Source organism: Zea mays, chromosome 1 (assembly GCF_902167145.1).
Source record: "Zea mays cultivar B73 chromosome 1, Zm-B73-REFERENCE-NAM-5.0, whole genome shotgun sequence".
Lineage (NCBI taxonomy): Eukaryota > Viridiplantae > Streptophyta > Magnoliopsida > Poales > Poaceae > Zea > Zea mays.
The window spans coordinates 51,248,762-51,320,850 of NC_050096.1; the positions used below are offsets into that span (position 1 = coordinate 51,248,762).

Below are 72,089 nucleotides of genomic sequence, written 5' to 3' on the forward strand. Positions count from 1 at the left end.
GAATCCCATCAGAGGGAGGCATCGAGCCCTCGGACCCCGTCGACAGGGGACCGGGTCCGGCAGATCACCCGCAGGTACTTTTGGGCGCGCCTCTGGGCCTCTAGCCGACCCCTAGCAAATGGGGCACGGACGTCCACTCGGATTACCCGCCGGCAGCTCACCGGAGACACCATGTTCGACGCCCGCCGAGGGCAACATGGCGCTTTCCCCCCCTCCTCCTTGCGGAAAGGCGACGCAGGGGCGTATGTAAAAAAGTCGAGTCTGTCCCTGATCGTCCTCTCGCCCTGTGCAGAGGCTCGGGGGCTGCTCTCGCAAACCCAGCTCCGGCCAAACCGTTGACAGCGTCAACATACCAGCCCGAGAACTTGGAACCCGACCGTGCACCCGGGCTACGGCCAGCTCGCATGAGGGAACGACCAGACCAGCCGAAGCATTACACGAGGCATTAAGACCTCGGAGGAGTCAAACCACTCCTCCGAGGCCTCGGGGGCTACACCCGGTGGGTGCGCTCGCGCGCACCCACCGAAACAAAACGCAACCGAGAAAGGCTGGTCCCCTTGCAAAAAAGTGCGACAAAAGCCTCCAAGCGAGTGCTAACACTCCCTTCGAGGCTCGGGGGCTACTGTCGGGGACCATAATTAGGGGTACCCTCAAGGCTCCTAATTCTCAGCTGGTAACCCCCATCAGCACAAAGCTGCAAAGGCCTGATGGGTGTGATTAAGTCAGGGATCGGTCCATTCGAGGGACTCGATCACGCCTCGCCCGAGCCTAGCCTCGGGCAAGGGCAGCCGACCCTGGAGGATCTCCATTTCGCCCGAAGCCCCCCTCCAGCGGCGAACATACTTCCGGCTCGCCCGAGGCCCTGACCAAATCGCCGCGCCGACCGACCAAATCGCAGGAGCTTTTAATGCAAAGGTGGCCTGACACCTTTATCCTGACGCGCGCCCTTCAGTCGACAGAGCCGAAGTGACCGCCGTCAATTCGCTGCTCCACTGACCGGCCTGACAGAAAGACAGCGCCGCCTGCGCCGCTCCGACTGCGGTGCCACTTGACAGAGTGAGGCTGACAGGCAGTCAGGCCCGGCCGCAGGCACCATAGGAAGCTCCGCTTCGCCCGACCCAGGGCTCGGACTCGGGCTCAGCCCCTGAAGACGGCGAACTCCGCACCGCCCGACCCAGGGCTCGGACTCGGGCTAAGCCCCGGAAGACGGCGAACTCTGCTCCGCCCGACCTAGGGCTCGGACTCGGGCTAAACCCCGGAAGACGGCGAACTCCGCTCCGCCTGACCCAGGGCTCGGACTCGGGCTAAGCCCCGGAAGACGGCGAACTCCGCTCTGCCCGACCCAGGGCTCGGACTTGGGCTCAGCCCCAGAAGACGACGAACTCCGCTTCGCCCGACCCTAGGGCTCGGACTCAGCCCTGGCCTTAGCCGACGGTCTCCGCCTCGCCCGACCCAGGGGCTCGGACTCGACCACGGCCACGGAAGACAGACTCGACCTCGACCTTAGAGGAGCCTCCACATCGCCCAACCTAGGGCGCGGGCCGGCCACATCAACAGGAGGCGCCATCATTACCCTACCCCGAGCTGACTCGGGCTACGGGGGACAAGACCGGCGTCCCATCTGGCTCGCTCCGCCAGATAGGCGATGATGGTGCCCCGCACGCTCCCTGACGACGGCAGCTCTCTGCCCCCTTACGGAAGCACGAGGACGTCAGCAAGGACTCGACAGCTTCGACAGCTGTACTTCCGCCAGGCTCCAGCGCTCCTTCGACGGCCACGACATCACACGAACCGGGTGCCAAAACCTCTCCGGCTGCCACGACGACGTGTACTTAGGGCGCTAGCTCTCCTCCGCTAGACACGTAGCACTCCGCTACACCCCCCATTGTACACCTGGATCCTCTCCTTACGCCTATAAAAGGAAGGACCAGGGCCCTCTTACAGAGGGTTGGCCGCGCGGGGACGAGGACGAGACAGGCGCTCGCATGAGGCCGCTCGCTCCCTCTCCCGCGTGGACACTTGTAACCCCCTACTGCAAGCGCACCCGACCTGGGCGCGGGACGAACACGAAGGCTGCGGGATTTCCACCTCTCTCACGCCCGTCCCCGGCCACCTCACTTCCCCCCTTCACGCTCGGCCTCGCGCCGACCCTTCTAGGCTGGGGCACGCGGCGACATTCACTCGTCGGCCCAGGGACCCCCCGGTCTCGAAACACCGACAATTATGTACATAGATCCTCAATTCAGTCTCAGGTGTTAGCAGATTTCATTGCTGGTTGGACACCAGGGGCTCAGGGAGAAGAAGCAACAAAAGATGTTGAAGCCTGAACGATATTCTGTGACGGTTCTTGGGGAACCTTCAGCGCAGGAGCGACTGCTGTTCTTGTAGCGCCCTCTAAAGTCAGGACATGCTACGCAATAAAGCTGGATTTTAGTTGTACAAATAATATTGCTGAATACGAAGCTCTTTTGTTAGGGATTCGGAAGCTAAAGGCAATGGGAATAAGAAGGGCAATCCACCCAAGTTATTTCTGGTCATGTAGACAAGAGTAGCAAGGCAAGGGATCCGAAGCTTGAAAAATATTTGGATGCAGTCCGAAGATTGGAGGCTTCTTTCGAAGGATTTTTTATAAAAAATATTCCAAGAGGGGAAAATGAGCATGCAGATCTGCTAGCTAAATCAGCGGCACAGGGGCTCCCTCTACCCTCGGAAGTATTCTTTGAGACAATAAAAGCACCTTCGGTCGAACTTATGGAGAGAGCAGTGCTTGCAATATCACCTGTACATAGTGAAGATTGGAGGACTGAAATTATATCTTTCCTCCAAGGCAACTGTCTTTCGGATGACGAAGTTTATAATAAAAGAATGGAAGCAAGAACAAGACCATATGTGATCATACAAGGGGAGTTATATAAACATGGAGTCTGCTCTCCATTACTCAAGTGTTTATCTAGAACCGAAGGTCAAGAGCTGATGAAGGAATACATGCAGGTTTATGTGGGTCTCATATCGGGTCTAGGCCCTTGCTGGGGAAAGTTTCCAGACAAGGATTTTACTGGCCAAAGGCAGCTTCGGATGCAGCAGACCTGGTTAAAAAATGTGAAAATTGCCAAAGATGTGCAAAGGACCAGAAACAACCTTCGTCTCTAACCCAGTTAATACAGCCAAGTTGGCCACTGCAAAGGTGGGGTTTGGATTTGTTAGGTCCGCTTCCACCTGCACAAAGAAATTTGAAATATGTCATTGTAGCAGTGGAATATTTCTCTAAGTGGATCGAAGCAAAGCCCTTAGCCACAATAACTTCGGCCACAATACAGAAATTCTTTTGGCAAAACATTGTTTGTCGCTTCGGCGTGCTGAAGGCAATAAATGTGGACAATGGAACCCAATTTGATGCCGAAACATTCAAAGATTTATGTGACCGAATTGGTACAAAAATTCATTTTGCATTAGTAAGGCATCCAAAATCAAATGGACTAGTAGAAAGAGCAAATGGAATTATAATGACAGGAATAATGAAGTTAATCTTCAACCAGCCCAGAGGAAAGTGGCCAGATGAGTTGATTAAAGTGGTGTGGAGCCACAACACAACTGTGTCAAGGTCAACAGGTTTTACACCTTTCAAGCTTCTGTTCGGTGACGAAGCAATAACACCAGAAGAAGCAAAGACAGGATCAATAAGAACAACAACTTCGGTGGAGGACGAAGCTGATTATCAAACAACAAAAGATACTATAGAAGGGACCAGACTTCAGGCCATAGAACACGTCAATAAATATCAGCCCGAAACAATAAAATGGCGTGATAGGAAAGTTCGATTGAAAAACATAAAGCCAGGACATTTGGTGCTTCGGAGAGTGGCCAACCCAGATACAGTGGGCAAATTACAACTGAAGTGAGAAGGTCCTTTTCTGGTAGTATCTTCGTCAAGACCCGGTTCTTACAAATTGAAGGATATGGATGGCAATGACATACCAAGATCTTGGAATGCGGATGAGCTTCGACGGTACTATGTGTAAACGATGTAATCTTTTTTTCATTTTCCCTATGGCACCCTTTTTCTTTCAGGAGGGGAGAAAGGTTTTCAATGGGGCCATAGTTTGTAATTTTCATTCTTATTTAGCCCTACGCAATAAAAGGGCCAAAATCCCCCAAAAATGTAATATGTAAAATCAGAGCCTGCACCATCGAGTGCAAAAGAAAACAGGGAGAAGCTCAAAAGACGTCCCTAAGGGGATGCAGAGCTATAATCACTACAAAGGATGACGAAGCTACAAAAGTCGTTCCTAAGGGAGTGCAGTGTAAGTTTTGAAGCTCAGAAGTCGTTCCTAAGGGAATGCAGAGCCAAATGCCTCCAAAATATAAGGTGAAGAAGCTCCAAAGTCGTTCCTACGGGGATACAGAGCTTAAACGCCACCGAAATAGAAGGTGAAGAAGCTCCAAAGTCGTTCCTACGGGGATGCAGAGCTTAAATGTCACCGAAATAGAAGGTGAAGAAGCTCCAAAGTCGTTCCTAAGGGGATGCAGAGCTTAAAGACTCCAAAATCGTTCCTAAGGGGATGAAGAGTCTGGGTGTGGCTTTGTGTGTGTTTGGGACATTCATTCGCACATTACATTACATCATTCATTGCATTCATACAAACATTCATTTAGACATTCGTAGGATCCTCATCATCATAACATGAAGCACGAACAGAAGTACTCCAGCTTCGACGATAATGTTTCGATGAACACGAAAAGGCTTCGTTTCAAACATATACATTTTATGCAACAACATGCTTCGTTGTGTACGAAAAGAAGGGAAGGTGTTTTTCGCCTTCGGCTCAAAAGATACAAATTTCGTCCACGGCAAAGCAATTTATACATGGATGAAAAGGTAAAAAACATATTACAAGGTATGGACAAATATACACAGAAGTGTCTAATTCTCGATTACAATTTTTTACAAAGATAATACAAATGTTCCTAAGCTCTACATAGGCAGGCCTAAAAAGAAGCTTCAGTAGCCTTCGGATGTGCTTCGGATTATCAACCTTCGGCACCACCATCCTGCAGATAAACAAACAGTATAAGGTAAAAAGTAATTGTAAGAGACAAGACAAGCAACAGGTATAAGTTCCATACCGGTTTAAGCAAGTTTCGGGCTTCGTCCCTAGCCAACTCTCGTCCACCCTTAGCCCAAATCTGAGTTATGAATCTGTTTTCGATGCTTCGGGCTTCACTGGGAATATCAATCAAATCTGTTGGAGACAGACCGAAGGTTGGCCTATTTACCGTCTTCGCGTGCGTGCAACCAGCCTTCAAAAATGCTGCAGCTGTGCCGCGAGAAGCTAGCAAGGCACAAAAATCACCGTGCCCGGCTATCACTTCATCAAGAGCATCAACTTCATTTTCAATATGATCAAAAGTGTTTGATATGTCTTCAGCCGAAGGGGTAATATCTTCGAAGCTGGCCCCAACCGAGTTGAAGACCTTTTTCAACTGTTGCACGCAACGACTACCGAATTCCAAACACTTATTCCGAAGCTCCTTCAAAGACTCCTGCAGCCTCGTATTATTATCAGCTTCGACTTTGCATTTTGCTTGCAGTTCTTGCTTCTCTTGCTCGAAGTGTTCTGAATTTTTCTTTAAAGTTACTTGAGCCTGGAGAAGCTCCTCGTTTAATCTGGCATTTTTAGTTTGAAGCTCCACGAGGGAACCCTCCGTTGCCTGAAGCAGGAAGTCTTTCTTCTCAAGAGAAGCTTCGTAATCTTTAATTTTATTTTCCAAGCCCTCGATTATGATTTCATTTTTCTTGTCCTCGAGGTCTTGTTGCATCCTTAACGCTTTACTCATCAGCATGCTCTGTGTAAGTAAGATGATGTTAGAAAACTTTTAGTTTATCACAAAGGTAACAGAAATCCAGACAATAGAATTTTACCTTGAAATTGGAGTAAAACAGACTGCCGACGATATGTTGTTGCCGGTAGCCGCTGATATCAGCTTCAAGCTTTGGGAAACCGACACTCTTTGATAGAGTGCCGATTATGTTTGCCCCGGCACGGTCTCGAATACATCCTAAGGCCCCTTCGTCGATTCCACCAAAGAGCATAGCTCCTGGCTGGTAGCCACAGAATATCCCATATTCCTATAGCTCTTTATTTTTGGCCTCGGATAACTCTTGACCGACTAGGTTCCGAAGGTCGAAGTCCTTTTTCCGAAGAAGCATTGGTAATATTTTTCCCTTTGTCAGACACTGTGGCCATGACCTTCTCTGTAGCCACAGCTGTTTCTTCCGCAGTCATATCCGAGAGCATTTTATCAATCCCAGACATTGTACTCTCAAGGTTGGCAGCTTCGGCAGAGGTATTGTAACACCCCTGGTGTTACTATAACTAAAACTTGAGCATGGCATCATGAGCATTGGCATTGCATATGTTTGACACACCTAGAGTGCATTCACTAGGCAAAAATTTCAAACAAGTTGTATTGTTTTAAGTGTTTTGCAACTAGAACCCTAGTTAAGGAACTTAACCCTAAATGGGGATTATAGGGGTAAAACTTTACCCAAGTTAAGAAAACCTAAATACTTTAGGGTAAAAGTCATAAAATGACCCTAAAAATAAACTTGAATCACTTTTGTACCCCTGAGATACCAGAAACCCTAATTGGAACCCTGGAAAACCCTAAACCAAACCCTAGGGGCTTATATGCAAAATTAGTCCACTTTTGGGCTAAAGTGCAAAAACCAAGTCAAATAGGTTTCTTAAGTCCCTTGGTTCACAAAAATGTGTACTTGAAAGCAAAACCCAAAGTTTTGGACTTAAATGCAAAATGGACCTCATTTGAGTTTTGTTCTAAGTCTGAAAATCAGTGAATGGGCTCAACTTTGGGGCTTTGTAATTTACAAAGCATAGGGTTTTTGCCCTAGGTTACCACATCAAAGTTGAATACCAATTATAGGAGAACAACTTTGCTAAAGAGTGTGAGCTTAGTTGTTATGAGAAATTTGGAGAAAACCAAGCCTAAAGTTGGGCTGTCAGGCTGTTATGTCTGAATTTTCAGACTAGCAGTGAACTGACCTCGACTTCAAGCTGGGTTTTGAGCATGATCCTGTGTAAATATACCTATGATTGCCATAGCAAGTTTGTAGTGGGTACCATACTCTACAAGTTTGCTGCAGAGCTTAACCTATGTCACTATGGAAAATTGAGAGAAAAATGGCTCTCAACTCGCTCGGTCAGGTGCACTGATGAACTATGGCCATGGTACAGTAACCGTTAAACCTGAAGAAGATCTTTCCCGTGCCCGTCGCCGGTAGCCGTCGCCGTCGATCGTCGTCGCTGTGATTCGTGCTCGGCGGTCACTAGATAAGTCTGTCGCGGTAAGGTCCTCGTCACCAGTGAGCTGGCCACCACTCCGACGAACCCCCCCTGTCTTCCTTCGACTTTGCGGCTGGCGGTGAGTACTCGCCGTCGACCGCCGCCTCTCGGCCGGGTGCCGCGTGGCTCTACACTTTCACCGTGTCGCCATGACCTTCTCTGAACCCTCCGTGGCTCACCGGAGTTACTGCCACGTCGTTGGCCACGTACCCGCGAAGCCAGTGCTTCTTCCTCCTCTCCGGCCGTCGACGCATCGCGGTCAAATTGAGAGCCACCGCTCTCGAAGCCTATAAATTGAGGGCAGGGCTAGTTACGCCATGAAATTGTGAAGCTCTAGCACCCGTTCCCACACCCGATTGTCCACCAGCTCGCCTGAATTTTGCACTTCCCCCAAATCGGTTCTCCGCCACCGTAGAAGTGAACTCACCGTCGCCAGCCCAACTCCGGTCAGTGCCCGCCCTTTTCTTCCTCGTTTGAGCATTCTCATGCCTCTGTGATGCTCCCCGACCCCTTTAATTGAACTAGACCGGTGCCCATCGCCGGGAACACGATCATGTTGCCGTTGTACTTACGGCCACCGTGGCCGGAGCTCCCTAGCCCACCAATAGTGCAATTAAGTTGGGGGAAACATTCTTGGGGACTCGGATTTAGTCTCAGTCGAAGATTAGCACCGGTCACTGCCTCAATCGGCCGGCATAGTTGCTCGCCGGAGCACGGCCGCGCTTGAACGCCGTCGAGGACGTGAAACACAGAATAGACAGAAACCAGAGGACCTTTTTGTGAAATGTCAGTGACCCCAGGAAATAGTAACCGAACCCGCTTCCTGTTAGATAAAACCTCGAGGGCTTTTCTGCAAAGCCGCCATCGCGCGCGCGGGCGCGGGCGCGATTCTGCTGCTGTTGGGCCGACCTGGGCTGGTTTCGGCCCAAGCCTGTTCATCGTTTTCTTTTTTCTATTTCTAGCAAACTTTAAAAATGTGTAGAAAAATGTAGAAAAATGCTAAAATTGTGAAACTAATTTTTCTAGGTTTGTTATTTTCTATAGTATTTAACAAAAATAAGTCGGTGATTTTTAGTGGAAGTAAGAAATTTTAGGGTATTTAAAGTAGTTAAAAGTCTTGATTATAGATTTTTAGAAAATAATTGATAGGTCCTAAAATGCCCAAAATTTTTATATGAGTGTTATTCAATATTGAGAAGCCTTGGGTAAAGTTTGAATTGATTTGGACCTTGTTTGATCACCAAACCCCAAAACACCCCCCTGCCCTATGAACTCCTTTACCGACTCCGGAAACCCTAAGTTCCCGGAACTCCGTGAAGGCAAGTTGTATTCAAGACATAAATAATAAGTTTATGTTGTCTTTGCATCCTCATGAGCATCCCATGGCATCCATTCTTATACATACGTATGGTTATGATTAGAACGAGAAGAAGAGATAGAAGTAACTGAAGAGCAAGTGCAACCACCTTTGGACACTCAGGCCGGGAATAGTTTCTACTTCGACATTTGTGGATCCGAGCCTGAATCACCTGCAAACGAAGGCAAGCCCCGGTGCATTTGCCACCTCCCTTGATGTTTTAAAATTTTTCTCACTTGCTTGCTGCATTAAGTTATAGGAGTTGATTGTTAAACAATTCCTGCATTACCTTCCTTGATCTTGATTACCCCCCCCTTGAAATCCTGTTTTTACAAAAGGTTTTACTTTGCTTAGCTTTGCTTTAGAAAAACAAAAGGTTTTGTTTTTACCAAATATGATGTGGCAAAAGTGGGTGGGATGTTTTCAAAAATAAAACTTGATGGTGGATTCATCATGGCCGTGATGGATTCAACATCGGAAAAGATGTACCTCTGCCAGGTACCAAGTTTTGGGGTAAATGATTAAGTTGAGACCGGGCGGGTGACTTGCACGAGAAGAGAGTCTCGGTGTAGTGTCTCCGTCTGAGTCAATTAAGGACCGTCTCGATGTAGGCCTGCTGACCGAGGACCCTTTAACTGGTCACATGCCTCGTCATGGGTAAGCCTTGCCTCGGGCAGACTAAGGCCGGAATAAGATACCACGAAATGGGAGTGGAGCGGTGGCGAGAGTAGCGTGTACCCTCCGTGGCAAGAGGCTGGACGGTGGTGTATCTGTGCTCTCGGTTTGCGTGAACCTGATCCGGTCTTAAGAACCCCGGTGGCGGGTTGACATATGCAAGGGTTAAGTGCTACATATGTCGTGTGATCGGAGATCCTCAGCTGAGTATAATCGATTCGGATCGCCGTACCTCCGCGGTTATGGAGACTTGGCCACTGACTTACACGTAGCATTCCACTAAAGATGATGGGTTTTTGTTAAGAAATTGGCTAGTGCAGGACAAGTGATTGAACTAGGGTAGAAAGAACTCTAGTGGCAGGTAATTTTACTTAACTTGACAAATAAAATTGGATTTTAAGGATCCACTTTAGTAAGCATTTCTGCAAAACAGAGTCTTTGAATATTGAAAAGCCTTACCTTGACTCCCACATAACCAGCATACCCTTGAGAGTCTTTTCTTTAGTCGGGTAAGACTTGCTGAGTATTCCATACTCAGGGTTTATCCCTTCGTTGTTTTTAGGTGAGGAAGTAGCAGACTTTTGCTACTTCTGTGCCAAGGTGGTTCCGAAAGAAGAAAATCAAGACTGAAGTGCGGGAGGACTCGGTCCTCCGTTTAGGATCTTTTGCTTTTAGCTTATCGGGAGGAGTCTTGTGCCTCCCCTGGTTTGTATAATATTACTCCTATGCACTCACTTTTAGGCTGGTTTGTAATAATATAACTCAAGCTTACTTTTGAAATAAATGTAAGATTATGTAATTCGCTTCCGCATTTCTTCATCTCCGATGTTCTGTAATGTCTACAAGATGGGTGAGACGTTCCTGGTGAGGTAAGGAAAGATACCGAAATTATCAAGTAGTTCAGGGGCACCTACAGGGTTGTCTGATGTCCGTTGGACAAGGACAACTGTAGGTGGGCCTAATTACTTGGGAGGTTCCGTCACAGGTATCAGCTTTGGCAACGGCCTCGGCGCTTGCAATGGGTGTTATTTTGGATGCCGAGGCCAACGGTGGTGTCCGTTCAATGGCTTGCATGACAGTAACAATTCTTCGTTTTTTCTGCCCATCAGCCTCCTTCTTTGTAGCCGAAGGCTCGTCCTTCTTCAATAAAAGTTTCGTCAGTTCTAGCCCTAGAGGACTTAGTAGCTGGATGGGTAAAGATTCAGTCATTACCTTTAAAATTTCTGCTATTTCGGCAGCAGGAGGCGTCGAATGAGTCTCCTCTATTGCCTCAGTTATCTTCGGCTCTAGACTTTCAGCCTTCCTCTTCTTCGAAGCAACAGCCTTCGGCTCAGGAGTGGATTTTCTTTTCTTTGAAGCCTTTTATCCTCCTTTACCATTCTAGCATCTTGCCTGCTCAGAATGCTAACAATTCTTTTCCTTTTAACCCCTTCGGCACCTCCGTCAAGCTTTTCATAATTAGGATATTCAAAATTTAAAGCATCCATTACCCGGTTTAACCTTCGTTTTGGCCGGGCGTTGAAGGATGTTGTCATCAATTGATCTTCTTTCTTGGTATAATTCCCAAGTATTTCGTTGCACATGGTTTCAGTCATGTCCAGCCATTCCTTGCAAGGCTTCTTGAATTGTTTTTCAAACTTGAAACGATAAGCTAGTCGAACAAGTTCATGCTTCTTCTTCGTTTCTTTCATCTTCGGCATTCCTAGCCACTTGACGTTGGATACGTCCGGTTGGCCAAATATTCCTGCACTAGGTCCCTGGTACTGATTTGCTCAGCCACCACTCTGAACTCTACTTCGGCCAGCTGACATGGTGACCCCAGCTGCATGTTACATAAAGGTCGGGTCATTCCGAAGTTTAAAGACAGTGGACTCATGACCATGGTCATCAGCTTCTCCCTCTTTTTCTCATCAGCCTTCATATAAAACCATTCATTTTTCCAGCCTGTTGGCCACTTCGTGCGGTAGCTGAGGACTAGTGCCTTTGTATCTTTTCGATACGCAAAATTGTAACATCCAAAATTTTCGTGAAGGCCATCTGCTCTGGCCTTCGTCTGATAGTGCAGCTCGTGCACTCGGTAGAAAGCTTCAGCATCTAGGCTCATCCCTTGGCTTCGGAGGACCCAGATGAAGACATTGAGCCTAACAATAGCGTTAGGAGTCAGATGATGAAGATATATTTCAAAGTTCTTTAGGACTTCCCCTATCATCTCGTTCAGAGGAAATCGCAGTCCTGCTCTGAAGAAGCTCTTAAAAACCACAACTTCATCCTTCTTCGGCTCTGGGGTAGTTTCTTCTTCGACAAATCGAACAAGTTTGCTTTCAGCTTCTCCAAAATAGTCCAGTCTCATCATCATTGGCATGTCGTCTTCGGACACAGTAGATTTCTCAAAATCTAGATGACTGGGCTTTGTTGGGATCAAAATACTGTAATCTTCTTCACTCTCATCAACATTTTCTTCTTCAACAACAGTTTGCTCAGCTTCGGCATTAGGAGCACCTTCGTCAACAACTCGCTCTATCACAACTAGACCTAATCGTTCCATTACTTCTGAAATTGGTGCTGTTTCAGTGGCCTCGATTTCTTCCCCCTCATGAGACACCCTTGCAGTTGATCGCACTCTGGCCATTTTGATGGATTTTTACAGTTTGAGGAAGCTAACCCGTCTGACGAAGTTAACCTTAAACGATGAAGTGTTCGCTTGAGAGCGCAGTGCAGAAAGCTTCGGCTATGGTTAAATTTTTTAACAGCACAACAGTGCAATGGCAATGAATGTTGTGGTAACTCTTCACCAACCTGTCTGTTTATATAGTGCTGCAGGTGGGAAGGCGAACCGCCAGATTGTCTACACTCGCTGAATGGTGGACCACTCGACGCTTGGAATATTATAATCGTTTCTCAGCAACGAGCTCAGGGAAGGTGTTTTTCAGACCTTCGGCATTCTGAAGCCTTCGAGTTTTTCGTGGATCGAGCTCATTACGAAAAACGATCTACCACCGCGAAGGGCTACTATTGGGGGCCTTCTTCTTCGCCGAAGGTCCTCTAAGCAAAAACATCTTCGGCAAGATAACAAGCAAGCAAGTGTGACATGAAGATGTATGCCGAAGCTACAACTGAAGGAGCTTCGGCATGATGACATGCTTGAGACGAAGGATGGCACCGACTTAAAGAGGAAAAGACTGCATAGTCCCTGATAGTTTATGTCATAGTCATGATTAGTTATCAAGGGCATGAATGTAATTTTGTTCGGGCTGTGTCCTGTGCCTATAAATAGATGAACAATACCCCCATACTATTCACGTTGACTTGTAATCACTTGCACGTCACTCTTGGACCTTTACCTTCTGTCAAGCCGAAGGTACAAATGTAATTCAATATCATTGATGTTTGTTTATAAATATATGATATGATGATATTGTGAATAATCTAATGATTTAGAATGATTATTCATGTTTTCTCTATGTTTCACACAATCATGTTTTTATCTTTGTACATTGCAATAAAGAAGGTTCGTCCGAAGATCATTATATCCTAAGGGAGATAATGTGATGAAGGATGAAGGTCTTTAACCATTAACATTTGTGTTGCCTTGTTCTTGATTCGTAGCTTTTGAGAACAAGTGACCAACAACAACTCATTTACGTGAAATTAGTATGATCATTTTTACCTTACATCTGTCTCCATTAACCAGCTCTTGACGGCGATTAATCTTCACGAGCATGCTCATGTGTTTACAGAGATTCTCTGAGTATCACTTGATGTCTTCAAGTAGTCCCTTTTATCAAGACTTCAGAAAATATTTGTTTTCGTACCCAATCTTCATGGATGAAGCACCACATGTGTAGTCTTCATGTGTCTTTCTTTCGCTTGTAGGGGTTCTGTATGAAGCTTCATGTATTTAGTCTTTGTGATAGAAGCTTCGATCTGAAGTCTTTACATCCGCAAGTTTCTCACTTTTCATTACTCCATTTGGCATGAAGTATATTATGCAATTCTATGTGGATAAGGAATGATTGTTAGTTAATTCTAGATTATTGAAGGACACGTTTAATTGTCATGGAATCCTCAACAGTAGCCCCTAGTGGGTGAAGGTCTATTCTAAAAGTCTAAACACCGCAAACTCGTGATTTCCTGTAAAGGATGTAACGTCGTCGTAGAACTTCACAACTAGTTGTTACATTGAAGTTTGATCGTCATGATTGAATAGTTGTTTGGGCTGAAAATTGCTTATAAATACCATACTTCGAGGGTTGTTTATTGCATTATTATCCTTGTGTCCTAGTGATCTTATTATTGTAGACCTTGGTATTGTAAAGCTTTGGAATAAGTCTTTTACTCGCTTTGTTGATTGTATTCAGAAAATTCGGGGAAGAGCTAACCTTTTTCACTTCTACAGGTTTTGATGAAGATTTAGCATATGTTGAGGTCTCGGAGTCTAAATTTGTTGACAATGAAGCAAAGCCTCTAGAATTCGTTGTGTCCCTAATGGATGAGGTCGTCCTTGCTCCATTTTATAGAGGATGTCCTTGGCCCTTGACCAAGTTTGCTTACTTAGGAGCAAAGTGGTTCCCAAGCCTAAAGTGGATGAGCGTGTTGTGTTTAAAGATTTCTTTACTACTGGGCTTTGTTTCCCTATTTAAGATATCATAGAAGAAATTCTTGGTGCAAACAACATACAGATGCATGAATTAACTCATAATGGTATATCAAAGATATCACTTTTTTTGTTTTGGTTGTGAAGTGTCACACCCGGTTTTGGAAGGTAAACCGAATGCGAACCATGTACGTGCCAGGATCAAAAACTCACGTACACAGTGATTACATAATTGGACATCATCACACAATGCTCGAAATAAATAGCGGAAAGGTACTTTATTACATCAAGATGTCCAAGACATCCACAGAGTCTATTACATAACCATTGTTCAACATAATTATCAAAGTGCGGAAATACGAAACGTAGATGCTAAGCCTACACAGGCAGCTGACTGGGGGTTTGCCACTAAGTAAACTAGAACTCGTCGTAATCCTGGAACTCCTCGAAGTCCTCCATGCTGCCAGCATCACCTTTTGAGCACTAAGTATAGTGGGGACAACCTGGGGAGGGGTGGTTTGTAAAGCAAGGGTAAGTACACATCAACGTACTCAGCAAATGTCCCGTTTGGCCAAAGTGGACTGACTGTATGTGGGGTTGAGGTTAAGCAGTTGCTTTTAGTTGGTCAAGTATTTATTATTATCAGTAGAGCCAAGTTTTAGTAATAAACCCAGTTATTACCCAAAAGTACCTCCTCAGAAGAGGAAATACCAGAGATCAGATTTTATAACATCACTATTAATCATCATCATAAAAGTATCCAAAGTTCTTCTAATCAAAGAGGATCCCAAGGCTGCTCTTAATCGCGAGCTCGGTTGATATACTAGTTTTTAACACTCTGCAGAGGTTGTACACTTTACCCACAAGTCGTGATCTCTTTACAGCCTGGGTTGTATAGACCCAATCTTCACTACCAAGGTGAATGGCCAGGAATACACTACGTAGCCTTTAAAAAGACTCCCCTGGTGCATAGCTGCTCGTTAGGTTTCGCCAGTCATACAAATGCAGTACACCTCCCCAAGGTGGGTGACTAACAAAACCAAATCGAAAGAACCTCTGCACCCCAATCTTGGCAGAGCGAGCACTACGCCCCGGCCCCCATTGACGGCCATCTGGCAAAGCCAACTACACCCCCAGGTTCATCTAATTAATCAGCTAAGGGCGTCCCATTCCACCCTCATGGTTGTACTGTTATCCCGGTTGGTGACTCCACGAATAGGTCCTTACGGAGAGGTACTCAAGAAAAGGCCTAAGCCCCCTAAGGTATCACAAGATCATCCACAAAATCAGGATAACAGTATCGTATCATAAATGTTCACATCATGTTCATTGATTAAGTTAAGGTAATAGCAACATGCTAACCATGGTAACCCAAAAGGTAAACAAGGATAAGTGAATACAGACTAGTCAATCCTTAGGTTTCATAAAGTAATGCGGGACAGTGAATCATAAAGTATGTAGGACATAATGGGTCAGAGGACACTTGCCTTCACCAGGTTGTTGCTCAGGGAGGTCTCCAACAACACACTCAGGAACTCGGACCGCTTGTTGTCTAAATAAAGCGAGCATGCATTCAATACATTTGGAAAGTACAAATGAACATCACACCAAACATGTGCAAACATTGGAACACATCTTAAAAAGACACAATACTACATAAGGGATAATGAATTCAGGGTATAACATAAACTATGGCATAGATTAACTTTATTTGACAATAGATTATTATTTCCCTAAGTGTTATCTACAAGTACATAATCATAGATCAATTTATTTTATTGTGACCTAGAATTTAGAACAGAGATGAACTTATGTAATACATATTATTAATCTCACAAGATTAAACATGTTTAAATCTCTAAGGTTCTCCTTTTATTTATTTTATTAAATAAATAAAACTACATCTATATTAATTCATATTCAATCATAAAAATTAGAATGTGCAGACAGTGAGTGAAACCATTTTATTTAAACAGAGAATAATTCTATGAACATTTTGCAATTTGAATCACTAAATTCGGAGTTCATATGCAAAAGTTATGAAATAAACAAGTTTGGGAATTCAAAATATGAAATTAGGGCTAATTCTGTGAATAATTAAAAGTCTAGGGTTCAATCTGCAAAAATACAGGGGCATGCGTGCAAAAACCAGGGACGGCGGGTTGATTTCCAATAAACCGAGGGTCTCTTTAAGAAAAACTACCGCGTGAAGGGGTATCGGGTGAATCTAACCGTCAGATCAGGAACCGACGGCCGAGATTAGATCTGCGACCGAGGGTGCGCGCGGGCGGGCGAGCACTGACAGGCGGGACAGGGAGTGTCAGCGACAGAAGGGGGAGAGTGTGCTGACCGAGCGGGCCCAGCGCCAGAGGGGAAACAGACGGCTGCAGGGGTCCGAGGGGGTCCGAGCCGTTCGATCAAGATCGGACGGGGGGGTCTGAGCCGTTCGATCAAGATCGGACGGGGGAAATCAGACCGGGAAGGATGAGCGGCTGCGGGTGGTGCTGACAGGTGGGACAGGGCGTCAGGCGCACGTGCGCGAAGCGGTACCCGCGGTCTGAGCCGTTCGATCTGAATCAGACGGAGGGGATCAGACCGGGGAAACAGACGGCTGCGAGCGGTGTCGCTCCTCTCCGCGGCAGTGAAGTCGCCGGAGTTGAGGCTGGCGCAAGCTAGGGTGGCTCCGGGGTTGCCGAAGTTGGGTAGAGGGGAAGAGGGCGCCACGGCGAACTCAATGGCGGGGAAGAGGCCATGAATCCACAGGCAGAGAGGGGAGAACGACGGTGAGAGAGTCTCGGGCGGGCCGGAGAAACTCCGGTGAGCGATTCTGGCCATGGGGAGGGGACTTAAGGCGCGCTAAGGCCTTGGCTGGCTTCAGCAGAGACAGGGTGACATAGGGAACTACTCCGGTGAACTAGACCGGGCTAAATCGGTCGGCCACCGCGCGAGCACGGCGGACCACCGCGGTCGAGCACCGGCGAAGGTGAAATTGGATGAACACAGGGCGCATTAAGGGAAATTGGGCACGGGGACAGTTGTCTCATCTCGGGGCGGAGCTCGGAGAGGCTTGGAGCGGTCTCCGGTGAGCTGGATAGCCGGGAACGCGAGCGCGGGTCTCCGGCGGCGGCTGGCGGCGTGGGCAGAGCGCAAGAGAGGGTGAGGCTGAGCGAAATGAGGTGAGTGGTGTGCGCGGGGCACTAGCGGGGCTCTAAAAAGGGGAGCTGGGCGCGTGGGCGGGCGTCGTGGTCGAGAAACCCGGCGACGTGCGCGAGTGCGCACTCGCTAGTCCACGGTGAGAGCGGGGAAGACGGAACTGACAAGGCAGGCCCACGGTGCAGAGAGAGAAAAGGAGACGCGCGGGGGCAACGGCTTGGCACTGGCAAACCAGGCCCGCGAGACAGAGAGAGCGAACGGACGAAGGAAACTGGCGCCGACAGGTCGGCCCCACTAGGCAGCGAGCGAGAGAGGGAGGGCGCGCACGAGGGAGAACCGCCGCTGACAGGCGGGGTCCGCCTGTCGGGCGGCGCGGGCGCGTGGGCGCACGGCCTAGCTGGGCTGCTTTCTCCTTTTCTTTTTCTCTGGATTTTCTAATTCCTTTTCTATTTCTTTTTCTATAGGGTTTTCAAATCCAAATTCAAACTAGGTTTCAAATTCAAATAAATTCAAACTTGTGCAACACTTCAAAGAATATTTTAAGCTCAACATGATGCAACATGTCATGACTCAAGGTTTTGACAAAAATAAATAATTAATCTCCACTAGTTTAAGCTATTTCTAATCAAAAGAAAAAAGGTAGAAAGAATCTAGAGAGAGAGAAAGCCTAGAGTGAGAAAAGGAAGAGTAACACATGATTTTGGATGATAATTAGAAAGAAATTTTATACCCCAAAATCACGGTATTACATGAAGCCACAATGTAAAAGAAGTTGAATACAAGTACTATCAGCGTACCATTCTACAACATTGCCATGTTGCACATAATTTATTGATCAATACATTCTTTATAAAATCCATGCAATCAAGTTTGTATAGCATTCCTTAATTTTTTTTGTTAAATACATCTAGCACATTTTTGTCAAGCATGACAGTACGACATGAAACGTTATCATAGAGCTATCTCTAATTGTTTGCTCTATCGTGAGCCAACACCTAGTCTAACCTCATTTTTATACCATAATATACCTGGTAGCCAAATCCATTGTATTATGACACATAACCTATCTATAAACCTTCAAACACTGAATTATGCTACATAGCATTTGCATTGAATATGTTAGAAGACTAGAATTGAGCCTTTTGTGTTTCTCGAGCTTGCATTTCCTTTTCAGTGTCAGCCCATTTGACAACCAAGAGAACACTTGAACCCTAAAAAAATGATCAAGGAATGTTAGATTTGTGTGGTCATGAAATTTTGGAAGAACTGGATTCATCAATATCATAAGATTGTCTTCAGCAACTTACTCATCCTCATACCTATATTCAAACTGCACTTTCCAAATAGTGTAGTTTACAGTGCAAAACAATGTATTGGGTGACCATATGGATGAACTGTTGGACACAGTCTAAAGGCCAATGTATCAATGATCTATTACATACATTGATATCATCAAATATAAGACAAAATGCCATAAATACCTTTTATTTAAGAAATAGTGGCAAGCAACTACTCTCAAAACCGGAGACTTGTGTTTGAATTATTTTACTTCACCTGAGTCTACCAGATTATGTTTAATTAATGAAAGCAGAGAATTCCATAATTACTACTACAATGTTGTGGAAAATAGCTCAGGACCATTAGGATAATATTTAAATTGGAAGTACCATCAAATGTGTGGCTAATTGGTGATGTTTGCACATTGCAATCATACATATTGAGCACGTTTTGTTTGAAACTTTTAAATGCAATGATATTGAGTTCATGTCACACTCGATTTTAAGGGCAAACCCGTGTGCGTCTCATATGTGTGCCAAACAAAATCAATACATACAATGACTCAGTGTATAGAAACAAATGTCATAATATTTATTACATAACGAAAATATCTTACAAAATAACTAATAATAAATAAATCGAACTAAGATAATTATTCCTCGGCGCCAACAGCTGACTCGGAGAGAACACCAATATCTTGTCGAACTCATCGTAGTAGTCCTCCTTCGGGGGTACCCGCTCTTACCTGTGTGGGGTTTATTGCAAGGGTGAGCTCACAGATGTTCATCGCTCAACAAGTGTGGGGAATAATATGCATGAGCTCACTTACGGTGGGGGATCATGTATAGTGTAAGGCTAATCAACAAATAATGGTTAACGCTGAGCATTGTTTTTAATAAGTTGGTCAAAATTTTATTAGCAGTGACTATGTATAAGTGTATACCAACCCAATTAAGTAAGATATCACAATTAATAATAAATCCCACAGTGCAATACAAATGACAGATTAAGTTTAATTTCATAAGTTACTCATGTGAGGGTCTGGGTCGCTCATGACCGTGAGCACGACTGATATACCAGTTTTACACTCTGCAGAGGTTGCACATCTTTACCCACAAGACGTGTTCCCTTTATCGCCTGGAGTTGATCGGACCATTAAACACTACCAAGGTGAGTAGGTGAGGGTACACTGCGAGGTCTTTACAAAGTTCCACTAGAGCAGAGAACCCGCTATGGATTCCGGGCCGAAGGCGATATAGGAATCCCTCATCCTAAAAGCTAAAAAGACAGTCTGACCCGAGGACCTCCCTACACCTGCACTCCTTCATCCCGCTTGCCCCTCTCGGGAAAGGATTAACTCACACAAGCTTTCCTAATTATTCAGGCAAGGGCGTCCCATTCCACCCTTGTGGTAGCACTGTTTTTCTGGATGGTCGCTACATGTTCCAATTAACATAATAGTATTATCATGAACAATACATAATCCATTGATAGTAAATAGCATGATCATGGATAATATGTATCATAACACTCAAAACCACATAGAGCAATAACAGATACTACCCAAAAGTTCATTGGTAAGCAAGGCATAGAGTAAACCAAACTAGGGTAGCCTATTAGGTCCTATCAAATTAACCAGAGCATGTCACAACGATTAACTAGAAAATTATTAGGTAAAGAAGAGTGATCAATGGCACAACTTGCCTTCCACGAGCTCCTGCTCAGGATCTTCAACTTGTTGTGCTCTGGGCTCCTTGGTCATTAGCTCGTCTACTCGCAACAATACAAACAAACAATATGCATAGAAGAAATTAACATCACACCAAATGTCAGGTGCAATAATTAGGACACCCGAATTACCCAACCAACAAACACACCTGGAGAGATAAGGACTAAAACTCACGAGGGGTGACAGTCGAGCCACCTATAAAAAAACCGAAACATCTCCCCAGGAGTCTCCCACCTCGAGCATGGCTCCGCCTTGCCCGAGGACGACGCCGCTCTCTCCGCCTCGCCTGAGGTCGCCTCAGCTCAGTCCGTCTCGCCCGAGCCAGTCTCAGGCAGATAGGACAATGGCGCCCAAAAACAGGCAGGGGACAGACGCATTTAATGTGTGTGCCAACCCCCACTATGGTAGCAGAGCACAGTGACGGACAAGACAATAATCACGTCTGGCACAGCGGTATGATTACGCCTGCGCAAGACAGTGCGTGCACGCCGCCTGAGGCCCTCCGATGGGACGCCAAATACGACAAGCCACACGGACGAGCCTTCGGGCGCAACCTTTCTGCCTCGCCCGACCCCGGGGCCAGCCTTCGGGCAATTTCTCTGCCTCACCCGACGTCAAGCTCAGCCCTCGAGCGAGTTCTCTGCCTCGCCCGAGCTTGGCCTTGGCCACCGACTACGCCGCGAATCTCGTAGACAGCCACTCCGCCCGACTGTAGCTCACGTCGAGGGACAGTTCGGCTAATGCCTCGAGAAGACTTCTGCATCAACCAAGCAGGGGCTCTGATCTCGATGAGTGCTATAGGGAATCTCGACGTCATCACACGCTAGGATGATGACGCACCCCGTAAGCAGCCTGTGACCCATACCCCAACGCTGTTACAACCACTACGTCATGGGTAGCCTCTCCCTTGGGGGCTCAGGCGTACGAACAACCCCTCGGTCTCGGCCTAGGCTCTCTACGGGAAGTCGGCATGCACAAATCTACCGCGCAGTACGCCGTCACGTCAGACGCCAGACATCTCTTCTTTGAATATAAGACCCGACTTCCCTAAGGATGCTTCCTTTGGTGTATAAATAGGACTGTGGTCCCTCCACGGGGAGGGGGACATCGACGACATCGACACACACACATCGACACACGTAGACGAACGCTCATTCTTTCAGTCTGATATTGGCACTTGACTCAATCATCTCTAGGGACTTGGGGATTTCCCCTCTCCCACTGTGCTTGTAAACCCCTACTACAGGCACCACGGTGCGAGTAATATAAGCCCCATCCTCTCTGCTGGAAGTAGGGCCTTGAGTAGCCTGAACCAGGATAATCGTGTGTGTCTCCTCGCACACCATCTAGAGTCTACCACGCGGCACATTTACTAGTTGGTTAAGGACACGCGGTCCAAACACTGACACTAAACATGAGAACAAACTACATAATAATGATCAACTCGTTGCTACGAGATCCTAGGTTCGAGAATCACTAAAATTGGAGTCATGGTTATAATGATATGATTTTCTGAAGCTCCGGTTGATTAAACAGTGAAAATAAACATTCTATGTTAATTAATATAATTCATTTGAGAAAATATTACAAAGAAATAGCTAATTCAACTTTAAACTAAGTTATAACTTGGTTAGAGATCATCTTTTAGTCAAATTATAGATGGATCAAGTTAATCATATTGACTGTTATTGGAAAAGTAGATCCAACATTGTGTTAACCAAATATTTAATTATATTTGAAAACACTAAACAAAGATTGTTAATGTGTAGCCAATTTTAGTTATGAATTTTCTAAGATTCGGGAATTATTTTTATACTAAAAATCATTTTCTTTATTTATTTCATAAATTTTTGAATTCCAAAACTGTGTGTAGAAATATGCTAAAGCACAAGGTCCCAATTGTTAATTTTAGGACTAGTCTGTAAGGTTCCTTGTATAGTTATGGAGTGCGGGTTCATTTGTTAATTGACCAGGGGCTCTTTTGCAAACAATGCACGATGAAGGGTACGGTGCGCTCTGAGCCATCCAATCTGAAACCTGGGTCTGGATCAGATCGATTTCTTAACCGAATCGGTATGCGCGAGCCACCCTCGAATCGGAATCCGATGGCCAGGATTTTAATATTCCAGAACTGATCTTATCCACTCGCTACCCGATCGACGCTCCAGATCTCACTAGCGAAGGGGTATGGTATCCTCTAATCTCAGTCGTTCGTCCATGCCTAAATGTTCGGGGTGTTGTCTTGCTACCCGCACACCACTGCCGCGTGAAAGGGAAATGGAGTATTCGGCAAAAGCAAGGCTTCCACTCCAACTCTGACAGTATCATTTATCCTTTGTCGTTACTCAGGAAACTCTCAATTGGTATAAACCTTCACTCATATTTCTTTTATCAAAGGGGGGAGAAAGTAGGCCCCAAAGGGGGAGAATTCAAAAGGGCCCTTAAGATTCTTCGTTTTTGGCGATTAATGCTAAAGGGGGAGAAAGTATTAGGCCCAAAGCAAAAGGACCGCACCACCATATTTTCAAAATTCAAAAACTATTTCACAAAAGGAAGAAATTATTTCAATTGGTATCAAAATTTCTATCAGTATTTCATTTGGTTTCAAAAATTCAATTGATATAATTTCATCTGGTATCTGTTTCAAAAACCCTCTTGATAAGCTAAGGGAAGAATCTCTTCAGGGGAGCTTTTATTTAGTCAAAGGAAAAAGCATTTGAAACAGGAGGAGGAATTTCAAATCTTGAAAATGTTTCTTGAAATCATATTCCTATATCTTTGGCTATTTGCAAAAGAATTTGAAAAGAGTTTTCCAAAAGGATTTGCAAAAACAAGCAAGTGGTGCAAACGTGGTCCAAAATGTTAAATAGAAGAAAGCATTCACATTCATTCTTAGATTCATGTAGAAAGTATTTCAATTGGTTTAAATCTAAGTAACATATGCACATCTATCATAATTGCAAACTAGTTATATTTTTACACTTTATATTTGCTTTGGTTTGTGTTGGCATCAATCACCATAAAGGGGGAGATTGAAAGGGAAATGAGCTTAATCATTTCCTATAATTGATTTTGGTGTTTGACGTCCATCGCAAACCACGTGGACTAACAAGTTTGCCTAGATGTATTTTATCTCAGATGCATAAGGTTCAACATAAACAAAGAAAGAAATTAAGTTAGGGACTTAACAAAGTTTGGAGCAAAGTGTTGGAATAGTGCTGCCAATGGCGAACCGGACACTATCTGGTGCCCCCAAGCCGAGCACTACTCAAACAGGCCACTCTCAGGTTTTCCAGAGACGCGCTCTGCTATAATTCACCGGACATGTCCGGTGAGCCAACGGAGCAACGGTAACATGCGCTCAACGGTCCTGCGTGTATAGTAAAAGCGCACAGTGCAAAAGTCAAATGTCAGGCTTTGAAGTCAGAACGCATCGGACATGTCCGGTGTGCCACCGGACTGTCCGGTGCAGCTACAGGACAAAGAGCTTCAATGGTCAACCGCTCCAAACCCCAATGGACCACTGACGTGGCACGCACCGGACACTGAACAATGTCATGTCCGGTGCACCACCGGACTGTCCGGTGCGCCATCGACAGCAATGACTAGAATAGTTGTTGGGGCTATAAATACCCCCAACCACCTCCATTCAAGCCATCCAAGTTTTCTGAAGTTCACATTTGGTAAATGGGCCGGGTGAGGTGGTCGGCCTAGTTCAAACCAGTGAGCTTTATTATTATTTTTTCTTTTCTGTTGTTTTGAATTTCTTCTCTAATTCCAATTTTCAGAATTCAAACTAAATTTGAATTTTAATTTTGAACTTCAGATTTAAAATATACCCATATGAATGTAGCTCTTACGGTTACATTAATATTATTATTTTACTTCTTATTGTTTACTTATGGAAGGGACAATTTGCTTAATCAAAGTTTTCTTCTTAGATTTCGATTTGCAATTTCAAATCCAACTAATGTTCAACTTCAAAATTACATCTCCCAAATAAGTGCATAGACAAATAAACTCAAGCATGATTCATAATTTCACATATTCATTTAGTATGTATTTTTAAGAAAATAAATAAGCTTCAATAGTAACACACATAACCAAAGTATCTCTATTATTATTTCTTGAGTGACTCAAGTCCCAAGAATCAAATACTAGGGTTTACAATTCATATATCATTGAGCTACATAATCCTGTTAGGAGTGGTAGGGGTATGTAATATGTTTTATGAGAAGGCAAATAATACCATCATTAAGAAAAAGATTCTTTTTGAATCTTTTATTTATACAAACCTCTATTTTGTGTGTTCCATTTAAAGCTTCTATAACAGCCATAGCTTGCTCTTTTGTTTCTTATTTTAGAAAGGCACAACCAGCTGCAACATCCATAGTTGATAAGCAAGTTAGAAAGAGGAAGCTAAAAGTGATTACGGTGATGCTCCGTTCCTAATATGAACCAAGATGATTTAACTTTGCTCATTCGCTGAGAACCTCTCAAAATCTGCAAATCCTTTATACTCCCATATTTTGAAAACAAATTCATCATTTCAGCATGTGTCCTCTTTTTGGGAGAGCATTTCAAAAAAGAGTTTGTGCTCTGGAAGTAACAATATAACACATATTAGTGAAGATTCTAAAAACCGAGCCAAACGTCAACCTGCAAATGCATTAAAAATGACGACACGATTTTGAGGAGCCTCATACCCAATCTTTCCAACTCCATATAGGCATATTTTACTTGCAATGGACTTCAGACCTATTTAAAACAGAGAAAAAATAGGAAAGGAAAATGTTAATTTTTGTTCCTCTCTTCTTTCTTCTTGTCAGAGTCCATGCCCAATATTTTTCTTATAGCTTCCGCCTGCAAAAATCAAACATAGTTGATGACTCTTGAAAACAGAAACATGCCAAATATTTATTGAAAAGGTGAGAGAAGATTTCTCTCAATCTTCACTCTCTTTAGTGGCTTTTTCCACTTGCATCTTGCGTCCCTGAACAACTTCATCCATCGTTGCAATCATTTCCTCTTTAGAAAGCCTGTCATTCTTGCCTAGTCCAACATAAATATGTTTAGGATGAATTCAGCAGAAGAACCAAGTTTGATGTTTTAATCAAATTGAAATGCACAAAACAATGACAAAGGATAGTATGTACTTCTCGAAGGAGCTGGAGGTACACCATCTGGGAGGTCAACAGTACTGTTGCTGCTACTGCTACCATCCATCCACGGTTGAAGGGCACAACGACGTGTTGTAAGAGGTTCACTTCTAACATTGACATGTGGCTCATTTATTGTTTTTTGTTCGGTCTCTTCGAAGTCAGGCTCACTATCTGAGTTTTCTAGAAAGAAACAATACATCATAATGTCGCAACAATCCATCATAGTATTGTGTTTAAAGGGGCAAATACATTTGAATGACACAAAATCTGAAGATTTTAGACTTATAGCCAGAAGCTCATTGACACCTTCCATCACAGGCAAATCTAAGGTGTTGAGGTCTACATGAAGCACCATAAACAATTGAGTTCAAACATCCATGCCCAAATGAACTCATAGAAGGGGAAAAGGAAGGTAAAGTTTAGCTCACAACCAACTACCTTCATGTTTTAGGCTGTCTTGTGTGATCTCGTTCCCTGCTTGGGCCAGAGACATGAGATGCATTTTGTATATCGATCGTGTTAGATCGTCAGTCCACCAAACCAAAAGTTTAACCTCATGTTTGATTGTCAGATGCACATGCTATGTCTAATGCATATGATTGGGACGGATCTACATTGCTATGAAAAACTCAACGAATCTGAGGTACGCCTGCAGCTTGGAATCCGCTATCGCCCACACCTCCTCACGCAAATCCCTAATCAGGGAAATATCACTATCCTTTCGTCAACGATAATCCTAGATGATATCACCCAAACCAGGAGAGGAGTAGGAGGAGACCAGTGGCCCCACGCTCACCTACTAGAGATCGACGCATGAAAGCACAAACTTGATGATAAAACTGGTGGTGTTAGTACCCGTGATGCGGTCCATCACCATCTGCATAGAGCCCCTGACGAAGCAGTAATCCTCAATCCTCTGTTGATTTGGGGGTGGCATGGGACTTGGAAGCGAGGGGGCAGGATCACCTTACTTGAGTCGGCGAGGGCGAACCACTCAGTGTAGATCCTCTGGTGCTCCTTGCAGCAGACCATGCTAGCAGTCGCTTAAGCCGGCGGTGGGAGCAAAGGGCTCTCTCTCTGCGACGGTGATGGTAGTGCCTGCTCGGGAATTGGGCCTCCGATGTAGGCATACTTGGACGTGACGCCGCCAACTCCATGGTTTCTCCCTACACTACAGGTTTTGGTTTGACACATGCGAGGAGCGTGGTTGGTTGGGAGAGAGGGGAGAGAGGGGGCACAATGAGGAGAGAGGGGAGGTTAAAGGAAGGGTTTTGTAAAATCGCGATAGTGGAAGACAGTGAACTAGGAAAGCTGTGACACATGCGAGCGGACGACACGACACATGAAAGCCATAACCGTCGACTGTTGAAAGTGGTGCATTAAAGGAGTAGCGAAGATATTTCTACAATGGTTTCAATAAAAAACCAAATTAAGAAAACAAGACCGGAGCTTGTGTTTTGATGATTGTATAATTATTTTATTAACATTGATATTTTCTTTGAAGTTGATGAAAATGATATATCCAAGACATTCACGCTCCCTCGAAAGCGTCTAATAAAACAGTTAGAAAAATAATATTATAGAATTATAAAATAAACTTATCAAATTATGCATGAAATTTTTTGAATGGCACACCCTTAAAATCCTAGATCCACAGTGATTTTTGAATGGCATGCCCTTAAATAAATCCTAGATTCGCCACCGTGCATCGCTGGCGGCAGCGTCCCTGCTCATCTCCCTCGCTTGTTCCTACCCCGATGTCTGAAAGACGTATGGCAATGGAGAGTCACAACAGCGATTCAAGGGTGCTTGCCGATGAGGTAAGATCTATGCGCAAGGAAGAGAGGGAGAAACACTAGTGGTGGTTATATTGCAAGAGATAAGGTTTATCTTATCTAGTTGTTAGGTGAGATGTGGAGAGAGAAACAGATTTATGAGCTTCACGCGCAACACACGACAGACGAAGCTCACGATTTTAAAAGAGTAGAGACTATAACCCGACCATGACAATACAAAAGAGTGATACACTAATTTCAAATCTATACATCGGTGCCCCTGCCTGAGGCCACGATGTAGATTCCACCAACATAACGCACCCGCCTCCACCCTACTGCCGCAGATCGAGATAATTGGATTTTTGCCACTCACAATGTTGTCTTCTTGTTATAATTACCACTGTGTCTATGAATTGTGGGTCCAGCTGGGTCTATGAAGTATGGGTCTGATGGCAATTTTACAAACATGTTTCTTGCTTATGCCAAATATCAGAATCTCTCGTCGCAGATCCCACCCCCCTCCCTTCCCCCGTCGCCACCGCGCGCACCTCCGGGCGCCGCCCCCGCACCTCCCTCTCCCACACGTCGTGATCGCCCCCGAAGCGGAGACCCCTGCTTTGACGGCGCTGAGGCCCTCCTGCTCTTCCTCGCCACCGCCTCGACGTCGCGCCTAAGCACCTCGGCAGCCACCACACGTGCCTCGCCCTGCCACGGCGCTGCAGCCAGAGCCAGGCGCTCCTGCACGGAATTCAGGGGATGGAGGCCACTGGTGCACGTGCCACTCACCACCACCAAGATGGACGCTGGGGAGATGGAGGATGTGCAGGCCCCCGCGGCCGTCCAGGTTGTCAAACCAGTTGATTCCTTCAGCAGCAAGGGACATTGAAGACACCCAGATCATACTACCGACAGAAAAAATAATTACGGATGAAGCAAGGTTCTTGTGTCAATTCTCTAGGTACATTAGCAGCATTACAAACTAACAACTCATAACAATATTTGTGTTATGAAATATGGAAGTGAGCTTACTGTACAAATTGTGCAGGCGGTGAACTCTGGTGCAAATTCGTACATTTGCTATGGCTGTGCTTCAAATTGCTAACAATATTTGTTATTTCAGTAAACCAGAAATACTTCAAGACGTGCCCAAGGAAACAAAAAAAAGGTATAAAATAACCTGTGAAAGGATTGCGTTATTACATTCCTTGAATACAGGCATTGGCAAGTTAGACCTTACATGTAAATAATACCAAAATTGTTTATTCTGAATGGACATATTGTTTTTTATTACCCGTGGCAGCTTCTTGGCTGATTTATTATTTACAAAGGATCACCATGTGTTGATCTCACTACTAAAGATAATCGAGATTCTCATGCAAAAGCTTCCTAATGTATTCCTTTGCTTCTTTATCAAGGAAGGTGTCGTCAATGCTGTTGAGGCGCTTCTTAATCAAGAGAACTATTCAAAATCCACCCATATGCCTGATAACATGCAACAACCAGAGACTCAAAATTGTCATAAGAAATAAGACTACATGTTTTTGCTATGCATTTGATGCCTATAGATCTGAAGCTGCCGAAAAAGGACTTGTAGGATTGGGAAGGACAGTCTTTTTACTTTTGCCAGGCATGTGAAGACAACCTATGAGATGGGGTTAACTGATATTTTGCAGAAACTCAAAAGGCTATGAATTGCAGTTCTGGCCATTTTTTTGCTATGGTGAAAAGATTTCAGTCGTTTTCTCAGATGTCTTTCTCAAGAATGGGCCAAGGTTGCGGTGACTTGGTCTTGACACTTTTAGTAAGGAAGCTGCAGAATGCTCTTACTTCTCTTGACAATTTTCCAGTTATAATGAGCCACCACTTCAAGCTAAGGAGCAGTATTGCCGATATCTACAAGGCACTCAACAATTACTCCATGTATCCGAGTAAGATTCAAGAAATACGAAGATGAAACTAAATTGTCAATATATGATAGTGTTGTGAATGTGGTGTAATGCCTTCTCTTAATCATGGTTCATAGCCGACAACAATTTTCGTTATATTACGAGGACTTTTAATTACAATTACATTTTATTGTATTTTATATCCTTTTGTATTTAGGAGCTTTTTATAATCGTGGCAAAGGGCAGTGACAACTCTATTATCTGCTATCTTGTTGCGAAAACAATTCATAAGTAAGACTATTTTTTGTTATGATAATTTGTTACTTATTCTTGTTTCTTTTTAAATTACAGTTTTCTCTGTACTTTTAAATTTCGAAAATACAAAGAATGTTTGTGAACCTTCAGGGAAAACATATGCCATGTTGTTGAAACTCCTGCTGAGGTATCTAGCAAAATAAAGAAGTTAGCTACTATCGTTCATGGTCTGGTTCTTGTTTCACTATTGTTGCTTTTGTTGATGGTCATGACGGACATGCTAATTTATTTACAATTTACACATGTCGCTATGTAACTATTCACGCTTTTGACCTGATTTCACATCTTTATTTGAAGCAGCACTTTATTTTTCATTTCAGCTGATTTGTGGACATGCTGAAATGATGTAATCTTTGCTGCAGTTAGACCTCGTGTTGCTATTATAATGGGATCTCAGTCTAATCTTCCTATGATGAAAGTTGCTGAGAGGGTTTCAAAAGAGTTCAACATACATTGTGAGGTTTGATATCTGAAATCTCTGCTCACGTGCCAAGTCAAACTTGAGAAGAGGGTAACGTTGTTAATGCCTGATTTTTTCAGCAAACTATTGTTTCTGCACACTGTACTACAGAGTGGATGTATGATTTTGCAAACTATTGTTTCTGCACATTGTCCAGTTACATAATAAAAAATGACATTCTCTTATATCTTTGTGTGCAGGATGTAGTCTTCGAAGAAAATTTGTGATCGATCTCTTAAGTTACAAGAACAATTTGTACCGATATATCATCCTGCAAACATACAACGAAGACTTATCAATATCGCTAAAAATAATTAAATTAGTGTACGGTTGTCGACTATCATTAAAAAATTTATATTGACACTTTAGAAATAATTTGTCCGATATTGATAATGTTTGTTCGACATCAGTTCGATCTATTTGGATCGACGTATTTATAATAATATTACATATTTATATCGTCAATATAATATTAGTGTTACATTGCTATTTTATCAAAGGATTTTGCATATCATAATAATATTTGTTGTTCTGTATCTATGTTTTATACTAATTTTTTACTCACATCTCATTTCAAATAAAAACAGAAAGTTGATGTGTGAATGCTCCCCTCTATCAAGAATAGAGGTGGGACTTGATCATGCTATCTGAGCGCATCGGATCGTGTCGTTATGATACTAGAAGTCTGTTTGATTCAACTGTAGATTCCTGAAAATCCGATTTGAGCTAACAATTGTGAAAAAACTAAAATTTATTTAGTTCAAACAAGTGTCAACTATGGATTTTGTAAGAGCATGATAACTTATAACATGGATGACAGTAATCTGAAAAATATAGGGTAGATGATGATTCTAAATTGAAATAGAAGAATTTATATGTTTTCTGGAATCTATTCTCCTCTTGTATTTTTTGGTTGATATTTCAGAATTTTAGCAGCAAGTCAGGTACAAAAAGCTCAACAAACACACCTTATATGTATTTGCTTCGGCTCAAGCGCATTCCATGAAACGTCTTCATACTATGTTGGTCCAAGCACTGCTCTCAGTATATCTTTACATGTTCTCTTTCTCCGCTCATGACATAAAAAGTATTGTTTACCATTTCCAAGAAAAGTTTCAATGATTTTCACAATTCTTTAAAGGGTAGTTTGGAATTTGATATTCCACCACTTTCCAAAGTTTGGATATAAGTTTATCCTAAATTCATAGGACGAAAGATGAAAATTGATTTTATGCATCACTAGTCTATGTTTCTACTTTGCAACTTATAACATGCTCATGCTCTTTGACTCTCTTTTTTATAGTAGAAATATAATATATAAACATCTTCTTGATATGACCAATGATGATATATAAATATATTATGTATAAAATTACATTAGTTTAATTGATCTATGTCTAAATTATGATTATTAGAATAGAATTTAATTCCAATGACTTAAACGGGCCTAATAGTTAAACAATTAAACAAGGAATAATATGTAACTTGGCAATAGGGATCCGATCCCTAATTCCCCGCGGGGAATTCTTCAATTAGGAAATGGGGATAGGGATGTTTCTTCCCACACGGGGATGTAAACGGAGAAATTTGTGATTTTACCACTCTCAATTTTGGTTGTCTGTTATTATGCCATCCCGTGTGTATGACTGGTGGGACCATCTGTGTCTATGATTTGTGGGCCTGATGGCAATCTGACGAAGCCCACAAATGATAATGGTAAAATTGCCAATGTCTCGATGTAAACGGGAAAAATCTCCCCCAACGGGTAAACGGGGACGGGGATGTGAGAGCACCTAGAGGGGGGGTGAATAGGTGATCCTGTAAAAACTTAAAACTTAAAGCCACAAAACTTGATTAAGTGTTAGCACAATGTAAATCATGTTGCTAAGGACTAAGCTCGTGTGAAACACAATAGTCACAGTGAAAACAAGTACACGAGACACGATGATTTATCCTGTAGTTCGGCCAAGTATAACACTTGCATATTCCACGTTGTGGCGTCCCAATGGACGAGAGTTGCACTCAACTCCTCTCAAGTGATTCAATGATCAACTTGAATACCATGGTGTTCTTCTTTCTTTACTCTTTCCCATTTGCGAGGAATCTCCACAACTTGGAGTCTCTCGCCCTTACAATAAGGATCAAAGTGAAAGCACTAGAGTAAAGGAGGGAAGCAACACACACAAATCCGCAGCGATACGCACACACAACCAAGACTTGAGCTCAAATGAATATCACAAAGTTCACCACTAGAACGGAGCTCAAATCACTAAGAAAGACAATCGAGTGCGCGAAGACGGAGTGTGAATGATTAAGAATGCTCAAAGTATGCTTGGATGGCTCCTCCATGCGCCTAGGGGTCCCTTTTATAGCCCTAAGGCAGCTAGGAGCCGTTGGAGGCATTCTTGGCAGGCAATACTTGCCTCTGTCGGGTGGTGCACCGGACAGTCCGGTGCACCACCGGACATCCCCTGTTCAGTGTCCGGTGCAGATATCCTTCCTAATTTGGCACAGCCGACCGTTGAGGATTTGGAGCCGTTGGCACACCGGACACTGTCCGGTGCACACCAGACAGTCCGGTGTCCCCATCAGACCGTTGGCTCGGCCACGCGTCATGCGCGGATTGCGTGGCCGACCGTTGGCGCGACCGACCGTTGGCTCACCGGAAAGTCCGGTGCACCACCGGACACTGTCCGGTGCACCCAGACTGCGCAGAGTCTTGGCTGCACAGCCAAGTCCTTTTCCTTTTGTCTTTTCTCTGATTCTAGCACTTAGACAAATATGTTAGTACACAAAAACCAATGTACTAAGTCTAGAATCATACCTTTGTGTTGATTTGCACTTTATTCACCATTTGACACAGTTTAACACTTAGATCATTTGTGTTGGCACTTAATCACCAAAATACTTAGAAATGGCCCAAGGGCACATTTCCCTTTCAATCTCCCCCTTTTTGGTGATTTATGCCAACACAACAAAAAGCGACACATAGAAGTGCAACATCAATGCAAATGAGAACAAGAATTGTTTTTTATTCAAATTTGGCATATTTGGATCATCCTTTGCCACCACTTGGTTTTGTTTTTGCAAATCAACTTCACTTTCCTATCTCTAAGTCAAACACACTTGTTAAGGCATAAAGAGAGGTATTCCAAGAGAAATTGATCAAAGATTCAAAAACTCCCCCTTCTTCCCATAATCAAACATTCTCCTCACAAGAGACCAACTTTTGACAAAAAGAGATACTTAGAGTATTTTGACAAAACAAAAGTTCTAACTCTACTATTTTCAAAATTCTCAAGTGGTAGCTGATCCATTTGCTTTAGCCTTAATTTCTCCCACTTTGGCATCAAACACCAAAACAGGATCATTTTTGGCCCTTTAACCCCATTGCCTCACCAAAATCTTCAATTAGGAGTAAAAAGGCAATAAGAGTATGGGGATGAACTTGGAGTAAGTTACCCTCTCATCAAAGTGCAGTGGAAGTCTTTCATGGTCCAAGTCCACCTTTCCCTTTCAATTTACTTTTGAGACTAAAACTCAAACACAATGTTAGTCTCAAAGTGTCAAGTTGTAGCATGCCTCCCCCTAAATAAATGCATCACTTGCAACTGGACTTGTGAGGTCCGGGGATCATGGGTACAACTTGAGCACCATAATTAGGCAACAATATGCATGAAGGAACATGATCAAAGGCATAAAACACATGTATGCTATAGATCAATCCAAGTTACGCGAATCTAAGACATTTAGCTCACTACGCAGCCTGCAAAAGGTTGACTCATCTAGAGGCTTGGTAAAGATATCGGCTAGCTGGTTTTCGGTGCTAACATAAAACACTTTGATATCTCCCTTTTGCTGATGGTCTCTCAAAAAGTGATGCTGAATGTCTATGTGCTTTGTGCGGCTGTGTTCAACAGGATTATCCGTCATGCGGATAGCACTCTCATTATCACATAGGAGTGGGACTTTGCTCAGATTGTAGCCAAAGTCCCTGAGGGTTTGCCTCATCCAAAGTAGTTGCGCGCAACACTGTCCTGCGGCAACATACTCGGCCTCAGCGGTGGATAGGGCAACGGAAGTTTGTTTCTTAGAACTCCAAGACACCAGGGACCTTCCTAAGAATTAGCACGTCCCTGATGTACTCTTCCTATCAACCTTGCATCCAGCATAATCGGAGTCTGAGTATCCAATTAAGTCAAAGGTTGACCCCTTTGGATACCAGATCCCGAAGCAAGGCGTAGCAACTAAATATTTAAGAATTCGCTTAATGGCCACAAGGTGACACTCCCTTGGGTCGGATTGAAATCTAGCACACATGCATACGCTTAGCATAATATCCGGTCTACTAGCACATAAGTAAAGCAAAGAACCTATCATTGACTGGTATGACTTTTGATCAACAGACTTACCTCCTTTATTGAGGTCGACATGTCCGTCGGTTCCCATTGGAGTCTTTGCGGGCTTGGCGTCCTTCATCCCAAATCGCTTTATCAAGTCTTGTGTGTACTTCGTTTGAGAGATGAATGTGCCGTCCTTGAGTTGCTTCACTTGGAACCCAAGGAAGTAGTTCAACTCGCCCATCATCGACATCTCAAATTTTTGAGTCATCATCCTGCTAAACTCTTCACAAGACTTTTGGTTAGTAGAACCAAATATTATGTCATCGACATAAATTTGGCACACAAATAAGTCACCATCACAAGTCTTAGTGAATAAAGTTGGATCGGCTTTCCCAACCTTGAAAGCATTAGCAATTAGAAAGTCTCTAAGGCATTCATACCATGCTCTTGGGGCTTGATTAAGTCCATAGAGCGCCTTAGAGAGCTTACACACGTGGTCGGGGTACCGTTCATCCGCAAAGCCAGGGGGTTGCTCTACGTACACCTCCTCCTTGATTGGCCCGTTGAGGAAAGCGCTCTTCACATCCATTTGAAACAACCTGAAAGAATGGTGAGCGGCATAGGCTAACAAAATACGAATAGACTCTAGCCTAGCCACAGGAGCAAAAGTCTCCTCAAAGTCCAAACCTACGACTTGGGCATAACCTTTTGCCACAAGTCTAGCCTTGTTCCTTGTCACCACCCCGTGCTCATCCTGTTTGTTGCGGAACACCCACTTGGTTCCCACAACGTTTTGCTTGGGATGTGGCACCAGTGTCCAATCTTCATTTCGCTTGAAGTTATTAAGTTCTTCCTGCATGGCCAACACCCAGTCCGGATCTAGCAAGGCCTCTTCTACCTTGAAAGGCTCAATAGAAGAGACAAAAGAGTAATGCTCACAAAAATTAGCTAATCTAGAGCGAGTAGTTACTCCCTTGCTTATATCACCCAAAATTTGGTCGGCGGGATGATTCCTTTGAATCGTCGCTCGGACTTGAGTTGGAGGGGCCTGTGGTGCTTCTTCCTCCATAACATGATCATCTTGTGCTCCCCCTTGATCACACGCCTCTTCTTGATGAACCTGTTCATCGTCTTGGGTTGGGGGATGCACCATTGTTGAGGAAGAAGGTTGATCTTGCTCCTTTTGTTCCTGTGGTCGCACATCTCCAATCGCCATGGTGCGTATTGCGGTCGTTGGAACATCTTCTTCATCTACATCATCAAGATCAACTTGCTCTCTTGGAGAGCCATTAGTCTCATCAAATACAACGTCGCTAGAGACTTCAACCAAACCCGATGATTTGTTGAAGACTCTATACGCCTTTGTATTTGAGTCATAACCTAACAAAAACCCTTCTACAACTTTGGGAGCAAATTTGGAATTCCTACCTTTCTTCACTAGAATGTAGCATTTACTCCCAAATACACAAAAATATGAAACGTTGGGTTTGTTACCGGTTAGGAGTTCGTATGACGTCTTCTTGAGGAGGCGATGAAGGTAGACCCGGTTTATGGCGTGGCAAGCCGTGTTCACAGCTTTCGACCAAAACCGCTCGGGCGTCTTGAATTCTCCAAGCATCGTCCTCGCCATGTCGATGAGCGTCCTGTTCTTCCTCTCTACCACACCATTTTGTTGTGGTGTGTAGTGAGTGGAGAACTCGTGCTTGATTCCTTCCTCCTCAAGGTACTCCTCCACTTGAAGGTTCTTGAACTCAGACCCGTTGTCGCTCCTTATCTTCTTCACCTTGAGCTCAAATCCATTTTGAGCTCTCCTTAGGAAGCGCTTGAGGGTCCCTTGGATTTCAGATTTATCCTGCAAAAAGAATACCCAAGTGAAGCGGGAAAAATCATCAACTATAACAAGACCATACTTACTTCCCCCTATGCTGAGGTAGGCGACAGGTCCGAAGAGATCCATATGAAGTAGCTCCAGAGGTCTTGATGTGGTCATCACATTCTTGTTGTGATGAGCGCTTCCCACTTGTTTACCTGCTTGACAAACTGCACAAGGTCTATCTTTTTCGAAAGTTACATTTGTTAGACCCAATACATGTTCTCCCTTTAGAAGTTTGTGAAGGTTCTTCATCCCCACATGTGCTAGACGACGATGCCACAGCCAGCCCATGCTAGTCTTAGCAATTAAGCATGCATCTAGACTGGCCTCTTCCTTTGCAAAATCAACTAAATAAAGTTTGTTGTCTAGTACACCCTTAAAAGCTAATGAACCATCACTCCTTCTAAAGACAGACACATCTACATTTGTAAATAAGCAATTGTAACCCATATTACATAATTGACTAATGGACAACAAGTTATACCCGAGCGATTCAACTAAAAACACATTAGAGATGGAATGCTCGGATGAAATAGCTATTTTTCCTAGTCCTTTAACCTTGCCTTGATTCCCGTCACCGAATATGATTGAATCTTGGGAATCTTTGTTCTTGACGTAGGAGGTGAACATCTTCTTCTCCCCCGTCATGTGGTTTGTGCATCCGCTGTCGATAATCCAGCTTGAGCCCCCGGATGCATAAACCTGCAAGGCAAATTAGGCTTGGGTTTTAGGTACCCAACTCTTGTTGGGTCCTACAAGGTTAGTAACAATAGCCTTAGGGACCCAAATGCAAGTTTTATCTCCCTTGCATTTTGCCCCTAATTTCCTAGCAATCACTTTCTTATTCTTCCTACAAATTGCAAAAGGAGCATTGCAAGCATGGTAAATTGTAGAAGGTTCATTACTTGCTATCCTAGGTACATGAACAACATTTCTCCTAGGCATATGATGAATAACATTTTTCTTAGGCATATCTCTACCATGCACAAAGGAAGAACTCGAAGCAATCATGGCATTTGAATCATAGGCATTACAACTCCTATTATGATAAGCATTTCTAGAAAATTTTCTATTATAAATAAATGCATAATTATTTTGACTATTACTAGTCATAGGAGCCTTCCCTTTTTCCTTGTTGAAAATGGGAGCCCCTTGACTTGTTAAGTTCTTGGCTTCCCTCTTAAAGCCAAGCCCATCCTTAATTGAGGGGTGTCTACCAATAGTGTAGGCATCCCTTGCAAATTTCAGTTTATCAAAGTCATCCTTGCTAGTCTTAAGTTGGGCATTTAGACTAGCCACTTCATCATTTAATTTTGAAATGGAAATTAAGTGTTCACTACAAGCATCAACATTAAAATTCTTACACCTATTGCAAATCACAACATGTTCTACGCAAGAGCTTGATTTATTAGCTATTCCTAACTTGGTATTCAAGTTATCATTAATACTCTTTAAGCTAGAAATAGATTCATGGCATGCAGATAATTCACATGAAAGCATTTCATTTCTTTTAACTTCTAAAGCAAGAGAATTTTGCGCACTTATAAATTTATCATGCTCTTCATATAAAAGATCCACTTGCTTCTCTAACAATTTATTCTTCTCATTCAAAGCATCAATTAATTCATTGATCTTATCAATTTTAGTTCTATCTAAACCTTTGAATAAGCTTGCGTAGTCTACTTCATCATCACTAGATTCATCATCACTTGAAGAAGCATATGTAATAGTACTTCGAGTATTTACCTTTTTCTCCTTTGCCATGAGGCAGGTGTGATGCTCGTTTGGGAAGAGAGACGATTTGTTGAAGGCCGAGGCGGCGAGTCCTTCATTGTCGGAGTCGGATGAAGAACAATCCGAGTCCCACTCTTTGCCAAGGTGTGCCTCGCCCTTAGCCTTCTTGTAAACCTTCTTGTTCTCTCTCTTCCCATTCTTTCCTTGTTCCTGGTCACTATCATTGTCGGGACAGTTAGCAATAAAGTGACCAATCTTACCACACTTGAAGCAGGAGCGCTTTCCCTTCGTCTTGCTCTTGTTGGGATGCTCCTTGCGACCTTTGAGCGCCGTCTTGAAGCGCTTGATGATGAGGGCCATTTCATCCTCATTTAGCCCGGCCACCTCAACTTGCGCCACCTTGCTAGGTAGTGTCTCCCTGCTACTTGTTGCTTTGAGAGCAACCTTTTGAGGCTCGTAGATGGGCATTGGGCCATTCAACGCCTCATCAACATATCTTGCCTCCTTGATCATCATTCGCCCGCTTACAAACTTTCCGAGTATTTCTTCGGGCGTCATCTTGATGTACCTAGGATTCTCACGAATAGAGTTTACAAGATGAGGATCAAGGACAGTGAAGGACCTTAGCATAAGTCGGATGACGTCGTGGTCCGTCCATCTCGTGCTCCCATAGCTCCTTATCTTGTTGACCAGGGTCTTGAGCCTATTGTACGTTTGAGTTGGCTCCTCTCCCCTGATCATTGCGAACCTTCCTAGTTCGCCTTCCACCAATTCCATCTTGGTGAGCATGGTGGCGTTGTTCCCCTCATGCGAGATCTTGAGGGTGTCCCAGATCTGCTTGGCGTTATCCAAGCCGCTCACCTTATTGTACTCTTCCCTGCACAAGGATGCTAAAAGAACAGTAGTAGCTTGTGCATTTTTATGGATTTGTTCATTGATAAACATGGAGTTATCCGAACTATCAAATTGCATTCCATTTTCTACTATCTCCCACATACTTGGATGAAGAGAGAACAAGTGGCTACGCATTTTGTGACTCTAAAATCCGTAGTCCTCTCCATCAAAGTGTGGAGGTTTACCAAGTGGAATGGAAAGCATATGAGCATTGGAATTATGCGGAATACGAGAATAATTGAAAGAAAAGTTCGAGTTAACCGTTTTCTTTTTCTCCTCGTATTCGTCGTCCTTTTGAGAAGAGGAAGATTCGTCGCTGTCGTAGTAGACAATCTTCTTGATACACCTCTTCTTCTTTCCATCCTTCTTCTTTTGACTCGAGCCGGAGTCATTGGCCTTGTCGTCCTTCGGCTCGTTGAAGATGGACTCCTTCTCATTGTCGTTGACCACCATCCCCTTTTCCTTAGGATCCATCTCTTCGGGCGATTAGTCCCTTTCGTGAAGAGAACGGCTCTGATACCAATTGAGAGCACCTAGAGGGGGGGTGAATAGGTGATCCTGTAAAAACTTAAAGCCGCAAAACTTGATTAAGTGTTAGCACAATGTAAATCGCGTTGCTAAGGACTAAGCTCGTGTGAAACACAATAGTCACAGTGAAAACAAGTACACGAGACACGATGATTTATCCTGTGGTTCGACCAAGTATAACACTTGCCTATTCCACGTTGTGGCATCCCAATGGACGAGAGTTGCACTCAACTCCTCTCAAGTGATTCAATGATCAACTTGAATACCACGGTGTTCTTCTTTCTTTACTCTTTCTCGTTTGCGAGGAATCTCCACAACTTGGAGTCTCTCGCCCTTACAATAAGGATCAAAGTGAAAGCACTAGAGTAAGCGAGGGAAGCAACACACACAAATCCACAGTGATACGCACACACAGCCAAGACTTGAGCTCAAATGAATATCACAAAGTTCGCCACTAGAACGGAGCTCAAATCACTAAGAAAGACAATCGAGTGCGCGAAGACGAAGTGTGAATGATTAAGAATGCTCAAAGTATGCTTGGATGGCTCCTCCATGCGCCTAGGGGTCCCTTTTATAGCCCCAACGCAGCTAGGAGCCGTTGGAGGCATTCTTGGCAGGCAATACTTGCCTCTGTCGGGTGGTGCACCGGACAGTCCGGTGCACCACCGGACATCCCCCGTTCACTGTCCGGTGCAGATATCCTTTCTAATTTGGCGCAGCTGACCGTTGAGGATTTGGAGCCGTTGGCGCACCGGACACTGTCCGGTGCACACCGGACAGTCTGGTGCTCCCATCAGACCGTTGGCTCGGCCACGCGTCACGCGCGGATTGCGTGGCCGACCGTTGGCGCGGCCGACCGTTGGCTCACCGGAAAGTCCGGTGCACCACCAGACAGTTCGGTGATTTTTAGCCGTACGCCGCCGACGAAATCCCGAGAGAGGCCAGTTTGACCAAAGCCAGCCTGGCACACCGGACACTGTCCGGTGCACCCAGACTGCGCAGAGTCTTGGCTGCACAGCCAAGTCCTTTTTCCTTTTGTCTTTTCTCTGATTCTAGCACTTAGACAAATATGTTAGTACACAAAAAACAATGTACTAAGTCTAGAATCATACCTTTGTGTTGATTTGCACTTTATTCACCATTTGGCACAGTTTAACACTTAGACCATTTGTGTTGGCATTTAATCACCAAAATACTTAGAAATGGCCCAAGGGCACATTTCCCTTTCAGGATGCATGCCTCATCCACGTTTCCTGTGGGGACCCGTTAAACTTACATATGACGATGTTTTCATTTAATAGTTAATGATAAAAATAAATAATTATTTTATCAATAGATCACATGTTATACAAATGTGTTCATTTTAATGTACACATAATGATTTTTACATCTAACAATATGTATAAGTGACAATGTTTTACATTAATAGCAGATGAAGTATGATCTAATTATAATTTAAGTAGGAATGGAGATCACCAACGGAGTTTATCCCCGTAGGAAATGAGGATATGGAAGAAATATCTCCCGCAAGCGTTCATAGTGATCCCCGCGAGAGAAAAATTTCGTCGCAAGGACGGGGACGAGGAGCTAAAACTCAACGGGGAATTCTTCATTGTCATCCTACTTATCATTTTTATACCATTCCGGCCCAAACACAATAACAAATAAATACGAGTTAAGCCATGCAGCCCATTATACAGGGATCCAGTGTATGACATGATCATTTGACATATTCTGCGCTATGTCGCGTGCTTTGGGCCGTACTGAAAAAACAGCATGGCCCATCTTCAGATGCACATGGTCTAAGCTCTATCTGGGACCAAAACGAAATCAAGATCGCCTAGAGCCATGCTAATACACGGCCCAAGTTTCAGCTATTATGATTTTTTTAGTAATAATATCTTCATATATCTCAATCCAGAACTGAATCTTTCTGTCAGTAATAAAGGCGTGACAAAGATTCAGAAGACATGAGACAATGGTGACAATGGTGGGGATCCCTTCTCTTATCTTGTTATCATTATGAGGATACATGTTTATCATATAGAAAGATAAAGTCACTCAGGGGTATGATTTGGCGAATACCGTGACTAACTCATGCATCATTAAACTTCAAAAAAATATGATGGAAAACGGATAAAGAGTACATAGTATTGCTCTATTGCACTTATTGCTTCGTTAAAAACCATCTATAACAAACTTCAAGAAAAGTCATAATAGAAGAAAAAAAGAGTACAATGTTGTTAGTATTGTATAGCTTACCACCTTCATGATCGAATAGCAAGGGTTAATATTTAGTGTTGTCCTCTCCCTGAGCCTTGTAGGTCTCTTAAATGTCATATCTCTATATCTTGAACACATCTTCTGAATGTGGTTGTAGCCAAGAATTTAGTGAATAAATTATCCAGATTATCGCAAGAACTAACTTGCAGGATTTTCACCTCACCCTTAGTTTGAAGTTCGTAAGGATAGAAAAAATTATCAGAAGTATGTTTAGTCATATTACTCTTAATATAGTCCATTTCTATGTACACGGTACATGCATATATGTGCATGTATGTTTTTATCGCGTTGTGGCACATACATCCTTGACCCTGAGTCTTGTACTACTCCCTAGTATGCATGGAGCAGTAGTCTTACTACGCACCAACAACAAGCAACAATCGATCGAGTGGGAAAGCGTATTCATGATCGTCGATCAGCTGACAGTAGTAGCCGGAACGGCACAAGTTGCCTCCGCCCTCCGGCGGGTGACGATGCATCGTGCAAGCTTCGCCGCTGCTAATGCCCCGGTGCCAACTGCTAGTGGCTGCAAGCACATGCATCTCGGCGTGCCAAAGACGCATGCATGCATATGCAATGCATACACACGCAGGCCGCCGGCTGGCAGGTAGGATCTGGTTCATTTGCTTGCTTGCTTGCGGCCGGCGACCGTGCGCGGTGCCTGAATTGCAATCGCGGTGGAAAATCGCATCGAGAAAATAGGTAGCTACAGACAAGCCATAGAAGCTAGTGGCTGATCTTGTCAGTCCCGTGACTTGAAGCGCGCGCGCCACAGTGTTCATGGAACCCAGCCGAACCGCGAGACCTCGGCTATTAGGTCGATCGGAAGCTGCCTCGAAGGTCGAAGCTGCACGCGTGTGCTCTAGTAGCTAGCTTGAAATTTGCGGTGCTAGCTATACACTGCTGGCCCCGGAAGTCAGCGGAGATGAGAGACGAATTACCTTACCGTATAGAATGCCTATACGGTTATTTCAGTTGGTGCAGCAGAGAGTATCGAGACCTGTACTGAATAGCTGCATCGTCGTCACTCGATCATCGGCAAGGTAACGGTTACTACCCACTACCTTAATCATCAGTTTTTTTAAAAATATATATATATTAGCTACATGTATAATGTGTATGTGTACTCGATCGGGCACCCATCCATGAACATATCTGGATAGTGGATAACAATCCCAAAAGGCAAGTTTAAGGTAAGCTTATAAAAGACCCGAGTAGAATGTGCGGGATTGACCAACCACTAGTGCTACTACTGCTAAATGGATCGGTCGCATGCATGCTGGATGCCGAAGAACCGAGAGAGAAAACTCGTGATCAGGACAGATCCGCCGAGCTGCAACTTGCTCCCATGTATTGTCGATTTCACAACCGCACAGCGACTTGGCACCGATCTGGTGCGGACAAGCGTTGGACTTTCCCCGTTCCGTCGCCCCCCGCCTTTTCTCCTGCGCTTTCCCAAGTTTTCAGTGGCAGGGGAGAGGAGGCGGACCACTTTTCGTTGACAACAAGCCAGGCGGGACGGCGGACTTTTTCTTTTGTCTTTTTTATATATAAAATTTCACATTTATATTTTTATGACGACTATTAGCATATTCAGATCTTAGGAGTCCGTGTCGTGAAATACAACGTCGAAATTATACGATTCAACGTCATAGGTCATGCTGTGCCGATGTATCACCGAAGCTATATAGTAGTAAAAATCCAAAAACCAGCTGTATTATTCAATTCTTCACAAAAAAAAAATGTGCACATAACAAGAACCCTATATTATTTATAAAAATCATTTGTTTATTTCAAATTCATGTGATACACAAATAAACCTATAGCATTTTATAAAATTGATAAAAATATTTATTTTAATTAATTAATTTAGTAACAACCCAGAATGGAGATTTTAGCGTGTGACATTGATGATAGAACTTTCAACGAGTTGAGATCCATATATACTTTAACTTATGTTCCGTAATCCATTACATGCTTGTGTCTAATTGTATCCTCCAATTCGTGTTTAAAAAATAAGACATGCAAGTCATATTTTCTAGTGGTTTGTTGAAAATATTAGCCATCATATGTCACAAATTCAATTTGAAGTTTCGTTAGAAGATTTAACTATCATTGTTATGGTTAACCATATGACTGCACGAATGGCCTATTCTAAGCTTCGAAGGAGCTAGACCATTGTGAGCTTCAACGACGGCACATTTGCATGGAGCTGGAGGCTAAAATATGATTCATTTCTTTTCTCCTATTGCTTTGGCTCCGGCCAACACTCGAATAACACTTCTAATATCCGTTTACGTGCCTATATTGTAAACGATGACAGATTATTAATTCTGGATAGATAAAAATAAGGTTCAAAATAAGCAAAGATACACTCACTTTATTTTTGTTACCATACTCAAATTTAAGCAACCCACTATGTGTGCAAAACTCCGTTTAATTAGCCAGTGGGGCTCGTAAAATAAATGTATGCGCCGAGCGGTAGCAATTAATTAGACAGGTACAAGACCATGCGCGCGTTCGTTCTTTGTTTAGTGCTCCGCATGATTGGAACGGCTGACAATTTGAGGGGCGCGATGGATCTTTTTATTAATCCCGCAGCGCAACTAATATCTCTGGCGCATGCGCTTTCTGCTTTCCCATGTCATTAACCATTCGCATCAGTAGGTTGTCTAGTAGTGACTAAAGTGGAGTTACCACTGGATGCCACCTTAAGCCAATCAAATTTATGACAAGAGGGGACTTTCAGTTACCTGGTTGCCTCTTTTCGTCCACCCTAAAATCCCATCATTGTACTGATGCCGGATCATGCGGTTCTCTCTCTCTCTCTTTTTTGTTCCATTAACCCGGCTAATTAACCAAGGTAGCCAGGCTTTTATACCGGCAGTTTTCAGAGATTGTGGACCAGGGGCGAAGCCAGCATTTGAGATTGAGAGGGACAAATTAGATTGAGGGAGGCTGTTAAGAGGTATTTTACATTATTTATATGGTGATTAGCTAAAAAAATTAGTAGCTTCTATGGAATTTGTAGAAGATTAGGGGGGACATTGCGTATAAAAGCCATCATTTGAGTGGCCAGGCTTTTATACCCTGTTGTGGACGCAACTGAGTGGCACGATCTAGGTTAGATTATGTATGGCCATATGGCTCGTGCTCGCAACAATTACAACACGTTTTTTTTTTGAAGCAACAGAGAAGATATTTATTTCCCCCTTTTTAAATCGAGTAATTGCTAACTACAGGAATTAAGAGGTGACCACAGAACATGGCCACTTAACCAGCAGGGGTCAGTGGGAATGGAAACTCTTGTTCATTAGCTAGAGAAGAGGCAAGGCTACAGACCTGTTGAGCTCCGGAACAGTTGACTTGTTTGACGCATGCAGACTAGACTAAAGCAAGCGGTTAAGATAACCGAATCTTACAACCGCGTATGCTCCTACGTCACAGTAATCTCTCCGTACTGAAAGCACCGAGCACCGTCAAAGTCCTGACAAGACTGAACTCCGTCGAAGTCCTCACAAGTAGTAATCTTGTCAGTGGAGTGTCCTGCGCAATTAAACGCCTAGCTACTGTGTCATTCAATTCCCGTGGAATATATCGCGCCGTTTCACACTTTCACTCATGATTTGTCCAGCTATTAAATCAATTGATTTCGTCACGTTTTTTTACTTGCTAGAAGTAGCTGCGCTCTTGAACTCCTGATCCACAAAGAGAACAACAATGACTACAGTTTTGAGAGAGAGAGATAGGAACCGTTCATTAACCAATGGTTGATTAGTAGTTTTGGCAAAAGGGGAGGGGCGTCAACATATGCATTTAGCTGGTCACAACAGTGCACATCGTTTGAGTTCAGAGTTTGGTTGACAGAAGAAGTGAAATCTATATCAATTGCATCATAGGTAGAGTACTTTAGCTAGGAAGCTCCAGAGAAGCCATGGACTTGTGCTTGAAGTGCCTCATGCCACTTGGAGTAAACTCTAGGCCGGGTGTCTACCCTTGAATAGCACATGCCATGCACACATTAATCTGCATAGTAGATTAATTAGTTTGCCTCGGCGACAGGAACTAATCATTGCCTAAAAATGGGCAAGAAAGTAGTAAACAAAGGCGAAGTAGTACATGCACAACTATGAAACAAGACAAGAGCAGTTGTGGACTCGATCAGTAATGGACATCATAAGCACTGAGTTGTGGCCTCATCAGACTTAGCAGTTAGCACTGTGAATCACTCACAAGTGTCTATAGTAAAAAAAACAACATGTTCAAGGAAAACAAAAAAAACTAGCAAAGCAGATTGGTAACAACCAAAGCCAAACTACAATTAGTCTAATCACATTGCAAAGAACTAGAAGAGAAATACAGCCAAGCTAGCTAGAAGTTTGGAGAAGAGCCAAACTGTTGTGACGACGACCACAAAGCTACAAAAGAATATGGCAATACAAATTATGGAGCCACCTCATCATACTTCACCTTTCCATCACAGGCCTTAGTTCATGTTTGGTTTCTTTAGTATATGGACTGAAGTTTAGTTAGGGGACTAAAGTTTAGTTCCTAACATATTTGGTTCTAGGGGCTAAAAATAGTAAGAATATACTAAATGACATTTAATATTCTCCTGCTATTAGTACAATTGAACTAAATGAGGGACAAATGTGGAATTAATATGGTTTAGTCCCTTTTAGCACATATGTGAAGGACTAAAGACTAAATCATTTTAGTCTATATTTTAGTCCTAGTGTTTGGCAAAAAAAGGACTAAATGGGACTAAAAACTAGAGACTAATCTTTAGTCCCTCTAACCAAACACCCCTTTAGTAACAATATCTCTCGATCGTTTGAGTTTGACCATCACAGGCCATTTTCTCAACTTTATCCTATCTAGTCTTCCAATCTTTATCGTTTAGTTTTATGTAGTGCATTAAAACACGCAAATAATGGTGAAAAGGATAGGCACCGATTTTTTTTTCATCCAAATAACTACGGATTTATTAGTGACACGTCTCTCAGCAGGGCTTGCTCGCAAAAACGAATCTACAGTCTCTCTCTCGCATGGTGGTGCCACAAAAGCGGGTGTGTCGTTCCCATCTTCTATGACGAAGCTAACAACAGATGCTACAACTGAACTGGGCCACATGATCAGTGTCATATGGTAAAAAAAGAAAGGGTAAACTGTACTGGATCATAAATTCGTCCAGATTTTAGGCCGTACACGTAGCACGAGCTGGATCGTTTAAATCATCAATGCAGCAGACGAGCGAGAGTAACATCCCAGCCAGCCACTGGGCAGGAGCGGGACACGAGCACTTGGCGATCGATGTCAGCGTCCACGAGAGAGTGAAAGCAAAGCAGCGAGAGGGCGGCCCGGCCAACAGGACAGGAGGAGGTAGGAACACGGGGGAAAACAGCCCCAGCACGCGCCGCGCGCCGGTGTGAAGCTGAGCGCGAGAGGAGAAAAGGCAGCAGCGCCCCATGCCATGCATGCATAACGGCACGAGGGGTCCTGCTGGAGCTAGTCCGCCTGGCGCCATTGACCCGTTCACAACCCGCGGCCTGGATCGGGCCAGTTGCCGACTTGCGAGTGCCGACTGCATGCCGAGTGGCCTCCGGTTCGTCCTCACCCCGCTCGCGCGGACACTTGCGGCGTCTTGCACTCTTGTCTTGCTTGACCCGTGACCGACGGTGGCTCTCGCTCGCACGAGGGCCCGCCCCGCCTCCCCACCGCCGCCTCGTCGTGCTCGCCAGCTGATGGTACGAGTACAAGTCCATCGTCATCATCAGAGCACCGCGGCGGCGCGGATCTTCTGCATGCCCCCCCCCCCCCCAGTGGAGTGAGTCCCCTGTCTCCGTATCCAAGTCGACCAATCCACCACCGGCCGTGTCGGCGGCGGACGAACGGCGTAGAACCGAGACTTGGGTTCCCTCGTGTGGCAGCGTAGTGCTGCCCTGCCTCCTTAACGGACGCGCCCGCTGTTTTACCGACTCGACGCAATTCAACCAGCAGCGTGCGCGGTGCCGGTAGAAGCTGACAGCTGCGATGCGACTATGCGAGTGGAGCTGAGAGCTTTCAGGTCGGCCGGGGCACGACAATCGCGCGCGAGCGGGCGGGCGCTTTTCCTAATTTCTTTGTTCCATTTTCTTTCTTCCCAGAAGTGGATGGAAAAAATACATAGATGCGGTGTGAAAATAGGCCACGAAAGAGAGTGACCTACAGCTGAAATGCCCGGCGGCCCCGCCACTTCAGCACCTGTGCTCTTTTCCCCCTATCGATCGATCATTCGATCCGAAGCCAAGTACGGGCCCGCGCCGCGCAGCAGCTTGCATGCAAGCGTTACCATCGGCGTCCTCCGTCCTGAGTCCTGGCGATCGCACATCCGCGTGCGAAGTGATGGTAATGGAAAAAAATATCTGGTCGGTTTTAGCTCCTCGTACATGTACCCGTGATAAAAAATAATAATTATCGTGAAGATCCCCACGAACATTTGTTAAAAAAAATATTTATCCACGAACAATTTCGTGAGAATAATCCCCCATCACTATTTAAATTACTATAAAAGTGTACTTCATTCGTTATTAATGTAAAACATCATCAGTTATACATATTGTCATGTATAAAAAATTATTATTTGCATATTAAAATTAACATATTTGTACAATGAGTGATTTCTTTATAAGGTAGTTATTCAGTTTTAGCATTAACCATTACATGAAAACATTGTCACGTGTAGGTTTAATGAGTGTCCGCATGGAACAGGAATAGAGAATGTTTCCTTATCACATCCCTGTTTACCACCCCGAGGACCCATTGGAAATGAAACCTCTCTATACCTATCTTCTAACGGAGGAAATCCCACGAGAAATGGAAGATCGGGTTCCCCGTTCCTATTGCTATCTCTACGTGTGCCCATCCATGTCGTTAGTGCTGCAGTTTTTAAAGCTTATCTGCTCGATCGGCAACACTTGAAAAACTCATTTTAGTACCTTTTGCGCCGCTAATAATCTGCTATCGCGCCAGGGTGCTCTCATCAGCGACCGCGAACTCATCTCTGCCCTCGTCATACGAGCTGCGAAACGCATTGCGCCTATACCCACTCAGCTACTCAGGTGAAAAAGACCTTTGTTGGTAAAATTGATTCTTGTAAACATGTTGTAGGAAAGATCTTTGTTGGAACCATTTTCACTCAACCAGGCACCATGTAGCAGAACTGGTGCGAAAACAACACGTGTAGCGCCGCGGGCTGCCCGCCCTTCGCATCGATCGCGCCGCGCGGGAACTGTTGGCGCTGACGCGACGGCTCCCTTCCTCCATCGCCCCTCCTTGGCTCGTCGATTGATTTGATGCCCTGATAATCTCAGGCGGAATGAAACACACACAAACCATGTCGGCATGAACAAATGGAACATCAGTCGCCGTCGGTATAATAATCATGCATGCTGGTGATAACTAACCACTGCAGTGCAGCAGAAACGGAAAGACGAATTGATCGGTCGCCTCTGAGACCATGAGGATCACAATTAGCGGCGGGGAATTTGGCGGGTGCGTACGTACGCCGGCTGGACCCTCCTCGGGCCGCCTCCGGTAGTACTTGTAGACGACTTCCAGTCTTCGACTTGACGTCCGAACTCACTCGCTCATCGTTTTCCGTCCTTCGCTTCTAGAAGTTGTCAAAATCTTTTAGTTTCGTTATGACTTTTCGTCTTGATACTTATATATAAACATATCCCTCCAAAGAGATTACCATCGTCAGTAACTTTCAGTCGTTCATGTACTATATATACTATGTATTTACTCAAAAAAGAATGAGTAAAAATTAATTAGACGGGCGACGTACAAACACCTTATTAACGCTAAGCTACGTTATTTTTTCTGGACTTCTTTTTTCGTCTTCTTCTTTGGCGCGCGCGTATATACCCTACTACTAGCTACTTGCCGCTACGGAATTAAGGCAGGAGAACAGAATTAGTAAGAAACGGAGTAGAACTGGAGTGGAGGAATAGTCCCTCCTGCCGGAGGCAAGGCAAGGCAAGGGCGGCCCAAGAACAGCATCTTGAACTGAGTACTGTACGCCGTCGTCTTGGCTTCCTCCAAATAATATCCCTCTCTGTCTCTCCTTCTTCTACCCCGTGTCTTCAGCAGGCTCTGCTCCTCTGCTAGCTAGCTAGGCGCCCTCGGCGGCTGACGTACTGCTTGTGTCCGATGGACGCGGGTGCATGTCCACCGCCGATATATGATGCCGTAACGTGGATCGATTTCCGTGCCCGCGCGCCGCGTGTGTTGGTGGCTTGGATTCACACGCCCTGCGCCTGCGTGAACCACAGGCTGTCGTCCATGCTCCAGATGCTCTCCACGTCGAAGCTGCCGATCTCGAAGTCCGCGACGCCCAGCTCGGGGAGCTCGGATGACGCCCACGACGTCTCCCCGACCAGGCACGATTGTTGCTGCTGCCCGCCCAGGGCGGCGGCGGCGCTGGAGGCGTCGCAGCAGGCGCCGGTGGTCAACCACTCTGCGCCACCCAGCGGCGCGGGCCAGGGTTGTGCTGTCCCCGCGCCGGAATCCGAGGACGGAGAGGACGACCCGGCCGTGGTGCTTGACAGGTCCGGGAAGACGGCGGCGGCGGCGGGGTTGTTCAGTAGCTGGTGGTCAGCGGCGGCTGGGTAGTAGTAGCAGTCTGCGGGAGGCCAGCAGGCGTCCGTGGGCAGCTCCGGCGACGCGTAGAGGCCGCCGTCGTCGTCGGCGCCGCCGCCGTGCTGCCACGACGACGAGAGCGGCGTGTCGTCCGCGGCGGCGCCAGCTGGCGGAACCCCGGCGCCGCTGGCGTTATTGTTGGCTGCGGCGGCCTGGATGCGCTCGACGAGGCGGGGCATCCAGAGGTAGCGCATCACGTCCTTGAACTGCTGGCTGTTGACGTCGCATTTGAGCTGCTTGGCGTGCTTCTGCACGCGCGTGCGCCAGTAGTTCTTGATCTCGTTGTCGGTGCGCCCGGGGAGGTGCTGCGCGATCTTGGACCAGCGGTTGCCCCAGCGCGAGTGCAGCTCCAGGATCATCAGCTGCTCCTGCGGCGTGATGTTGCCGCGCCGGAGGTCGGGCCGGAGGTAGTTCAGCCACCGGAGGCGGCAGCTCTTGCCAGTGCGCTTCAGACCTGTGCATCATATCATATCATAGGCAGGAACGTATTTAGTAATCCACACGACGCCATTGCTAGCTGCTGATTAGTGATGTAGACGAGACATGAGAGTGTGTAATGTGTATATGTGATGGCAAGCTGCATATACTACGGCCGGGAACGAATGATGCTTAATAACCACTAAAAAGTACTATCTCGCTCGATCTCTTTCTCACTCATCAGCGTAGGCGGCTCTGGTTAGCTGGGATGGTTTCCTACCTAGCAGCTAGCCTATCTGTTTCCATATATTAGCATGAACGTGCACGTGCCACCACGAGTGCCCAGGCTTGTACGGCAACGCGGAGAAGAAAACGATATGCGCAAGTAAAGCTGGAGCATCTCTTGGCGGTGATCTGTGGGCGCGCGATGTGATAGGATAGAACCCATGAGCGAGCGAGGCGGCGGCTACGAATTGTGGCTGTTAGTTGTTGCTCAACTCACGATGATGCAAAGCTAGCTAGCTACCTACCTACATGTATATGCATATATATCCTATTCCTAGCTAGCTAGCTTCCCACACACCTGCTGATCGGGCGAGCGAGTTCCAGCGGCCCTCGCCGTGCGCGTCGACGTAGTTGACCAGCTGGAGGTCCTCCTCCACCGTCCAAGGCCCGCGCCGCAGCTCGCCGGCCATCACCTCCTCCTCGCTGCTGGCGTCTGATCTCTCGTGCGCCATGTCCATCAGCAGATTTCCCTTTGAACCGCCTACACGTTGATCGGCGGGCAGCTGGCTGCTGGAAGCTGGATGATGACCAAGTATATATGTGTGTGTGTGTGGTGATGTGGTCACAGCTGCTGCTGTGCTGGGAGGAGGAGAAGGCGGGAGAAGAGAAGGCAGGCCAGGAAGGAAGAGGAAGAAGAGTGAGATGAGGTGGGGCGGGGCGGGAGAGGAGGGGTCTGGCTTATATAGACGAGAGACGCAGACGGACGGAGCGAGCCGGCCCGGCCAGGAGAAAGGGAGGTAGGCTGGTGGACTTGGGTGGGAAGAAAGGAGCATGTTGGGGGGGAGCACGCCGCAACCAGGGAGATTAGTTTATCCCTTTTCATTTCGTCCCCCTTCTATTAAAGCCAAAAGTTCAGGGGTTAATCGGAGGCGATTAATTATTTTTTTCAGACTGGATGCATGGTGGATTAATTACTGGGGATTATTATATTTTAGTTAACAGCTAATTAATCGATCGGCTAGCGTACACGGGTAAGTAGGAGGGAGTTTGACTGGTTGACTCCATCGCCTGGGCCCCTGTCCCCGGCTAGCTCACTCGCACTCGCACCGCACCATGGGCATGGAGGCAGCAGAGCTCGCGGGGCACGCGCTCGGCGCGCGGGACGTGGGACCGGCTTGAGGAAAAAAAAAAGGGGGAAGGCCGGGCTACTGATTTGAGCGTAGAAAATACGAGCCAACTATAGCTAGTGTGGACGCATGTAAAGGCCAGCTCCGGTGGAGATCGGTGGAGTTTTGAGCACATGGAAAACCAAGCAAAAAAATTAGCACAAATGCTGGTGCCTCCTTGGTGGCGTGGAGCATATGCCTATAGCTAATAAGGAGGTTTGTGTTTCTTGCCTTTTCTGCTTTGTTTTTTGTTCTCTCTTGCACAGCATAATATGGCCTCTATTTGACTAGGATTTCTGTCACATGAATGGTAATATGGGTTTCTTGTGGTGGGAAATGTGTATTGAAGATTAATTAAGGTCCTGGACCTGATCTGACAGGGGTTCTTGGTATTTATTTCTAAGTGGTAAATGGCATTGCTGGCAACAACAAAGTTCTCTACAATAACTTCTTAAATCTTGAGACAGACATGGTTTAACTTCTTAAATCTTGAGATTTGGTGCCTCCGTAGACCTAGTTTGGATACTCTTGGATTGAAGTGGTTTGAAGGGATTAGAGAGTATTTAAATCCCCAATAAGTCAAAAACTCTCACGATACATCTCAATCCGCTCCATTCCCTCTTATTCCTAGAGTACCCAAACAAAGCCGTAGCGTATTCAAGGAGGTGGTGATGACAGTTTTCCTTCGGCAACAGCGACAACCTAGTGAGGCGAGGGTTTAGCAGATCCAAAGACTAGTAAAAGGAGTCAATTCTTTCTACCCCTCTTGAAAGAGTTTCACATTGTTCCACACGGATGGAAGGAACAAATTATATATCCAGCATCGTCCTTGAGTTCTGTAACAAGATATGGTACATTCTGCCTTCTATTCAACTAACCACGGGTAGAAATAAAAGCATGTATTGTTTGGGGGTGTATCTCTAGCTGTGATTCTCTTGTATCAATTTCAGGATCTTGTGACAAGAAGCAAGTGGCTATTGTAACAATCTGTTATAAGGAAAATATACATGCATGTACTAGCTCAGCAATGTATTTTTGAATCTCTGGTGATCAGTGTATTTTTTGAAGGAAGAAGACCTCAAAAGTTCTGTAGACCTCTCTGTGAGGTTTTCTTTGTTTTTTATTATTGGTCAAAGGTCTTGTTTTCCCTAATATATATCAAATGTAAGGCACTTTCCGAGTGTATCTTTAAAACATTAAAGGGTGCATTATGATACACGATTCCCTTAAAAAGGCCTTAAAATGTAAGCTAAAGAATGTGGGTTAAGTGTAAACTCAAGATTTATCTGTTAAAAATACATGGATAAAAAGACTAAATTGGATGTTTTGACTTATTTAGTCAAGTACAATCAGACATGTAATTTATTATCGTGTGGTTGTACCTGAGTTGTGGACTTGAAAGTCTTTACATTGTAAAGAGAGTAAGCTTTGATGAAAGCAATAAGACTACTACAATGCGTTGTATTGTGTCTTTCTTTCTTAAAGGGTACAGACTAACATGTCGTATAAATCGAACGCATATTATCTTAGAAATATCAAGCCATGTATATGTGACAATATCTCGACAGATTTGTATATATCTCCACCTTTTTTTTCTCTTGGCCTAGGAAAACTCGTTGCTCGCTCCAAAAGTGCACTTTGAAGATCAAGACAGCCGGCATTAAATTGATCCAGAAATGTTCGGTACTGGTTCGTTTCAAAACCACCGCCAGTTTTGAGTCCTTCTAGACCCTGAGGTCAACAAACGACGGCCAGGTACTAGTAGCTGTTTTCTCGATCGTCGGGACCAGCGGTCCGTTGCCCCCGCCGCTAGCTCGCCCGTCCCCTGTCCGCGTCGCCGGTTGAGGCTATCCACACTCATACTACTCTAAATTTCTACCCTAAAAAGAATATTCTGTCCTGGTTAGCAAAATTCTTTACTCTATACCAGAATCATCCGCACTCATGTTTACTTTATATCCCAACCCTATACCAACTACCACATATTATATTATTTTTTCTACTGTGCTTGCGTGCACTTCATACCGATTGTGGGAGAGAGCGTGCAGTCGCGGGCCCACCTCTGCTGCTGCAGCTGCACTGCCTCTGTTTGGCGTAGGTGAGAGAGAGCGCTAGAAATGGCGTAACGCAGAGCATGCAGTATCGGGTAGAGTCCTGCGCGCTGGAGCATTTTTTTACGCTAAGTCGGGTAGCGCGGGCATGCGGTCGCCCGCTGTGGGCAGCCTCAGGCTTTCTCCAGTGGCATTCGGATGCGAATGCGTATTTAGGGAGTCCGTGAGCTGCTGCGTCTGCGCATTTAACTGGAGTGCTTCAGCAGCTGTCTTATCCGGACTCGTATTGCTGTTTCCGGCCATATCGCAGTTGTCCAGAATATGCGAGGAGGAGAGAGAAGTGTGGATTTGCGCATGCTGAAGCCAGGCCTCCAATTATGCGATACCATATACGCATGCTGCTGGGATCGGTACAATACGTAAATTGAGGATGCGAGCCCCTTTACGAATGCTGCTGGAGAAAGCCAAACGGCGCGCGGCATGGCATGGCATGCAGTCTCTGATCCACGCGCACTGTCCAATGCGCACACCTGGCGGCAGCGCGCGAGTCTCCTGTTGTGCGGTGTGAATCAGATTCAGGCCGCTGCAGCAGCCGGCAGCTATAGTACGTGATGGGTACTCGTGCACTTGTCTACGGGAGACGGCAGTCCGAGCGTACGTAGGTCTACAAACAGCAGCACCGACACCCGAGCGAAACTTGACATTTTTGCTCGGATTTGAGCCCCGACAGAGCACCGGTCACCGCGAGATGGATGGATGGATCGATCGACCTCACCAGTCACCGGCGTCCGTGCGCGCGACAAGCTAGCTAGCTCACTACTACCCTCCCCAGCACGGCAAGAAACGACAGCATAATCGAACTACCAATCTTGTCAAGGTACGAACACCAATGCACGATTTGTGGCCTTCTCGTTCTCTCTCTCCCTCCCTCTCTCTCTCTCTTTTTTTTGCATTCTCCAGAAGAACAAGAAGAGAAAAATGACACGATCGGTTCGATTTTTCAAACGGCCGGGACCAAGAGAACCAATTAAGGGCTTGTTCGGTTAGCTCTCAATCCATGTGGATTGAGTGGGATTGGATGGGTTTGAATCCCAAACAAGCCAAACTTCTTCTCATTTTTTTTAATCCCATCCAATCAATGTGTGTTGGGAATAACCGAACAAGCCCTAAATGGTAGGATGATCCAATTCCCCCGTGCGGGGTCACACTGCACAGGTGTGGGGTTATTAATTGGCCGGAGTCGCCCCCCCCCCCCCCCCCCCCCACCCCCCCATTAACTGTTACTATCATTGTTAGATGGAATTTCGCACGAGCTAGTCAACTCCCAAGAAACAGCGCTGCAAAGTCCTCTGCTTGTGGTGGCGCCGTGTGAAATAATTTAATTTAAAACCGCCAAGTTGACGTTTGTAAATCTACTGTACTACATATTATGAAAAAAAAAATGGTTGCATACAACAGCCGGGGGCGCGACGGGCGGTGTGGTCGGATTCCACGCTGGGGGTTGAAAATCTCGGCCACTTCGGCTGGATTCTTGTGCGCCGGGGTTTTTTTTATAGCAAATGACGAGTAGGGCTATAGGGCATCCCGGATATAACATCTCTCCGATTTGGTACTGGTCTCTTTGGCGGTTTACTCGATATGAATATACTAGCTAGTCCTACATAAGATGCATGCTTCTATATCGTTGCTCTGGATAGATTTGGATTCCGTGTCCAGGCTGTGCTCATCACCAAGTTTTTTTGGTCAGCGCAGCAGCTTTGTTTCGTTGCGTCGTGGGTTTGGACCTGTCCGTGCTCTGAACTGGAACTGGCCGGGGTTTAAACAAAACCGGATGCGGTCAGAGGGAGTCCATTGGTTCGTGGCCAGCTTGGCCGGGTTTTGCATTGCGGAGCTGTGCCCGCTTGTTGGCTTGTGCCGTGCGCGCAAACGGAGGTCAAAGTGTTAAGCTACGTTGGACCATTGTGCTCGTTGACCCCCCAGCGGCAGATGCGGGAGGCAGGGCCCTTGTATATGCGAGCCCAATGCCAGATGCGTACAACCGCTCATTTTGCTGTTTTAGGTCTTTAAAAATAATACTTCATGTAGCTACTCTCACAAATAAGTGAAAGCTGCTAATCCAGAGATCGTTCTAAGGAAAATATAGGTATTTCTTTGGAGAGAGAGGGGGATTCAAACTACACAATATAGCTGTTGAGTACCATTTGTGACACTAGATACTACCAGGCCCCGAACGGTCCACGAATAAATCAGATCAGACGACTAAACTCATATCTCCTCGCATGTTTATTCCTCTAATCTCGCGAGAGCTGTTGGAGAACGTATAGAAAAGAGTCTAGATCTCCCCTTATATATTTCAAGGGGTACGGTCGATTGAACAACCAACAATCGATCAAACAATCAATTTACCTTCTGTTCTTTACTTTTCACCCCAGAAGTAGACAGTAATATAGACATCTTCCTCTAATCTTCAGCTCTCTCCGGCTCTACGTCGTTTAGAAGCTTCTTGGGTATCCTGCCAATCCTAAGACAAACCTTAGTACTCTCCTCCCCGATGGGGTCCCTCCCGGGAGCGAGATCTAGGTGATGTTGGCAAACTCCGTTGCCTCTACGCACTCGTGGACCTTCTGGCTTGTCGGGCAGAAACCCTAGCCTCTGCGCCAGGTCATGGACCGTCTGGCCCTAGGCCATGTATCATCTGTGCCTCTGCGGAGAGCACCGCCACCGGCGCCAACAACAACATAATAATATGAAAACCTGGTCGGTATGGAAAAGCTCGCCCCCACGATATTAAATTAACAAGAATCTTAATCGAAGCCCTGACCAAGAAAGATCACAAAAGCTAAACCCTTCGTGTAGCATGAGGGTCGCCTCATATATGCTACATCTTTACTCGTGTTTTAAGGTCTCCTAGCTTCTACACAAGGATATGTCGCCCCCTACGATATTAAATTAAGAAGCTTAATCGAAGCCCCAACCAAAAAAGACCACATAAGCTACCCCACACATCATGATAATGTAGTACACATTTTTACTCGTGCTTTAAGGCCTCCTAACTCCTACACGAGGATATATCCCACATTGGGCAGTCTATCTCGTGTGCACACAATCAGAAGAATTAGCAGGTGTCCTTTTTTAACCTTAGCCTAAAATTAGCTCTCACTAGAATTCTAACTCAGCCCCAAAGAAAGTGAGGAGTGCTACTTAGACCACATAACCAACTCAGTTAGATATGTCTTTTTACTAACATAATAATATACATATATATGAGTATATGGCCATCCGTATGTACCGTGTAAAAAAGTAATTACCTTATACATTGCAAAATGCTACACAATCTCTCCCAAGTCACCATTATTTATCAGCCGCAGCTTGAAACCTGTGGCTATTCGCCCTGGGGCACCGCAACCGGCAGAACGGCAGCTCAGCCCCACGGTCCAGGCGTTGGAAAACTCCACCGCACCAGCCGTGAAACCAGGACGCGACACCGGTCAGGTGGTCACCGGGTCAGTCATTCATGCATCCCCCCCGCCACGATGCACGGCGGCACGGAATCACCCGCCCGGGGGTACGCTCCCCATGCGCCCGCGAGAGCGAGATGTATGGTAGCGTACGTACGTGGTTTTGAGCTCTGTTTTGGCTCCGATGTGTGGAACTAAACCGCCGCTGGTCATCGGTCCCGTCCGACGTTGCACGTTTAATTTGCCGATATGGTTCATTTGAACGATGGTTTTGTTTTACATACAGACGATGGCTGGCACGTACGACGACTTGACGATGCTCTATACCTATATAGGTACGCCGTACGCGGTACAGGCTGTAGTAAGAGGTGGAGGCCGTCTATATGCTGTGTGCACGATGGCGAACACGTTGTTCCTTCTGTACGGTCACGTGCAAAGTCTGCGTGGGACTGTGAGGAGGAGGAGGAGAAGGAAAAAAAAACGCATCGGTTAATCATTGTGCATGGCTATCAGTTAAATCTCACCGTACCTGCAATCATTCTCCGTGCCTAATAAGTTCTATAGCTAAATTGTGTTTTCTCTCCGTTTTTCCGGCACGGTGCACATCTTTTTGTTGGTACATGTGGTTAACGACAGGCGGGCCAATGCAATACGTATGGATATCAATGGTGAAATTTATTTCCCCCCCTATTCAATATATGTCTTGCAGTTGTAAATCAGAGGCGCCAAATAAACAGAGTCTCCATCTTAAATATCATATTAAAAGGTCCGACGAATTCGGTCAATTAAAAAATTTAAAGTCTAAAAGACACTTTAAACAACTACACAAGTTCTATCTTGATATGCACTAAACTTTTCCAATTATACATAAATGTTGGTTCAGGTATTTTGGTAACTTGAAATTTAGGCATAAAAAATTGCTACCAACCGCAGTAAAAACGGGTTTACGCCATGCATGAACAAAAACATGGCAAATAACAAACATTTCGTTGATTCGACACGATGTTCATAGGTCCGAACCTTTTGCTGCATGCAAAAATTAAGGAATTGTGTCACGCATGTCCTGTCTTTTGCACAAACCTAGCTACCTCTCTGGCTCTTGCTGCATCGACAGGGAGGCAGCTCTTGTCCCCAAAGAACCCTCCAGCGGAGGGGCAACGGAGATAGAATAGGACAGAGTAAGCCATTACTAAAAAGTACTCCTACGTACCACCAAGCAAAGTTTTAGCCTTTCGTTCATCTCAATCGCGACGCACGTTTTCGAATCCAAGTGTTCGGAACACTCGATGATCGTGTGTCGTGGCCTCGTATAAATCAGACACGATCACGTCGGCTACGAGTAAAATAAGGATGGCCGCACGGCTTTCTATCCCCGCCCCCAAATAAACTAACTAGTGCAGCAGGACGCTAGCTAATGGCTGAGTGGGAGACACATAGGTTGAGCGCGTGAGTGGAAAAGCGAGGGCATAAGCGTGTTAATGTTCGATCAGGGGAGCACTTGCACATGCACTTAGGTGTGGGTCAGTATTTGTAGGCTTCGAAGGGCTCAGGGTACAAAAGCCACCAGTATATAAAATAACTCGCTTCAGGTAGTTCCCGTCAGGTACTTTTCTTGTTCCAATCCTGGAGGCGGCTGGAGTTCATTGTATAAGCTTCTAGTTTAATTAGTGTGCTTTTTTTCCCTGCCTGAATACGCTTTACATTAAGGCGATCATATATATACATGCTGAATAAACAATACTGTATGTGATTTTTTTTCCTTTTAGAGAAAAATGTAAACTTAATTGGATTCCACATGATGGCTACGAGGTGCAAAGAACCTAAACCGGAGCGCTATAATTATATATATATATATATACACACTTAGCTAGGTACTCTGCTTGCTTTATGGATGCTTAAATAAGGTACGTTGATAGAAACAAAAAGAAATGGAGATGAAAGGAACATCCCCGGGGCTTAAGGACAGCTCAAGAATATGTCCCTTAAAGCAAGCACCGCTTGTTTGATATGCATAGCATCAAGCAAATAAATAGATAAATAGGAGTAGAGTAGAGTAGCTTTTAGAAAAGGACCTATATATACATATATGGGCATCAAGATGGCTGTTCTGCCCATTTCCCAATTTCAACGTACAGTGAGACAGAAAAACACTGACAAAGTTGATGATAACCCTTTTTTTTCCTCCTCCTTGTCCTGCTTGATTGGCTCCTGATTTGAGCATTTTATATCATCGTTGCCGTGGAAACAACCAGCCGCGTCGTCCGCGGCTAGCGGTACATACATCTGCTGAGATCTAGAAGCTAATAAGTTACTACATCTCTCTCTCGAAGTCAGCATAGAACATATTCCAGGCTTTACAGCACTGCTTTGGCGATGTGGAAACGAGAGAGAGAGCTATAGCCCCTGTTTGTTTCGGCTTTTCGCAGCTTCTAGCCACCAAAAGCTGCTGCGGACTGCCAAACACCCAACTTTTCAGACAGCTTCTATAAAATTCCTTTGGATAAAAACCATTAAAAATCAACATAAACATATAATCGGTTGAGTCGTCGTAATAGTAGTAATCCGTCACTTTATAGATCCTGAGCCACATGAACAACTTTATCTTCTTCCGCACGTAATCCTAATGATACTCAGATTCTCTACACAGCCAGATTCTTCCCACAGCTAGATTCTCGGAAAAGCTGGTCAGAAAAAAAGCTGAATCAAACAGGGCGATAGCCTTGTGCTGCTGCTAGTTGTCGCAATGCGTCAGAAGAATCGTCAGGGCATCGCCAAAAGAATTGCTAAACCGAAGAATAAGAACATGGCGTACTACTACTAGTAGTAAAGACCGCTCCATCCACGACCTGTCTGCCTTTAACAATCACAAAGATAGAGTGAACATAGAACATTGCATTGCATGGAATATGTGGTTCCTAGCTAGCTACTTTCCACTAAGGATGGCAGGGCGGCGGGTTCGGGTCGGGGACCCGCGGGTTTTGGACCCGTCGGGTCCGGGTTCGGGTACGATTTTCTCCCCGCGGGTCTTCGGGTTCGGGGGCCCGATATGATCCGGGTTCGGGGCGGGTTTCTATATCCCCCCACGGGTTTCCCCACGGGCCCCACAAAATAGCAGGAAAGGCCTTAGGCAGCGGCCCAACTAGCCGGTCCAGCCCAGAGCCGCCCACCCGGCCATCCTAGCACCCCCTATGCCGCTACGCCGCCTAACCCTAATACCAGCTCCAGGCAACCCGCTACGCCGCGTCGCCGCCTGCCTAAGCCCTCTTCCCTCACTCGCCCTCGCCCAGTCGCCCTCGCACGCGCGTCCACCGTCGGCCGCCGGACTGTCGCCCGCTCGTCCACACTCCAATACTCCACTGGCGGCCGGGGCCATGGCAGCATTCACCGGCACCGACACAGCTTCACCCTAGCAGTAGCAAGCACCTGCACGACTGCACCGACGCGGCGGCGCCGTGTAGCCCGCCCCTGCAGGCCTCGGCTCCTCTCTGTACCGGCGCGGCGGCGCCCGGTAGCATCGGCTCCTGCAGCATGCACTCGCGGACTCGCCTGTCGCCATCGCCAGTCGCCAGGAGCCCAGCTGCCCAGGGAATCAATCTACCTTTGTTGGTGCACAGATGACTTGTCTTGAAGAGGAGGACGAAGACATGGTGACATTTTTTTTATTTATGAGCAATTCAGTTTGAATTTTGTCCGTTGCTAATTGATTGATTCAACACTTGAACTAAAATGTGATGTGTTCTCTTTATTTCTAGGATGAAGCTGGACCAACCGATTTAAATTAAGCGTGAGCAGTTTGCTGTATGAGGAAGCATTGACGGAGCTCTTGTGACTTTGTGAGCTGAGAGTGAGCAGTTTACTTTCTGTGTGTATGTGGATTTATAGTCACCGAGCTCTTCTCCGTTCTCAGTGACCGAGTGTGTATATGGACTGTCTGTTTGCCTGCTCTCTCTCTGTCTGCTCTCACTCTCGGTGCTCTGTGTGGAGTCTGGACTGTGAGCAGTTCTGCAGTTTGCTCATTGCTGAAAGTGTCAAGTGTGAAAGTGTGCGGTCTGCTCTCTGACTTGTTGTGTATGTGTGTGAACGAGCTCTTCTAAGTTCTCAGCATTGCAGTTCTGCTTCTGTTATGTATTTCTGTTTTTCGGGTCTCGGGTTACCCAGCGGGTTTCGGGTCCCCGGCGGGTTCGGGTTCGGGGGTAATATTCCACCCGATTACAGGTTCGGGTTCGGGTCGGGTTTAAAGTTCGGGTTTCGGGTTCGGGTGCGCGGATACAGCACCCGACCCGAACCCGACCCACCGCCATTCCTACTTTCCACTGCTGGTTCCGATGGTAACCAAACACCCCCCTAAGCATAGAAAAACAGTAAGGGCTTGTTCGGTTATTTTAAATCCATATGGATTGGAGGAGATTGATACAGATTGAGAGTGATTTTGACTTACTAGAGTTTAAAACTCACTCAATCCCTCTCAATCCATATGGATTGTGGTAGAAACGAACAAGCCCTAAGGGGTTGTTTCCCTTATACCATGATGATTACGAATGCAAGGCCAGATAATAAACAACAATTTTTTTTTAAACGTGTGGTTGGATGATGGGCCATGCATGCTTTGGATGTGAAGAGCATCTGATCTGGGTGGTTCTTCTCTCAAGCAAACGCGCTGGTGATGAACTTGTTGAGGCGTGTAATGATTGGGGATTCTGTAGCGCAATAATCTTATCAACGTTACCTGGGAAAAAAAAGATGTCGTTAGTGTGGGTTTGCCCTACTATATATACCCTGCCGAAACAACTAGATTAAAATAGATCGGAGCCATAATAATGTAACCATGGCATAGAAAAAGGACATCACCAAATCGTATATATACACACATACATACATATAAAGTTGCTCTGCGCTCGTCGTTGTCAAGCTTGCTTGAGACGATCGTCATTCTATCCGCGTAACTGAAAATTATTACGGCCTTTCAAGAAAGTTACCAACTACCAAAAGGGGTCGATATTTTGCATCCTCCCACACATGCATATGCATGCATGCATGGTAGCCGAGATATCAAAAATTTTATAGGCGCGTCGATGTCAGCCAAAGCCCAAAGCTATGATCCATGTTGCAGTTTTCAAAAAAAAAAATGATCCATGTTGCAACGGTAGTACAAGTAGTTTTCACCAGAGGCCACCAACCTAGTTGATCTCCTATCATGATGAGCACCTCATCTACCTAGCTAGCTCCTGCATGCTTGTCATCAATGTATTCTATAATCAGAGCATTAATAGATGCTAGCTAGGCACGCACGCTAATGCTCGCTCCTTACCAACTTATTTATTAGGGCTAGCTCGCAGTGTGTGCAGAGGCAGGCTAATGCTTGCCACGCCATTGCCGAGTACCACTTCATCTATATGTTAGCTTCTCGGTACGATCTGTGTCTAAAGTATTCGTGCCAAGTGCATGCATGCCCAAGTAGGCCGGGAGCAGTAGTGTGTGATGCATACATGCATGACCGCAAATGGCTACTATGGTCCCTACTCTCGCCTCAGACGATTAAGTAGTGATCACTGATGATGAAGCAACAACACTGCTACGAGTAATTATATGCATGATTAGATGACTGAGTCTCTGAGTTCTAGAAGCGCACTGTTCTCTCATGGTGCGCGCGCGTGCAGCAGGCGGACAACGATGACGATCGATCGAAGCCCTGCTCATCGAACGCGCGCCGGCGGCGGCGGCGGCTTAGCGTGTGAACGATTGTTTACTCAGCTTTTTTGAACGTGTCAAAGGGCACATATATTCCGATGAGGCACTGCCAAGAGTGGAGCGCATGATGGGAAACTGAAGAGGGTCCACTTGACAGCCACGCACGCATGCATAGAATACTTATCAGTTTTAATTTGTTGGCGGTTCTATATATGTAGCTTCTTCACATATTTTTTATATAAAAATATTTTTTTTCTTTTCTTAGTTTATTTTACAGCGAAGAAGTCTCTCATCATGAACTAAAAAAACTGAATTTGGGACAAACTCATTTAGTGGCGGAGGACAACCAAAAAATAAGGTATGGCTTGGTACAACACAGCGAGGGGGCTGCTACCCAGGGCCCGCCCTGAGGGTATGCAGGGTATGCGACCGCTCAGGGCCCCCAAGATCAGTAGGGCCCTCGATTGTCCATATTATGTCCAAATACATATATGTTACAGGTAAATCTCTATTCCCGTTTCTTTGTTATGTCTCTCTGATTTTCCGGAATCATCTCTTCGAGGTCGTGCAACATTCTGCTTATTATGAATACTAAATAGTGACTGATTCGAGAAGGTCGTAAGGTGTTGTACATATGTGCCTGTCGCGTTGCTTAATTCTAGCCTACCAAGGGCTCACCTGATAACCAACGTTGCTTAATCCAAGTTTAGTTTGCTGAAATTTGTTTTCAGAAAATTTGCTCTAATGTATTTAAATTTGGTTTACCGTGCATTTTAAGGTTTAGGCTAGTTCGAAAAATTAAAAGTAAAATACTCGCCCTCAAAGCAAATGTAGAGTTATATTATATAATCTGTATAATTTTACAACTGATAAAATATTATAATAGTCTCCAGTCATATCATTTTGAAAAAAAGTGTAAATCATCAACTTCTTTTATTTTTTAGATATCATATTTGAAAAAATAGCAAAATCAAAATTTCATATAGGGCATTCATATTGATTTTCGCTTAGGGCCCCCAAAATGTCAGGACCCCTGCTGCTACCGGTCTCAACGAGGGAGAGGTTGGACTTAGACGATGGCCGCATGAGCGAGATTGGGGCTTGGGCATCTAGCGGTCTACAGTTTGCTAGTGGCTAGTGCTGGAGAGGCAAAAAGGGCACGTGGGCATCGGCCACCGTGCACGGGAGAAGCCAACAAGGGTACGACCACGTCCCACAACCACGCATCGCATGCCACAATTAGCACGAGAGCTGGAGCCGGTCACTAGAGCATGCGAAGTGGTCGATCAGAGATCATGAGTTCACGACTGTGCGTGCAACGGTGCTATGGCTGTGGGTATACGACGATGGCAATGGTTAAAACAAGGTATGGTGTGAGCCATACACAGCCATAACGGGCGCTCCGCCCCTGAACTCATTCATTAAGTAGTTAATAATAAGGATTTGTTGCACGATATAGCAAGTGATAAGATTTTACGCCACAAGTATACTACCCTCGTTATCGAATATTTGACGTCCCTTAATTTATTTTAAACTAATGATATATTTAGTTTCTAGAGACTACTTTTTATTCCCTTCATTTATTCCATTTTTATCCACAAATTTCTAAATACGAATTTTAGTTTCTGTATTTGTCAATTTATGAATTAAAATGTAATAAAACAGAGGAACTAAAAGTTAGTCCATAGAAACCAAACAGCCAAACCTTACATAAATAAAAAAAGAGATGACCCCACGTGCATGCATTTGGATTCACCCGCGACTTTTCCTGGCTGGTCGCGGAGATAGATAGATTATTATTCGAATTTCAGCGTAAGAGATGCATGAACTCTCCACTCATAACTGATTAGTTATGCGCGTAACGCAGAATGGACCAACAACGACGGCTAATACAGCGTACTGCGTGCATGGTCTCAGCTAATTGCTCGCTAGCTAGCTCAGAGCCGAAGAATCGTCTTTGACTAAACCAGCCTTAAGTATACTGCCACTAGCTAGTAATCTTTAGACCTTGAACTAATGTGTATGGGAGCGTGTCATGGACCGGACGACTCGTCTCGTTGGGCGTCGGCGTCGTCGCACTCGCACGTACTGCTACCGACCCTTTGGACCGGACGCGACCCTGGTCGACCCATGGTCTGAGGGTGTGTTTGGTTGTTGGGGCCGAGATGTGCCATGTCGTCGGGGGTATTTTTTTTCCACGCTAGACAGGTCGAGACAAAAAAAATGGTAGTAGGGGCTGCACGTGGGGTCCACAGTGAGCGCCACTGGGCGACGTGCTGACCTTCGGGAGCGGGCAGGCGCAGCGTTAGGTGCCAGTGCCAGCGCGGCTGATGATGCATCATGCATGGCATGGTGTGGTGCCAGCTGCAAAGTAGTAGTACTAGTACAAAACACCGGCTGACACTTGAATTGGGTTTTCATACTAGTTTGATTTGACATGTGCCGGTTTTAAGTCCTTTCCGGTGTGTGTCTGTGTTTGTGTCAGTACATGCAACTAACTGGGGGGTCTAGAAAAACGGAGACATGTTGGAAGCATGCATGGCTTCTAGAAGACATCACGTAAGAATTATGCAAAATAACCAGAATATCAACTGCCTCCTCACTTCAATTCCTAGTTGTATAGTATAGTATCCTTCAGGTCTTCAGCCTTTCTTTTTTGTCCTGCGAATATTTTTTCCCCTCTATGGAAAAACGCCGCCAGAAGAAATAAAGTGGACTCCTAGTCCTAGATGTGCTGCATCCGTTTACTCTACACTAGTATAATTATATTTATAGCAATTAATAAGATACGATTAAGGAAATGAATGCAACGTATTCACGGGTCCACTTTTCTTTTAATCGGACTCGTAAATTATTAACAAATGCATGTGTGGGACTATGTCCACACTTTGCTACGCTAATATATTTGTTTTAACAATCTTTCTAAAGACATGGATTAATTTGGAACGAGTCAAGCAGCTCATCGTCGTAACATTATATTGGTGTAATAATATATGCCCACTACTGTACGTAACTCAAAGGCAAATGTTAATATCGAATGCTGTCGGCGTTTCGAGACCGGGGGTCCCTGGGCCGACGAGTGAAATGTCGCCGCGTGCCCCAGCTCAGATGGGTCGGCGCGAGACGGAGCGCGAAGGGGGGAAAAAGGCAGCCGAAGAGAGAGAGAGGTGGAAATCCCGCGGCCTTCGTGTTTGTCCCGCGCCCAGGTCGGGTGCGCTTGCAGTAGGGGGTTACAAGCGTCCACGCGGGAGGGGGAGCGAGCGGCCTCACGCGAGCGTCTGTGACCTGTCCCGTCCTCTTCCCCGCGCGACCAACCCTCTGTAAGAGGGCCCTGGTCCTTCCTTTTATAGGCGTAAGGAGAGGATCCAGGTGTACAATGGGGGGTGTAGCAGGGTGCTAACGTGTCTAGCGGAGGAGAGCTTGCGCCCTATGTACATGCCATCGTGGCAGCCGGAGAGGTTTTGGCACCCGGTTCGTGTGGTGTCGTGGCCGTCGGAGGAGCGCTGGAGCCTAGCGGAAGGACAGCTGTCGGGGCTGTCGAGTCCTTGCTGACGTCCTCTTGCTTCCGTAAGGGGGCTGAGAGCCGCCGTCGTCATAGAGCGTGTGGGGCGCCATCATTACTTGTCTGGCGGAGCGAGCCAGATGGGACGCCGGTCTTGTTCCCCGTAGCCTGAGTCAGCTTAAGGTAGGGTAATGATGGCGCCTCCCGTTGACGTGGTCGGTCCGCGCCCTAGGTTGGGCGATGTGGAGGCTCCTCCGAGGTCGAGGTCGAGTCTGTCTTCCGAGGCCGAGGTCGAGTCCGAGCCCCTGGGTCGGGCGAGGCGGAGACCGTCGGCTGAGGCCAGGGCTGAGTCCGAGCCCTGGGGTCGGGCGAAACGGAGTTCGCCGTCTTCCGGGACTGAGCCCGAGTCCGAGCCCTGGGTCGGGCGGAGCGGAGTTCGCCGTCTTCCGGGGATGAGCCCGAGTCCGAGCCCTGGGTCGGGCGGAGCGGAGTTCGCCGTCTTCCGGGGCTGAGCCCGAGTCCGAGCCCTGGGGTCGGGCGGAGCGGAGTTCGCCATCTTCCGGGGCTGAGCCCAAGTCCGAGCCCTGGGTCGGGCGGAGCGGAGTTCGCCGTCTTCCCGGGCTGAGCCCGAGTCCGAGCCCTGGGTCGGGCGGAGCGGAGTTCGCCGTCTTCCGGGGCTGAGCCCGAGTCCGAGCCCTAGGTCGGGCGGAGCGGAGTTCGCCGTCTTCCGGGCTGAGCCCGAGTCCGAGCCCTGGGTCGGGCGAAGCGGAGTTTCCTATGGTGCCTGAGGCCAGGCCTGACTGCCTATCAGCCTCACTCTGTCGAGCGGCACAGCAGTCGGAGCGGCGCAGTCGGCGCTGTCCTTCTGTCAGGCCGGTCAGTGGAGCGGCGAAGTGATTGCGGTCACTTCGGTTCTGTCGACTAGGGGACGCGCGTCAGGATAAAGGTGTCAGGCCACCTTTGCATTAAATGCCCCTGCGATTTGGTCGGTTGGCGTGGCGATTTGGCCAGGGTTGCTTCTTGGCGAAGGCTGGGCCTCGAGCGAGCCGGAAGTATGTTCGTCGCTGGAGGGGGGCCTCGGGCGAGACGGAGATCCTCCGGGGTCGGCTGCCCTTGCCCAAGGTTAGGCTCGGGCGAGGCGTTGTCGAGTCCCTCGAATGGACCGATCCCTGACTTAGTCGCACCCATCAGGCCTTTGCAGCTTTGTGCTGATGGGGTTACCAGCTGAGAATTAGGAGTCTTGAGGGTACCCCTAATTATGGTCCCCGAGAGTAGCCCCCGAGCCTCGAAGGGAGTGTTAACACTCGCTTGGAGGCTTTTGTCGCACTTTTTTGCAAGGGGACCAGCCTTTCTCGGTTGCGTTTTGTTCCGGTGGGTGCGCGCGAGCGCACCCGCCGGGTGTAGCCCCCGAGGCCTCGAAGGAGTGGTTTGACTCCTCCGAGGTCTTAATGCCTCGCGCAATGCTTCGGCTGGTCTGGTCGTTCCCTCATGCGAGCTGGTCGTAGCCCGGGTGCACGGTCGGGTTCCAAGTTCTCGGGCTGGTATGTTGACGTTGTCAACGGTTTGGCCGGATCCGGGTTTGCGAGAGCAGCCCCCGAGCCTCCGCACAGGGCGAGAGGACGGTCAGGGACAGACTCGACTTTTTTACATACGCCCCTGCGTCGCCTTTCCGTAAGGAGGAGGGGGGGAAAGCGCCATGTTGCCCTCGGAGGGCGCCGAACATGGTGTCTCCGGTGAGCTGCTGGCGGGTAATCCGAGTGGACGCCCGTGCCCCATTTGCTAGGGGTCGGCTAGAGGCCCAGGGGCGCGCCCAAAAGTACCTGCGGGTGATCTGCCGGACCCGGTCCCCTGTCGACGGGGTCCGAGGGCTCGATGCCTCCCTCTGATGGGACTCCGTTACAAGATCGTTCCCGCGGGTCTCGGAAATGTCCTAGGGTACCTCGGGAGTGTAGCCCGAGCCTCAGTTATGTATCGAACGTACCCAGGGTCATCCCTCGCTCTATGTCTGAGGCGGCTGTGAACCCTTCGAGGGCCAGCCTTCGAACCCCTGATCAGTAGTGGGCGCGGAGCCCGAGCGGCCTGAGGCAGCCGTTGAACCCTTCCGAGGGGCCGGCCTTCGAACCTCTGACCAGTAGTGGGTGTGGAGCCCACGCGCTCTGAGGCGGCTGTTAAACCCCTCCGAGGGGCCAGCCTTCGAACCTCTGATCAGTAGGGAGGCTCGGAGCCTGTTTCCTTCACGGAGAAGGATCCTTTTCAGGGTACCCCCTTTCCCGGTCCCTGTTGTAAGAGAGAGAAAGAGGAAAAAGAAAAGGATACGAAATCGAATGACGTGGCGTACCTTTTTTGACGCGGTCATTATGGCGAAGGCGAAGCGTCGCTCGCTTTCCCTGCTAGAGGCGCCGCCTGTCCCGCTGCGGAGTTAATGCGACGGGGCGAGCGGTTCGCGGGGCGGTCGTTGCGCGTGCGCGAGCCGTTCGAGGAACGACCGTTTCGCTTTGGGTTTTTGAATCCCGCGGCGGGTCCGGGCGAAAACGTTGAACGGGTCTCACCTTGGTCTTTATATACTCGGAGGAGGGTCTGGCGACGGTTCTTTGCTACGCTTCTCGCCTCCTCCTTAGGTTTTCGCAACCTAAGAGGTTTAGCCGGAGAAAAGGAAACCGCTCACCCAGTTCTCTCCGACGCCACCCCTTTTGCTCGGTGATGGCCGACCGGGTGACCATCATCTCGCCGCGCGATCCATGGCCTTTCTCCACAGTCACGGCGGATGACCTGGAGGATCTTGTTGCCGAGGGTTTACTTCGCCCTCTCTCTGATGAGAGGCAGCCGGAGTGGATTCCTCCCGTGAGCGGAGCCACTCCGTCCCCGCCGCCGGGGTACGTCGTGAGCTTCGTCTCCTTCCACGAGCGGGGGTTTGGTGTGCCGGCAAGCCGCTTCATGCGGGCGATCCTGCACAACTACGAGGTGGAGTTGCACAACCTTAGCCCCAACTCCATCTCGCAAGCCGCCATCTTCGTAGCGGTGTGCGAAGGATACTTGGGGATCGCCCCCCACTGGGACTTGTGGACTCATCTCTTTTCCGCGGAGCTTTTTGCTTCGCCGACGGGGGAGAGAAGGGTCCGCGCGGCAGTGAGGGCTGGCGGTTGCATCCTCCAGCTGAGGCAGTCGCGGGCGTCGCTGTACATTCCCGCCATCCTTGCGTCCTCAAATAAAGGGTGGCAGCGCAGGTGGTTCTACCTCCGGAATGACGGCGAGATGCTCCCACCGTTTTCCCAGCGAGTGGTCACCGCCGCCGCCGATACTTGGCGCTACGGGACCCCGCACGACAGACAGAAGAACCTCGAGCCCCTTCTCAAGGCCCTGGAGGCGTTGCGGAAAGGAGGACTCACCGCCGCGGGAGTGATAGCCGCCATTCACCGCTGTAGGGTGCTTCCCTTGGCGGAGCGGCGGTTGCCGCTCTAGGAGATGACGCCGGAGGCTGACTTGGAGGGCTCATGGATGTCCTCGGATCCTCTTCCCATCGACGTTCTCCACGGGCGGGTGGCCGTCGCGTTGGGAAAACCGGACGCCAGCGCCTTCTCTCAGCCCCTGATGCGCCCCGACCAAGGGTGTGTGACCCTGGTGAGTGCCCGCTCCTTCCTTCTCCTTGCGTCGGGTTGCCCTTGGTCCTTACAGTCGGGATTTCCATCTGTCTCCAGGAGGTAGGGTGGCACAAGCCTTCCCGGCCACGGGTCTCGGAGGACACGGTGGACCGAGCAGCGCGGCGGGTTGCCGCGGAGGAGAAGAAGAAAAAGAAGGACGCGGAGAAGGCCCGGGCTCGCGAGCGGACGCGGGCCCGAGACGCCTTGGAAAAACTCCGTCGTCGGCAGGAGAGGGAAGGACTCCCGAGGGAGCCGTCGCCGGAAACGCCTGACGACGACGACGATGATGAAGATGATGGCGAGGATGACGACCTGGCTGCCCGCCTCGGCTTCAGTCCGGGTTTGAGGCTAGGCCAGGAGTCGTTAGTCCAGCCCCCGAGTGGGATGGCGCCGTCAGTTCCTGGAGTCGGGACGCCGAGGTCCCGGCCCGAAGAGCAGGGGCAGACCGAGAGGGTACTTGACCCCTCAGCCGAGGAAGTTGAGGTGACCCCGGGGAGTCAGACCGAGGCGTTTGTTCCTCGAGAGCCGTCGCCCACGCCGGCAGCGCAGGAGAGCGACCCTCAGGTCGCCGTGGCAGCGCCTGGGCAGTCCGTCTCCTGGGCGTCCAAAGTGCCCAAGGCGAGGGTGGTGCCGAAGCTGGCAACGAGGCGGACCTCGATGGTGCCTTCGGGGGTCGAGATCCGAGAGACCTCTCCTCAGGCACGGTTGATCATGGCCCAGAGTGGGTAAGTATCTTGGAACGTCTTCGTCCTGGCTTCTCATTCGTATGTTCCGACCACGACTTTTCTTTCCTCCTCAGCAAGCGAAGCCATGGCATGACCGATTTGGCTCCCCGAAAGGCCCTTAAGACGGCGTCGGCTTCCGCAACCGGTGCCGCGTCGGGCCTCGCTATTCAGTTGACCTTCTCGCAAGGCGCTCCACAGCGGGGGCTCAGGCAGCACCAGTCACCGTGGAGCGAGTTCCCGAGGCCGGCTCTTCTGCCGAGGCGGCCATCGTGCTGGAGGAGGCGGCTGGCGCGGACGTGGCCTCGGGCCCACCGGACATGCCGCCGGTGCTGGCGCCTGCTGCTACTGAAGCCGCTGCCGTCCCAGTCGGGGAGCGACCTGTTGCTGCCGACGCTGAGATGGCCGAGGCGTCAGCGCTCGGTGCCTCGAAGGAGGGGGGGCGTGGAAACGCGATCCGTCCCACCGAGCGGCAGCCTTGTCCCTGCGCGGCGGAGCTCCGAGGGGCGGCGCCAGTTGCTCCGGTTCCGGACCCGTGAGGCTTCGGATCCCTTCTTCGTTCTTGACAATGAGCGAGAGGAGCAGTCTTGGGACGAGCTCCGCGAGTGTGCCGAAGCAACGGTGGGGTCGCTCCGGTCGTCGCTGGAGGTCTTCTGCAGGGACGTCCCCAAAATCCTCCAGGTAATGGTTTCAGGCATAACTTTTTTGTGACCAAGGCGTCTTTTGTGATGCCCCGCTCCCTTCCCTCAGGATCTGACGGATCTGAGCGCCGCCAAGTCGTCGTTCATCCGCCACGAGGTCGACATCTGGGGATCGCTGCGATCCCTGAGGGCCTCGCACGCCGGGGCTACTGCGCGCCTCTCCCAGCAGGGCACCGAGGTGGCGGACCTTCGGTTGCTCTGCGCCAATCTGAGAGCAGAGGCGGCAGCGGCACGCGCAGAGGTGCAACGACGGCAGTCGGAGTTCGACCAGGTCGCCAATGAGCGAGACCAATCTCGGGGCCGGGCTGCCGAGGCCGAAAGCCGGGCTGGTGCCCTTGCAGCAGACCTAGCCGTAGCCCAGGCCGCAGCCTCGGAGCAGCGTGCCCGAGCCGGAGGTATGTCTTGGCCATTTTCGGTTTTCGTTTCAGCTTGTTTCCTC

The 72,089-nt window shown here is 46.7% G+C and overlaps 1 protein-coding gene, 1 long non-coding RNA gene and 1 pseudogene across 7 annotated transcripts; 1 reads left to right on the forward strand and 2 right to left on the reverse strand.

Moving 5' to 3' along the window:
- Positions 1-24,238: 24,238 nt before the first annotated feature.
- LOC103634582 (uncharacterized) lies at positions 24,239-26,582 on the reverse strand. Of its 5 annotated transcripts, none has more exons than XR_002266058.3 (3): positions 26,276-26,582; positions 25,304-26,199; positions 24,239-25,199 (listed from the first exon to the last, which is right to left on the reverse strand). It is a non-coding gene; the product is annotated as an uncharacterized lncRNA (long non-coding RNA). The 5 variants fall into 5 exon arrangements; XR_002266056.3 differs by having other exon boundaries at positions 26,281-26,581; XR_556781.4 differs by having other exon boundaries at positions 25,304-26,004; positions 26,106-26,579.
- A 1,009-nt stretch (positions 26,583-27,591) lies between these two features.
- On the forward strand, positions 27,592-30,260 carry LOC100193954 (ubiquitin-protein ligase pseuodogene; annotated as a pseudogene). The gene is made up of 5 exons (NR_159682.1): positions 27,592-28,042; positions 28,130-28,249; positions 28,500-29,012; positions 29,648-29,863; positions 29,946-30,260. The product of NR_159682.1 is annotated as a ubiquitin-protein ligase pseuodogene (transcript).
- An 18,881-nt stretch (positions 30,261-49,141) lies between these two features.
- LOC100274036 (uncharacterized) lies at positions 49,142-51,399 on the reverse strand. The gene is made up of 2 exons (NM_001148419.1): positions 51,083-51,399; positions 49,142-50,536 (listed from the first exon to the last, which is right to left on the reverse strand). Exons 1-2 carry the CDS (start codon positions 51,240-51,242, stop codon positions 49,686-49,688), a joined length of 1,011 nt encoding a protein of 336 aa, NP_001141891.1. The 5' UTR covers positions 51,243-51,399; the 3' UTR covers positions 49,142-49,685.
- Positions 51,400-72,089: the final 20,690 nt, after the last annotated feature.

Bases quoted from the DNA above. Each gene is read 5' to 3' on its own strand.
- LOC100274036 (NM_001148419.1), bottom strand. From the start codon at position 51,242: ATGGACATGGCGCACGAGAGATCAGACGCCAGCAGCGAGGAGGAGGTG. The intron at 50,537-51,082 runs GTGTGTGGGAAG...TATGATGCACAG, and splicing joins CTCGCTCGCCCGATCAGCAG to GTCTGAAGCGCACTGGCAAG.